Source organism: Hetaerina americana, unplaced genomic scaffold (genome assembly GCF_022747635.1).
Source record: "Hetaerina americana unplaced genomic scaffold, ioHetAmer1.1.p SCAF_45, whole genome shotgun sequence".
NCBI lineage: Eukaryota > Metazoa > Arthropoda > Insecta > Odonata > Calopterygidae > Hetaerina > Hetaerina americana.
The window spans coordinates 2,509,705-2,581,793 of record NW_027287041.1 but is presented as its reverse complement, the minus strand read 5'-3'; the positions used below and the strand labels follow the sequence as shown (position 1 = coordinate 2,581,793).

The 72,089-nt window shown below is 37.4% G+C and overlaps 3 protein-coding genes across 3 annotated transcripts in view; all 3 read left to right on the top strand.

The window, feature by feature from the left end:
• LOC139693248 (plasmolipin) overlaps positions 1–19,293 on the top strand; it is a 38,492-nt gene extending 19,199 nt beyond the window's left edge. Inside the window, exons 2-5 of the mRNA XM_071591354.1 lie at positions 9,851–10,036; positions 12,836–13,021; positions 16,367–16,486; positions 18,437–19,293. Of these exons, the coding sequence (XP_071447455.1) occupies positions 9,923–10,036; positions 12,836–13,021; positions 16,367–16,486; positions 18,437–18,511 (495 nt within the window). The 5' untranslated portion in view covers positions 9,851–9,922 and the 3' untranslated portion in view covers positions 18,512–19,293. The remainder of the gene's footprint in view (positions 1–9,850; positions 10,037–12,835; positions 13,022–16,366; positions 16,487–18,436) is intronic.
• A 10,493-nt stretch (positions 19,294–29,786) lies between these two features.
• Positions 29,787–53,796, top strand: LOC139693227 (CD63 antigen-like). The gene is made up of 5 exons (XM_071591332.1): positions 29,787–30,053; positions 34,999–35,187; positions 41,024–41,194; positions 44,420–44,698; positions 53,529–53,796. Exons 1-5 carry the CDS (start codon positions 29,991–29,993, stop codon positions 53,592–53,594), a joined length of 768 nt encoding a protein of 255 aa, XP_071447433.1. The 5' UTR covers positions 29,787–29,990; the 3' UTR covers positions 53,595–53,796.
• A 6,803-nt stretch (positions 53,797–60,599) lies between these two features.
• Positions 60,600–72,089, top strand: part of LOC139693247 (uncharacterized) — a 42,941-nt gene continuing 31,451 nt past the window's right edge. Inside the window, exon 1 of the mRNA XM_071591353.1 lies at positions 60,600–60,698. The gene's annotated coding sequence lies outside the window, so the exon portion shown is untranslated. The remainder of the gene's footprint in view (positions 60,699–72,089) is intronic.

Here is a 72,089-nt window from a genome sequence, read left to right as displayed (position 1 = left end):
ATTCCCGGGCAATGCACTTTGGGTACCTGCAGCTCCACCCAAGCTATGTGATTATTCGGATACCAGATCTTCGTGGGAAACCATAACCGACACAGGGAAAGGAACTGGCCCCCCTTGATACCCTGATGTGTGCATTTCACACGCCGTAAATAGGGCTTAGTACTGGGTGAACTCTACCATCAGCCATACCAAACCGACCTGCGGGTTGATTACTGTATTTATGGTTTCATATATATATATATATATATATATATATATATATATATATATATATATATATATGAATAGACATATTTCTATTTTATATATATATATATATATATATATATATATATATATATACTGCGATTTAACAGCTACATTTTAAATAGAGGGAAGTTTAAATTAACTCTCTTGCCTTCTCGACCAGATGCATTGCCCCTTATGCATAGCGTAAAGAAAATATTCCTTATTTAAATTTTAACGAAGAGTTTTCGCTTTTCTTAAGCTTGAACAGATCCTTCCCAGTCAAGACAAACACTGTGGGAATATATTACCATGCGGAATCAAATCTAATTTGCCCTGGGAGGCTTCTCGAGACATATTTCTATTATTTAAAAAAATATAACGTCCGATTAATTAAGAAAAAGTTATAATATCGCCGTTTTGTTATGGATTAATGCCTTTTTTTATAATTTATCAGAGTAATTACAATGAAATAATGATTGGAGTTGACTTTTCAAAAATAGAAAATATTTTCAATAATTTTAAATCATTAGATAAATTTGTTATTGTACCCTTTTCTTTAAGCTTTAACGGCAGACGTTAGATCACGAAAATATCTCTTCACAAAAGTGATTAAATCAATATTTTTCAAAAGTCTTCTAAATACGAATAACGGTAGAGATAACCCTTAGGGTAAGAAACGTAACGCAAAAGCAAATGCGTCCGACGTTGTTGCCCGGCAACCGATTGTTTACACGAAAAATGGCCGCGGATTTGCGCTTCGTTTAAAATAGTCCTTCTTTTATCTTCTTCTTTCCCCCCCCCCCATCACACTTCCGGTCAATCTCAGCAGTGAGAGTGAACCGGGAGGGAGGGAAACGCCCTAATCGGACGGTCGCCACGGCAACGGACGCTTGTTTGGATTAAATGGATGCGGCCATGGGTGTGGTTGTACGGGCATTGTGTGAGTTTCCGGGGTTTCCTGCGATAGAAAGTGCTTTTAGGGCATCTTCCCCACTCCCCATTCCCGATAAGTGCTCCGACATCCGGGCAGGCGCTATTAATAGCGGAACGCATCATTGGAAGTGATAGGGGAACATATGTTTTATATATATATATATATGTATACATAGAAAAAATTATATAATTATATATATATATATATATAAATATATATATATATATAAATATATATATATATATAAATATATATATATCACTTAGCTTGGGTGGAGCTGCAGGTGCCCAGAGTGCCATGCCCGGGAATTGAACCCGGGACCCTCAAATATGGGAGACCCCCCACTTTTTGAATCGGCCTCTTGTGTGTTCGGCTTAATTCGATACACCAGTTGAATATATTTACGTGTAAACATTGATTTTTTCGATTAATATCGTATAAATAGTAGATTTGCGTGGTAAAAATATTAAGGCAGCAAAGGTTAGGTGTAGAAAAGAAATATGACGTAGATGCAGACAGGCTTACAGGATAACGATAGAGAAATATCGATAATTTTAAATTTAACCCTCGATATTAGATGATATCTATCAAATAATTCGATATAGTTCGATTAACATGTTTAAGTATATCCTAGATGAATTATTTTAATCGAATAATATGTATATCAAAGTTTGATTTCGAGTGAAACAATTATTGCGATATGTATCGAATAATGCGATATAGTTTGACAAACTTGACTACACATATTAAAGATGAATTATCTAAATCGAATAATATTTATATCAAAGTTCGATTTCGAGTTTTATAATTATTGCGATATTTATCGATTTTTTAGTTGCTTTACATACATGGTAAAGGGGGCTGTAATGGTTTACTTGGAATCGATTCGTATCTTCGAGATTCGTGGCGAAAGAGAGATCATCAGAAGAGATGTGGGTCATGAGGTCACAAACGCCTTCGTAATACCAAGTAGGGAATCTTTAAGACGAGCGGGTATGGACACGGGCCTTGTCTCAATAACACTTTCTCCAGAGGCATAGAGGAATGAACACCACTCCAAAAACGAACATGAAATTAACCAGAAAACACATTTGTACACGTCGTAGCGATTATATACGTAATCTGTTCGATAAATGCCCGAACTGAGACTATTATAAACTGTATCTTGCAAAATTTATAGTATAAATATCAATGATTTTGTTGTCTATACCTTCTTCAAAGTACTCTCTCTTGTCAATTCGTAGTAATGGCTATCTATGCCTTTTCTTATTATTATATATATATATATATATATATATATATATATATATATATATATATATATGTATATATATATATGTATATATATATATGTATATATATATACATATATATATATATATATATATATATATATATATATATATATATATATATATATATACATACATATATATATATATTCCATCTTCTTCTTCTTATATCCAGTTCCACTGTTAAATAATAAAGCACCCTCCCCTTTGGAAGTCCTCCTCCTCCTATTTAAAGGCTGTTCAGTTCTTATTAAGGTTCTTCTTATTTAATCAGTAGTAGTAGTTTTCTATACCGTCGTTTCTTCTTTGCTTTGTTATGTATTTATTGTCTCTCTTCTCCACACATACTATATTATCATCTCGTAAAATGATAATAAGAAATAAATGACATTTAAGGTTTATTTATTAAGAATTATATATTATATATATGTATATATATTTATATATATATATATATATATATATATATATATATACTAACTTGATCAAAAAGTTCCCGGAATAACCACCGTGTGGCGCTCCCATCGTTCCGATTTGAGTTCTGTTTTTTTTGTTAAATTGGTACATCTGTTGTTGATATTCCCTTTAAATCTTAGTGTCATAACTTGACATTTGCAAAAGTTACGTAGCCAAGAGTACATCTATCTCTGTGTGTGTTGGCGATTTTTTACAATTTCAGAAATGGATTTAAATTTGCAACAACGAACTTGTATTAAATTTTGCGTAAAAAACGGATTTAGTGGCGCACGGACGTTGGAAATGTTGGAAAAGTGTTTCGGCAACGATTCTCTAAAAAAAACGGTCGTTTACCAGTGGCACGAGCGGTTCAGAAGTGGTCGTGAGTCAATCGAAGATGATGAACGCAGTGGCAGACCATCGACATCGAAAGTCGGTGAAAAAATTGATAAAGTAAAAGAAATGTTGGTCAATAACCGCAAATTAACCATCAGAGAAATAGCGGAGGACTTGAACATTGCCTATGGATCCGCCCAAGACATTGTGGTTAATGATTTGGGTTTCCGTCGTGTAGCAGCAAAGTTGGTATATATACACAACTACCAAACAAATATTTTATTACTCCTAACAAAACACAAAATCCATCATCCTACTCTATATCAGGTCCCTCTTCATCTCTGAGTACTTTCTTCCTCCCTTCATCCCGTCCAACATCCCTATCCTATTCCTTCCCTTTCCTCTTTTGCCCAACATTCTACCCTCTATCACAGTCTTCAACATCCCACTGCCGGTCAACACCCCCTTCATCCACTTTTCCTGCCTCCATAGGATTGCTCCCAACAAACCCCTCTCTTCGCCCACCATACCAAGTACTTCCTCATTTGTTTTCTTCGCTGTCCATTTCACCTTCTCCATTCCTCTCCTCACCCACATTTCAAAAGCCTCCAATCTACGTCTATCCTCCTGCTTCAATGACCACGTTTCCGCACCGTACATAGCTACGCTCCATATCAAAGTTTTCTAACGAGTCTTTTCTTAATATCCTTACTCAACGTCCCTGTCATCTTAACTCCCTCCTCCTTGTGAAAGCCTCTTTTCCTAGCGCAATTCTTGTCTTTAAGTCCCTTCTACTTTGACCGTGTTGGTCCAAAACACTACCGAGATACGTAAACTGTTCCACCTGCTCTAGTTTTTGCCCTACTATTTCAATATTTAGCTTTGCCTTTTTCTTTCTAGAAAATCGCATAACCTTTGTTTTCTTAATATTGATTCTCATCCCATACCTGTCGCACTGAATTTTAAATTCACTCAGCAATGCTTGCAGCCCCTTGGCTGACTGACATTAACTAAAGCTTGGTCATTCAATCAAACCTAACTGATTTTACGAATTCCCCGCCCACTTTCATTCCTACCTCGAGTTCTTCCCATGCCTCTTTGATCATTTCCTCTGCATACAGGTTGAACAGCAACGGTGATAATGGGAAACCCTGCCTTACACCCCTTCCTAACACTGCCCATCCTGACTCCCCGTTTCCCACCCGCATATATATATATATATATATATATATATATATATATATATATATATATATATATATATATGTTGTCCAACAAAATTCAAACATTATAATGCCAGCTTAAATTGCTATAACTCTGTATTGTACGGCAATATTTCAGTTAAACCCCGCCGACGACGAAATTGTCGCCTAAACTAAAAGGTACCGAATAATAATTCTGGTTTTGCGTATATGCTTATTATTACTGGAACTCTTAGTATTACTGGTGCTTTTCAGTTTTCTATATCGTCGTTTCTTCTCTGCTTTATTATTATTATCTATTGTCTGTACTTCTCCACACATATTATTATCATCTCGTGTGCCCCCAAAGTGATATGACACGTACAATGTCCCCCCAAAACATCATAATCACAGATTTCATTGCATTTTATATCGGGTATATATATCGGGAAAAGTCGCTAAAAGGGGCAAAGATCTATTAAGAAGGTAGTAAGGAGGAGGATGATCATAGGATCAAAGGTGATTTGAATTTATTAATTATACAGAAACAACGGCGAACATATCAATGTGCTCTCTGAATAATGTGTGCTCTGAATTGGTGTGCATTGTGTCATGGTGTCATTCATTGGTGTGTGTATGTGTCATCAAGGATCCATCCATGTCCATCCATCCATCCAATCGTGTCATTCAATGGTAATAAAGTAGTATTAGCGTTTGTGCACTGTTGATAATTTACTATCAATTCAGTTCACTGCTCAGCTAATATCATTCGGATCACAGTTTTTCGAGTAGTACTAGCAGTATTTATGGGAGGTGACCAACAGTTGAGGTAATTTCCGCTGTTAGGATTGGACAGGAAAGGATGAAGGGTGGAGAGAAACCCGGCGTCGGCATCAGCCTACTCTTAACAAAAGGCACCAAGGGGTCCGCAGCTTAACGTCCCATCCGACGGACGGCTTACTCACTCCAACTGCCCTCCACAAAGCACCTCAAGTAGGGATCGAGATACCTCTGAAAAATATACAACACCGCCACTGAGATTTGAACCCGCGCCCTCAGGGTGGGAAGCCAGTACGTTAGCCACCGCACATTTCTCGATCCCCACATAACTACGCTCCATATCAAAGTTTTTTAATGATTCTTTTTTTAATATCCTTACTGAAAGTCCCTTTCATCTTAACTCCCTCCTCGTGAAAAAGCCTCTTTGCCTTGCGCAATTCTTCTCCTTACGTCCCTAATACTTTTACCGTGTTGGTTCCAAAACCCTTCCAAGATACGTATTAAACTGTTTCACCTGCTCTAGTTTTTGCCCTCCTATTATATTGTTTAGCTTAGCCTTTTCTCCTCCTAGAAAATCGCATTACCTTTGTTTTATTAATATTGATTCTCATCCCATACCAGTCGCACTGAATTTCCAATTCACTCAGCAATGCTTGCAGCCCCTTGGCTGACTGACTAACTAAAGCTTGGTCATCAGCAAACCTAACTTATTTTATACGAATTCCCTGCCCACTTTCATTCCTACCTCCATTTCTTCCCATTATGCCTCTTTGATCATTTCCTCTGCATACAGGTTGAACAGCAGCGGTGATAATGGGCAACCCTGCCTTACACCTCTTCCTAACACTGCCCAATCCGGACTCCCCGTTCCCCACTCGTACCTGAGCAGTCTGAGACATGTATAGGTTGCAGATTAGCCTCCTTTCCCTCCAATCCATTCCTATTTTCTGCAATATACTCATTAGTTTTTCCCAATTCACTCTATCGAACGTCTGTCTCCTATAATCATACGCAACAGGCAAATACGTCTCCTGGTTGTGTTCTATATCCCTCTCGATTAATAATCTCATTACTGCAATGGCATCACATTCGTACCCCTCCCCTTCCTAAACCCAAACTGATCATCCCCTAAGTAATCATTAGCCCTACTCTCTATCCTTTTGTTTATAATCCTGAGAACAACTTTAGCTGCGTGGGATATCAAACTTATTGCGTATAATAAGTTTGGAAAATAATAACATGGATTTAAGAATGGTCGTGTTTATTTCAATAGTTCAACTGTTTCAGATGAAGTTTTGAGTGTTTTTATCTGCCTATGCCATGTTTTTTATTAAACTTCCTGTTTCAAATGTGTTTTTTACGAAATGCAGGATGTGTTAAGGCTTACAGATGAGGTCATCGTCTCAAAAATATATATCTCGAGCTTCTTTCCTCCGTCTGCGCCGAGAACGAACCCTTCTCCTAATCTCTCAGACGTCTCCAGAAAAAAAAGGAAAGCACAAGGAAGCATGTTTCCCTTCCTCCCACACATAAGAACCAATCCCACACACACGTCATGAACATGCCGTGGAAGAAAGTCCGTTCCCAATAGGTCAACCAACTCGAAATAATAAAAAAAATAATAAAAATCTCCATTTTTTTCTCTCCCCCTTCGTAAACCCTTTCCCACGTGACCACACTTTGACGATCGAGTTCCAATTCCCGCCGCCCAGGCGTCAGCACCATCAACGACCATCGACGTATGTGAACCGCCACTATTTCTCGTATCTAAACCGTCAGATTATATGCCGCCATTCTATCAATATTTTGAATCTTATCTAACTCTGCACGCTGTGAGTGACTTAATGAATTAACGACACAAATAAATAAAATATTTGGCAATTAATAAATTAAGGGTCCAATAATAATGAGCCGTCTGTGCTTCGGCGGATCGTCGAGCTGTGCGTATGGTCTGCCCAGATATCTCATAGTACCTGTGTTCCTTGATTTTACTGTAGACTGTTCACTATTGCTGTTGAGGAAGTAGACAACGTTTCGGTTTTGCGGATCGTCGAGCTGTGCGTATGGTCTGCCCAGATATGTCATAGTATCTGTGTTCCTTGATTTTACTGTGGACTGTTCACTATTGCTGTTGAGGAAGTAGACAACGTTTCGGTTTTGCGGATCGTCGAGCTGTGCGTATGGTCTGCCCAGATATGTCATAGTATCTGTGTTCCTTGATTTTACTGTGGACTGTTCACTATTGCTGTTGAGGAAGTAGACAACGTTTCGGTTTTGCGGATCGTCGGCGGCGGTGTTTGGCGGATCGTCGAGCTGTGCGTATGGTCTACCCAGATATGTCAAATTTTTCGTGTTCCTTGATTTTACTGATAGTTTGTATCTTATCTGCACGCTGTGAGTACCTTGATAAATTAACGACACAAATAAATAAATAATTTAGCCGTCTGTGCTTCGGCGAATCGTCGAGCTGTGCGTATGGTCTGTTCAGATATGTCTTAGTATCTGTGTTCCTTGATTTCACTGTAGACCGTTCACTGTTCCTGTTGAGAAAGTGGACAACGTTTCGGTCTAGTTATTAGGTGTCGTAGATGAAAGGTCGGTTTGCTTGGTGATGGTAGAGTTCACCCAGTTCTAAGCCCGACGGCATGTGAAATTCACACATTATAAGCAGGGTATTAGGGGGGGCCAGTTCCTTTCCCTGTGCCGTTTATGGTTTCCCAGGTAGACCTGGTACCTGTAAAATCACTTTAGCTTGGGTGGAGCTGCAGGTGCCCAGAGTGCCTTGCCCGGGGATCGAACCCGGGACCTTCCGGTCAGCAGTCCAACGCTCTACCTACTGGACTACCTAGACTCATATACATATATATATATATATATATATATATATATATATATATATATATATATATATATATATATATGTTTTCGTCGACGTAACACGGAAGTGTTTAATAATAAATTGGACAGCAACAAAAAATATAGAAACACATAAAAAGATCAGTCACACGTTATATCTTGATCATTTCGACGGAATTCTGCCCCGTCTTCATCGGAAGATATAGAAGTAATGACTTTACTATGAAGATATAGAAGTAATGACATTACTTCTATATCTTCCGATGAAGACGGAGCAGAATTCCGTCGAAATGATCAAGATATAACGTGTGAGTGATCTTTTTATGTGTTTCCACAGTGTTTATTGCTGTCCAATTTATATATATTTATAAATATAATAAATATATAAATAAAAATAAATAAATATATATATACACACACACACACACACACACATATATATATATATATATATATATATATATATATATATATATATATATATATATATATATATATATATATTTATATTTATATATATGTATAACAATTTCCCCCACACCTTTCCCACATCCATTTGGAGAACCCTAACCCCCTCATCCTTTATCCTTTTCCCTGGTGCTGCACCCCTTGCCACACACCTTTTTGGTGGTTCTCAGGGTATTGATTTTGTTGTAGACCTCACTCGCGGTATTTAATTATTCTTAAATCTGTTGCAGCATTGTTGAAAATAATTAGTATCTTTTTAAATATTTATTCTGAAAATTTATGAAAAAAAACGTTAAACTAAACTAAAATCGCTTATTATATTATGTAAAAATTTTACTTACGACACATTTTTCATTTTCACTTCTTTATTAGTCTTTAAGTTTCTAATCTCTATTCTAAAAGTTCAGTTTTGTGTGACAAAATTTGAATTAGTCTTATAAATATAGTCCTACATTGAAGTCGGGGCACCGGTACACCGTAACCAGTCTTTTGTTTCGTACGGAGCGCAACTGATATTTCATTTGAGGCCAGGACTTCTTCCAGGTCGGCTTTATCTTTACAACAGAGTGCCTCTCGACCAAAACTTAGTAGAAGTTGTAATGTCACGTCCAATACTCAGTTCTATTTATCCGTCCAGGTGTTGGACTTAATTCTCTATGTTATCTTCACTCAAAGGAAGCATCTTATCCCTCTTGGAAGCCATTAAGGAGGTGATATACAAGGCCTCTTTACTTCTATTTCTCAGGAAAGAAATCAAACAACTGGGACTAGAGACGTAGGTGAGGCCTTTTTCCCCTCGCAACTTTTACTTCGAAACAAAATGAAAGTACGATGCATGAACGGTTCCAGAGAAATTAGATAGGGAGATCATATCAAGCAATAAAGACGAACAGAACCTGAGGACAAAGCATCGATGCAGAGAACTCGCTTATCTCATAAGAACGGTCTTTATAGATTTATCTTCCTTATAGAGTGCCTTTCTATATAGCCAAAACATAACTATTAGGAATACTCATGGTCTAAGAGGCCAAGGGTAGGCATAGATATTTAAAAAAATTCGATTTTGGTGCAGAAAAAGAATCAAAACCGAGTGAGCGGAGTGACGTACGTCGTACGTCGCTCCGGGGACGAAGCCTGCCGACTGTGACGTATCACGTACTGAGAACCGTGCTGAAGGGCTAACTGATATAGCCATTGCGGTACAAGTGATGCACTGCTCCGGGGTAGTTTAATTGTGAAATGTATCGGGTTTAAATTCATTTTTCAATTGATTTTTTGAGTATTTTTTACATCTCTGTTGTGATTCTCTTGTTTTACAGGTTTTGAGAAGTCAATTCGATCTTCCCTCATTTCGTGACATAGCAGTGTGACCTTTTTTTAAAAAGAAGAAAATGTCTCATTCAGTGACGATAACCAGGACGACCACGTCAACTACAACTTCTGCATTGCTGATAAACACTGGTTACTTCAAGACTTTCCCAGGACTCCTTAAACTGGCTCAAGTGGTGAGTATTACGCTTCCTTACAAAGGAAAATAATGTTCACTATGAGTAGCACGGAGTTGGAATACGACGGTGGTCCTAGAAGTACCCGACCCAAGCAAGAAAACACGAAAATTTCGGGGGGGGGGGGAAATAGTACGAGGTTCATCCGGAAAGTAGTACCCGTTCGTGAAATAAAGACACAAAAGTAAATATTAACAAACATAAAAAATTTTATTTGAAAGAGGATACTTTAAACTACTTCTCAACATAATCTCCAAGCAAATTAAGGCATTTGTCATAACGTGTGACAAGTTTCTGTATTCCTGCTGCATAGTCCTTCGCCGCCAGCTCATTGAGATACGCGAGGGACCCATCTTGCACAAATTTTTGCATAATGCAGATGGTGTTTAACAATTTCATGAACAATTGTTCGAGAAACATTGGGAAAATGCTCACAGATGTCATCAATTGTGACGCGCCGATCGTTCCTCACGAATTCGTCAACTGAGCTCACCAGTTGGTCTGTAATGACAGACGGTCTCTCCGAACGCTCATCGTCGTGTGTGTTCCCCCTCCCCATGTTGAAGTTGCGACACCACCGCCGAACAGACGACTCGTCCATTACATTGTCTCCATACACCTCCTTTAATTGGCGATGAATATCACATGGGCGAACGTTTCTTGCATTGAGGAATTTAATCACTGCCCTCACTTCACAACTGGCGGCGTTCTCAATTTTTTTAAACATTGTAAACAATCACAGAAACAACACAGGCAATGCTAGCGTCACGCAACTTGGCTCAGAGAAGGCAGACAAGCCACTGAAGCTATCTGACCTCGTCCAGCGGCTACTCGCGTCGTCAGCACTTCATGCGGCACGAACGGGTACTACTTTCCGGATGACCCTCGTATTTATTTTTTCGTAAAAATGTATCTGTGGGGTAAATAACTGCGATTGTATTTCCAGATACTCCTAACATTGCAAAAACAGCTCTGATTAATTCTACAGTACTTCTCCTGATTCAATGATACAACAATGCCCTTCATTGTTGTCCCAGATACCAGTTCTGATTCAACAATACCTGCATTGATTGTTCTAGATAGGAGAAAGCCTTCAACAATACCCACGATTGTTGTTCCAGATACCATTACCAATGAAACAATACCCATGATTAGTGTTTAATTTATTCATTTGTTTATGTACCCAGCAAGGCACCGCTAGGGTGTGTGGCAGGGGGTGAACACACACCAGAATAAATTAACCTGAACATGACCCTACCGCAATCTGACAATGTAATTATGATCCCCTATTGTTCATGGTAAAAATTACATCTCTACATATGTTTGTTCTACATTTAAACTATCTAATTTTACTAACATGATCTCTCATACCGTAGTGCAATAGGGGTAATTACACATTTTCAAAACCCAATACCTATGTACCCTGCAAGCCATCGCTAGGGTGTGTGGCGGGGGGTGATAATACATTTTTAAAATCACTGCCTTAAGAGACCACCTTCCTTTATGCAATAGTTTTGCAATATGTAATTTAAACTTTGCTACATTGAATGATTCCCAAGCCTAGCTGCTCTAATATCTTGGATACGATACTAAGTTTACCATGGCAACATTTTTTACCGATCTAATTCCTATCTATGCTGTACGCGACCCAAATCCGCAATAAATCCAAATTTGCATCAATCCAATTGCAGTATATTGTACTTACATGAGGCATAACCAGCAAAAGATAATGTTTTTCTTTGAGAGGCTTTTCATTAAATTTACCCAGTAATCTTCTGATAAATCCTAATATTTCGTTAGCTTGTCCATATATTCCCCCATAGTATGTGTTTCACCCTGGAGATCTCGTGAGTGAGGGTAATGCCTTTAGGTATTTAATTGAGTCTACTCATTCCATTTCGGTGTTCCCAATCCAGTAGACGTTAGGGTGAAAATTGTTATTTTTCCACAAATTCATGACTACGCTCTTTTTTAAGTTTAATTCTGATTTCCCAAGTATCGTACCGGCTTTGTATAGCATTAAGGTCATCTGTGTAAGCCGCTGTGTCCTCGGGATATCAAGGTAAAGCACTGCATCCTTGGCAAACAAACATATCTTACCAGTGACAACAGAGTCAATGTCGTTAAGTTAAAGTAGGAATGAAACAGGTCCAATAACACTTCCCTGGGGAACCCCTGAGGTACGTAACTTTTACTGGATTGAAGCCAACACCATCTAGGATTACTCTTTGTACCCGACTATTCAAAAAGTCTCCAATTCAACCCAGGATATATATATCCCAGGATATATATATAATATAATAAGGATTATATATAACCCAGGATATATATCTATGCCAAATACTTCTACCTTTGCGAATAGTTTGCTGTTACAATGTGTTCCAGACGCCATTACAATGCAAGAAAACACCCATGATTATTGTTCTAGATATTACTACTTAGACAACAATACTCACGATTATTGTTGCAAATACTAACAATGTTGCGACAATAGTTTTGAATATTTTTGCGGATATTGTTGACACTTATTGTCGTACTTAACAGTGCTTATGTCAATTGTTCAGAATAGCATTGTATACCCTGAACAATGCACATGATAATTCTTGCAGTTTGTTGTAATTCTACAACAATACCTGTGATAATTGTTGTAAACAGTATTAACAATGGAAAAATGATGCGATTGTTGCTCAAGGTACCTGTGCCATGGTATCGGTACCGCTGTTTAACTCATAATGTTATATTGACATGATGTAGTTTGGATTAATTAATATTTGAAAAAATTCAAATCTTTATTTCCAGATCCTGGGTGCGGTATGTGTTGGAATTTCGGCACATTACATGACGATCTACAGAGATGTCTACGGATACGTTCCTCAATTGTTTTTCCTTCTGATGACCACGACGTTTCTCATAGCGACGGCCTGCTTATTTTTCTCGTGTCTCTTCTCGTTAAGTACGGCGACCATCATCGCGAAGACCCTCTACGTGAGTCCAAACGGCCTGAAATGTTTTGTGCCGTAAATCCATCCACTGATATGAACAACCGTTGATCCATCCATTTGCTTGTGTGTAGAGGTTTTATTATTATCGATATCAAATGAATTAACTGATCCACGACTTGATATTCCTGTGGAAAATCATTTAATGGGTGTAATTAGCTCTGAAACCTTACTTCTGAAGCTAAAAATTCATTAAGTTGTCAATGGCACCCATATTAATTGACTGAGAAACAGATAATGTCTTCATTAATGAAAGAAATAAAAGATATAGAAGGTTTATTAATTAAAAATTATACATGTATATGGCTTTTATCCAATGAATATGCAAACTGAGAGGCCATTATAAACTTTCTTCTGTTTAAGAATGCAGTCTTCTATACATATATCAATGATTTTGTTGTCTGTACCTTCTTCAAAGTACTCTCTCTGTCAATTCGTAGTAATGTCTATCTATGCCTTCTTCTTATTATATATATATATATGTATATATATATATATATATATATATATATATATATATATATATATATATATATATATATATTCCATCTTCTTCTTCTTCTTATATTCATTTCCACTGTTTAATAATAATAAAACACCCTCCTCCCTTTGGAAGTCCTCCTCCGCTTATTTTAAAGGGAGTAGGTTTAGCTTCTTTTTAATAGTTTTCTATCGTCGTTTATCTTTGCTTTATTGATTGTGTCATCATTTGCAAACTCAAATCCTTTGATGATTGAGAGATGTATTCCCCAAGGATGTACTACCCTGTCTGATTACATATACGAACTGGGGCGATAAAAATTTTAATTTGCAAAATTTAGGGTCTACATATCAATGATTTTGCTGTCCTTACTTCTTCAAAGTACTCTCCATTCGTAGGCTATGCCTTCTTAATCCGTCTTCTTCTTTTCCACTGTTTAAAGAACCCTTGGAAGTCCTCGGCAGTAAGGCCATTTGGTTTTCTCGTCCTTCCTTGCTTTATTGTATTTCTTCCGACACATCTTGTGTCCAGTGATACAATGTCCCCCCATCAGCCGATACATCAGTCAATACATCATCACATTTAATTGCAATTTATATCGGGAATATATATTGGAAAAAGTGGCAAAAAGGGGCAAAGATCTATTTTAAGAATAGTATAATATGGAGGAGGAGGATTTTGATGAATATAGGATCAATGGGGTGAGTTGAATCAATTAATTGCCAGAAACAACGGCGAACACATATATCAATGTGCTCTCTGAATATAATATCCGCTCTGAATGGTGTACATTGTGTCATGGTGTCATTCATTGGTGTGTGTGTGTGTGTGTTGGTGTCATCAAAGGATCCATCCACGTCCATCCATCCATCTAATCATCGTGTTATCAATAAAATAGTATTATTGTGTGTGTGCACTGTTGATAATTTACTATAAATACAGTTCTACACTATTCATCAGCTGACATCATCATTCAGATCACAATATATATGCATGTATATAGGGTCATCTGGAAAGTAGTACCCGTTCGTGAAATAAAGACACAAAAGTAAATATTAACAAACATAAAAAATTTTATTTGAAAGAGGATACTTTAAACTACTTCTCAACATAATCTCCAAGCAAATTAAGGCATTTGTCATAACGTGTGACAAGTTTCTGTATTCCTGCTGCATAGTCCTTCGCCGCCAGCTCATTGAGATACGCGAGGGACCCATCTTGCACAAATTTTTGCATAATGCAGATGGTGTTTAACAATTTCATGAACAATTGTTCGAGAAACATTGGGAAAATGCTCACAGATGTCATCAATTGTGACGCGCCGATCGTTCCTCACGAATTCGTCAACTGAGCTCACCAGTTGGTCTGTAATGACAGACGGTCTCCCCGAACGCTCATCGTCGTGTGTGTTCCCCCTCCCCATGTTGAAGTTGCGACACCACCGCCGAACAGACGACTCGTCCATTACATTGTCTCCATACACCTCCTTTAATTGGCGATGAATATCACATGGGCGAACGTTTCTTGCATTGAGGAATTTAATCACTGCCCTCACTTCACAACTGGCGGCGGTCTCAATTTTTTTAAACATTGTAAACAATCACAGAAACAACACAGGCAATGCTAGCGTCACGCAACTTGGCTCAGAGAAGGCAGACAAGCCACTGAAGCTATCTGACCTCGTCCAGCGGCTACTCGCGTCGTCAGCACTTCATGCGGCACGAACGGGTACTACTTTCCGGATGACCCTCGTAGATACACCAATAGATGGACACCAATGAATGACACCATGACACAATGCACACCATTCAGAGCACATTATATCAGAGAGCACATTGATATATGTTCGCCGTTGTTTCTGGCAATTAATTAATTCAAATCACCCCATTCATCCTATGATCATCACAATCCTCCTCCTCCTTATTATTATTATACTATTCTTGAAATAGATCTTTGCCCCTTTTTGTGACTTTTTCCAATATATATTCCCTATATTAAATGCGATTAAATGTGATGATAATGATGATTAGGGGGGGACATTGTACGTGTCATATCACACTTTGGGGCACACACGAGATGATAATAATATGTTTGTTGGAGAAGAGACAGACAATAAATAAAAATAATAATAAAGCAAAGAAGAAACGACGATATAGAAAACTACTACTACTGATAATTAAATAAGAAGAACCTTAATAAGAACTGAACTGCCTTTTTAAATAAGAGGACTTCCAAAGGAGGAGGGTGCTTTATTATTATTAAACAGTGGAAATGAATATAAGAAGAAGAAGAAGATGATATATATATAATAATAAGAACAAGAAGGCATAGATAGCCATTACTACGAATTGACAGAGAGAGTACTTTGAAGAAGGTATAGAAAACCATATCATTGATATGTGTATAGAAAACTTAATTTTTAGGGAAATAAAGTTTCAGATGATCTCAGTTCTCATACTTATATGGACAGACAGCTTGAATTTGGATCAGTTTTTGTGTTTTTAATAATTTCACTCTACGTTTCCCAATTAATTGTTTCCATTGTCCAAAATGTTAAATTTATTTTTAAGTTTTCATTCAAATAAATTATTCCCATCGAACTCAAATGGTCGCTTTTGTTTAAAAACCAAAGACTACATCCGTAAACATAGATTTTGGCACGTCCTTGGTATAATTTTTTAAATTATTTACTCTGTCAACGTATTTTATCATTGTGCCGATATAAACCACGGTTGGTTGTGACACCATTAATATAAATAAGTAGTCAATGGAGGGTTACCGTATAATTGCCATGAAGTGTGGTATGAGATATCTTTCTTAAATGTCTTCTATGTCTTCTTCGGTCGACAGGAGCTTATGTACCACAGCATAGCCTTCATCCTGTTACTTGCGGCATCGTTGACACTCCTGATACAAGTCAACAATCACCAGTACCGTGGAAGATATTACGAGCCATACTTGGCGGCATCGGTGAGTGAATTTCCCGGTATAAAAACTGGTATAAATGTAATTTATAATATTTCTATGATTGATTGAAGTTTATTGGTATCAACACCGTGGTTTGAGTCCATTTAGTCCACACCATTTTAAAATAAAATGTCGAAAGTACTGTTTTTGGACTAATGCATAATAAATAAATAAATAAGTACAAATATACAGTTACAAATATTCAATATATAAACATTAATTAGGAATACGAGGGCAGTTCAAATGAGTACCCGTATATAGACGACAAAATGGCATTCCTGAGGGAAGTTTATGCTATCATCGTGTGCTGCCATCTATGAAACAACACTGAAACAAATTTCAGACTGATATAAAGGTTAGTTTGGATTTGGCATCCATTTGAGTGTAAGACTTCTTTCTCATGATTTTCGCTTGAAGATGAAAAAAGAGAGCAGTATCGTTCTGTGATTCTCTTTTTGTTTTGTTTTGGATGGGAAGAAATGTGAGGAGATGAAAGCAAAGTTGGATGCTGTTGGATGGGGACACTTCACTTTGCCATCTATGACCACAGTTAGATATTGGTTCAATGAATTTAACGTGGGCAAACATCTGTTTTTGATGAGGAGCAACCAGGACGCCCACGGCAGACGTGGTTACCGAGGAAATCATTCAAAAAGTCCACGCCATGATTCTCGCTGATCGACGAATGAAAGTGCGCGAAGTAGCTGAGGCCGTGGGAGGTGTGTCTACCAGAACGGCAATTAATAGTTTACATGAATAGATTGGCAAAATCAGAAAATTGTCGTGTGCGAATGCTCACAGTGGACAACAAGCTGATCTGGGAGTTGTCGCTGCCAAACTGCATGAACTACATTATGAATTGCTGCCACACCCCCCGTATTCCCCCGATCTGGCTGCCTGCGACTTCATGAACTGCATTATGAATTGCTGCCACACCCCCCATATTCCCCCGATCTGGCTGCCTGCGACTTCATGAACTGCATGAACTACGTTATGAATTGCTGCTGCAACCCCCGTATTCCCCCGATCTGGCTGCCTATGACTTCATGAACTGCATGAACTACATTATGAATTGCTGCCGCACCCCCCATATTCCCCCGATCTGGCTGCCTGCGACTTCATGAACTGCATGAACTACGTTATGAATTGCTGCTGCACCCCCCGTATTCCCCCGATCTGGCTGCCTATGACTTCATGAACTGCATGAACTACATTATGAATTGCTGCCGCACCCCCCATATTCCCCCGATCTGGCTGCCTGCGACTTTTTCTTAATCCCTAACATGAATAAATGGCTCGTGGGAGAATGAAATTTAGCTCAAACGATGAAGTTATCGCCAAGAGACAGAGGCGTATATTGGAGAGAGTTGGACTAATCCTATTTTTTGGAGGGTTTAAAAAAATGGATGGAACGTCGGGAGAAGAGTGTATCTTTCTCAAAAGGGGAACTGTGTTTAAAAATAAAAAGAAAATGTTTTTGAAAAAATCATTTCTTCATTTCTAACACGGGTACTTATTCAACCACTCTCGTAGTTACAAATTAGGATCACAATTCAAAAAGTAAGGTCCCCTATATTTTTTTTCCAAGAAAAATCAAATTTATCCTCTCAACTTTGCGTAAATCTTTGGAAAGGTTGAGCATTTAGCTATTATTCTACACAGTCTCCTTGAAGATCAATCACTTTATGCATCCTTGTAAGCAGCTTTTTAAAACCGACGTCATCCCTTTCTCCCGCTGCGACACAAAGCCAACCGATGACTGCTTCTAGCAGTTCCTCCTCTGACTTGAATTTATGTCCTCCTAACTATGATATGGCAGGGAAATTCAAATTGAAATTTGTCTCAATTCAAACCCTGCAACCTGTATATATCTGTGTATACACAAACGTAATACTATATGTTAATTTATTAATTCATAAATTCATTGAATCTTCCCCTCTCTTTGTCCCGCAGATAATCGGCCTTGTGAACAGTGCCCTCTACCTACTGAGCGCCATTTTCGGCTACAGGAGCTATCGGGGGATCTAAGACACCTTGCCGTTTCTCAAGACGGGATGCCTACAGTGGACTACAGACTGCAGAGGTTGTAGTCCCGGGCTTTTTCTCCATCAAGAGATTCCCCAACGTCTCTCAACAATGAGGGAATGGCGGGATTTTCGCGGTTCTAATCCACACATTGCGAATTCGACCGTGTTTTTATCTTGCCGTTTGAACGGTCTAATGGACCGTAATTGCTGCTTTCATTGTTATATATCCGTGCTCTATGTTTGTGTGCTTCTGTTGTTCTGAATGCCATTGCGCAGATTGTACTGTTGTGTGATGGGTTTAATCTTAACTCAGGTTTTGTCTGTGTTTGGTACTGCTTCAGGAATTCCTTTTTGAAGTTTTGTTATGAGGAATATCATAATTGTCATGTTTCGTAAAACATTAATATGTCGTCAAAAGGAAGAATAGTCTGAACGCACACTTAAGGTGATTAAAAAACTATTTGCAATTTAAAAAAACAAAATATCTGGTGCTAGCCACTTAAATAAGTATGAGAATAAGGTTTATCAATGTTGTCTCGAAACTGGAAGATGGCAGAGTATATGTTTATTTGAAAAGAATGGTTTGTTTTAATTCTCTACTGTGTTATAACATAGTCCATTTTGTAATGGTTTTGCATATATGTTAATTTACATGTGTGTTCCATAGTGAGTTTGCAAATTGGTCTCGGCACATGTTCAGCAAACTGTAGGTGGTTTCAGTTTGAAGGTTCTCTGTTTAATTCTCGGTATGTTTATTTGTGCTGAAGAAGGAATTACTACGAATTTGGCATAACTTTATATACTATATATATATATATATATATATATATATATATATACATACATACATGCATATATACATATATATATATATATATATATATATATATATATATATATATATATATATATATATATAGTATATATATATATATATATATATATATATATATATATATATATATATATATATAGTATATATATATATATATATATATATATATATATACATACTTACATACATATATATATATATATATAAAATATACAATGGTTTTAAACCCCAAAGCTTACACAAACATGTATTGGGTTGCTGTAGTCCAGGGGGTAAAGGGTTGGACTCCTGACCTGAGGGTCCCGGGTTCGATTCCCAGGCAAGGCACTCTGGGCACCTGCAACTCCACCCAAGCTATGTGATTTTTTGGGTACCAGATCTTCCTGGGAAACCATAACCGGGGCAGGGAAAGGACCTGCCCTCCCCCTTAATACCCTGCTAATGTGTGAATTTCAAACAATACCGTATAGGGCTTAGTAATAGGTGAACTGTCACCCATAGCAAACCAATCTTCCTGGGTAGATTACTATATATATATATATATATATATATATATATATATATATATATATATATATATATATATATAGATGTATGTATGTATATATATATAACACAATAGAACACAAAATAAAACAGATAGTACATCGAAGGACACTCACATTGTAAATTGTTTGAGCTGACCTGAGCAGTATGACCTGAAAAGGCCTCTGCAATATGACTGTCCTGCTACGTGTTATCTGTTTTAACTTGCGTTCCATTGTACAATTATATTGCTCTAGTGAATGCTCCTACATCATTGATATATATGTATACCCATACATACATCAATGGTTTGAGGTGTCCATATATAAGGAAAAGGGAAAGGAACACATGAAAAGGAATATATATATATATATATATATATATATATATATATATATATATATATATATATATATATATATCCAATAATGGTGATAAACAACTATGTGTGTAAGCTTTGGTTTCTAACCTTAAACAGTTAACTTTAACCAGTATGTTCATATATATATATATATACATTATATATATATATATATATATATATATATATATATATATATATATATATATATATATATATATATATATATATATAAGAAGATACCTAATTTATAGTATTTATTTTTTTCTCAGCAATTCAAATACAATTGTTCAAATTTTCTCCTCAGGGAACACAATAATTGGTGAACAAACTGTTTCTTTTCATGATTCGTCTCCATATAAACAATTTCACATTGATTCATTCAAATCCGTAACGATTTCCCATCAAACTGTCTTCGAATACAATTCAATTTTTGTATTCAATTTTCACATCGAGTCAATCGCTCCACATTTAATCTCGTGCCTTTCCGAAGCAAATTATGCAACTATTCCATTCAGTGCATATATTGCCAGTTTGTTTAATATTCTATGCACAAAGCCCTCCCATCAATTAGCACTCTCCTGTAAATATCCAATTAATGTCTCTCTCATATGAATCTCCATTGCTTTTAGAAATAATGCAGGTCAATAATTTATTGTACTGAATCAAACTTACAAGTGTCCTTCACGAGAATTTTAATGTCATAAACACTGCCTGAACTGTCCTCTCAAATGGTTCCTAGCCAGGAGAATCACATACTGGGTACATTATCAAAAAGTAATGCACATTCTTTGGAAAAAATGGTTTTATTGACTTACATACTTGTATAAACACCTGAAATTGTTATAAAAATACTCCTTCTCCCCCTAAATCTTCATTGATACATTAGCGGAGACGTGTCTGCCATACTCCTGAAGGCAATCTTAAACTTCTCTCTAAATGGGAATGTCTCCTTCTCACGAAATTTATAAAATTCTTTTCTATATTTAACCCACGGTGTCTTTCCAATGCATCCTTCCTTTCAGCTCAATCTCTCTCTCTTCAGTTAACATGAAAACTAAAAAAAGCCACACAGAGGCAAAGTTGGGACTTTAAAGGGAGCTGGGTGATCACTGGGGTGGTGCTCCATGAGAGGAACTATTTGGTAACTATGAAGGAAGTGTGGCTGGGGGCATAGTCATGGTGAATATTGATTGTGTCCTGTGCAGTGTTTCAAGATCAAAAAAACCCACTATTCATGTGGAGGCAAGTGTTTCGATTCAGGCTGCTCTGAACAAACTGATGACTGGCTGCTTTGGAAGGGCAGACCCCCCCCACCACATCTCACTACCAGTTTTACCCCTCTACCTTGGATAGTCGTGTCACACTAAAATCATGCACATTACTTTCAAAATGGATCCCTCATACTGCTCAGAGCAAACTGGCGACCGGCTGCATTGGAAGGGCAGACCCCCCACCACATCTCACTACCAGTTTTACCCCTCTACTTTGGATAGTCGCGTCACAATAAAATCATGCGCAATACTTTCAAAATGGATCCCTCATACTGCTCAGAGCAAACTGGCGACTGGCTGTATTGGATGGGCAGACCCACCACCATATTTTTAAAACAGGTTCCATTCTGCCTTGGATAGTCGCGTCACAATAAAACCATGTGCAGTACTTTAATAATGGATCCTGTATGGCTATTTTTTATGTATGTACATATTTATAATATTTTTTTAAAAAAATCCCTAATAGTACTTGTTTTAAAAACCTGAAATGTAACCATTTTTGTCAATTGCGGTGTTTTAAAATGAATTGCAAAATTTTTTTTTTAATTCTGTGAATATTATTATTATTAAAAAAAATTATTCTGATGAAAAAAACATACTTTTTTTAAAAAAATCATTTTAATTATGTAATTTTTTCTAATATACCGTGTGCTTACAATTATAAAAAAATGGATCAACTTTTTCTGACCAGGCAATTGTTAGTTTTTGCAAATTTGTTTATGTATACATGACTTAATTTTATATTAAGGTGTTTGAGATTTTTAACAAAGATTGTTTTTTTTAAATTTAAAAATGGATGCAATATTTATGTAAGTGTATCTATATATACATATACACATGTATACATGTATAACATATATATATATATATATATATATATATTATATATATATGTATAACATATATATATACACATATGTACCTGTATAACATGTATATATACAATATACATGTATATACATGTATATTTGTGTATATAATATATATACACATATATACATGTATAACATTTATATATATACACATATACATGTCTGTTTGTGTATATATATATATATATATATATATATATATATATATATATATATATATATATATATATATACATACATGTATGCATGTAAAGAAACTCACAAATGTCTGCTAAAAGGATTTGTATGTAAATTGGTATTGGCTATGATTGTAGGCATTTGTAAACTATCGTCGCATTCTAGCTCGAAAGTGCATTTTTTATAATGAAAACTAATTGATTTTTTTACTGTGCAAATTCATGTCTATTTATCTATTTTTTTAATTGATTAGAGATATTAGTGAGCTATTGATGATGTACTTCTGATCTGCTTTGTCGAAGATAAAGATATGTTTGCGTGTATTTATGTACATTTTATTTCATTGCTTAAGTAATTGTATGTGTATATATATAAATACCCTCCGGTCAGCAGTCCAATGCTCTACCCCCTGGACTACCGCAACCCACCATAAAAATTGTGTGTGTGTGTGTCTATATATATATATATATATATATATATATATATATATATATATATATATAACGATTGTCCGGAAAAACTCATACGAGCGGCACAATAATGGGCTGACACAACATAACACAAATAGAAAAGAATAGACACATATAAAAGAACACTTACACGGTAAATTGTTCGAGCTTTCGGCCCTCTCAGGGGCCTTCTTCAAGAGAGACTGAAAATATGCTATGGATCAGGAGAGGGGAAAGAGTTATGGGCGTGGAGGGGAGGTGTGGAGGGGAGGTGTGGAGGGAATGCTGGGAGGGAAATTAAATATGGCGGTTAAGGGTGGGAATTTTGAAGGAACGGAAGGATAGTATGTAGGCGGATTCACGAGTTCTCACCTCTATGTTGGTAGCTGAATCAGGTAGGGATTCTAGGATGCTGAGGGAAAAACACTGGTCGAATGAAAGGTTGTGGGAATTAGCGTGTGAAGGGATAGGAAGAGAAGAGAGTGAGGCAGAATTACAGGAGTACCGGTGATTATTCATTCGGATGGATAAGGGGGTAATGCATTCACCTATGTAGAAGGAAGTGCAATGTTTGCATGATAAAAGATAAATAATATTTTTTGAGAGGCAATTAGCGTGGGAACGAGGTGGGGGGGCTATGAGGGGATGTAGGGAGAGGGGAGTAGGCATAATAAGAGGACAGGTTTTACATCGGGGGCGGTTGCAAGTTGGGGAAATATTGGGAAATTTGTCACGGGGGGGCGCCAAAGGGTTGGTGGATCTCAGAAGGTTTTTGAGATTGGCGGGTCGTCTGTATGCGATGGATGGGCATTGGGGTAGTAAGGATGAGGTCGCGTCATTGTCATGTAAAATTGGAAACAGTTCTTTAAGGAGGGTTTTCAGTCTGTGTGATCCGGGGTAATAGGTGGTGCAAAGGTTGAGTCCTGCGTCAGATGTGGGCTTGTTATTGTGTGGTGTGTGTGGTCGGGTGGAACGGTGGATTTTATTTCGTAGCAACTTTTCTGGGTAACCGCGTTTGAGGAGTGCAAGGTGTAGATTGGCAAGGTATTTGTTGAATCGTCGCAAAGTTTTTTTTCTTGTTGATACAACATTAGATGGAAAATTTCAAAGGTACGGCGAGGAATATTTTGTTTTATTTTGATTATCTGAGTAAGTTTTCCACGTTATTAAACCCGATATGGCTGAAAGAAGCACGTAATTGCAAAAAACTATCGGAATTATTTTATTACTTCTTATTTGTTTCCCTAAATATTTCTCTAAATAGAGCAACGGTTAACTTAATCAAGCACCTTACTTCTTCCTGTCAATCTCGTACAAGTTAAAACAAAGTCAACTTTGCCCTGATATATTATGGAGAAAATATCTTTTTTAATCTTTATTATCGAACCTCTTAATGAAATTTATAATTACGACACGCAAAGGAATCTTTATTTGGTTGCAGTTAAGTTTATATTGTTGTAAATACATTAATCGTAAACAAATTTGGCCAAAATTTCATGAGATTCTCCGTAAATACAAGGAAATATAAGGTCAGCACGTAACGGAAATGATTTTCTCAAATTTCAGGATTTATAAACAAATATTAATGGTTAATCTTTCTTAAATTAGGCTGCGATAATCCGAATAATGTACTCTCATTGTAGATTTGATGCCAACAAAAATTTAAATGCCGTAATTTCCCATGGATAACGCGCACCCAACGAGAACTTCGTAGTTCTCTTGGAATATGAATAGAAACCCCGTGCGCCAGGGATTCATAGTTACATTGAACGTGTATAGAGGCCGCGTAACTGTATATACTTACATATTTTTCTGCGCGTACAGATTCTATATAGCGTGTGCAAAAATACGTCTATGTTTTGATTTTTTCAACTTTCATTGCATAACGCGTATTGCCATATTGTCAATCATCTAATCATTTTTGCATAGATAACGCGCGCATAATCCATGGGAAAATACGGTAAAATTTGACGTTTCTGGATAGATATATGCCAAATAAAGCTGTATAGTGGTAGAAAAGTACACTAAATATCATATGTCCTCTTGGAAATATAAAAAATAACGTATTTCAACATTTAAACCCTAAATATTTGTGGAATTTATTGATTTTTACGTAGTATTTTTTGAGTAAGTATTAAAAAACTGTCTTTGTCCATATATAATGTATTATATTACAAGTTTTAACACTAAGTCGCTCAAGATAACACCATTAATTGGTGTTTTGATCATATTTTTAATGAGCATGTTTCTTAATTTTCACAATTATATTGCCTAAATTTCGGAGAATAAATAATACTTATCCAAAAAATAAGCCAATTCTTGAAGTTATGCAAGACATCGGTGCGGTCATATTTTTTTATGTTTTTTAACCTGCACGTTTTGCATCTAAACAAATTACTTTCAAAGCAATAACTAAGGGCTTTGAATTATAATATTTGCTATTTGATAGTTTCTCATTTTTTAAGATAGTCAATGAAAATTATCCCACGCACATCGCAAAAAACGGATGCCATGACCTTGCCAGCAGATGAAACGGCCTTCGCCTTTTTTGGAGGTGGTTCTCCCTTTTGAATCCATAGTTTCAATTGTTCTTTCCACTCAGGTGTGTGGTAATGCACCCATGTTTCATCCAAGGTTACGAAATGGTGCAAAATATCTGCTTGGTTTCAATGAAACTATGCTAAACACTCTAAATTGAAACATCTTCACGACACTGGTTCTGCTCGAGTTTGAGGAAACGCGGCACCCATCTTGCACACTGCTTTCTCGTGTCCGAATTTTCAGTTAATATGCTATGTACTGCACTTTTTGAAATGCCTACTATGTCTGCTAGCTCGCGCACTTTCAGTTGATGATCATCCAGTATCACTTTGTGGATTTTCTTCACCATTTCTGGAGTCGTCACCTCATTTGGTCGACCAAATGCGATTCTCTCGTCTTGACCGCTCGTAAGGCCTCGTTCCTAAACTCTGCTACCCAATTGTATTTTAATGTTGTAGAAACGAAGGAGCAAACTCGCCTCCAGAGTAGAATGCATTTCAGCTTTGGTATATTGTTTTGGGGCTGAGGGCTTTCAAATAATAAAAGTATTGTATCACATGTCACGAAGACCAATTTTCTCTCCATTATCACAAATTCATTGGCAAAGTTCACTATTGATGGCTACCAAACAAATACTAAACAACGTCGCGTCTTCAAACATGAAACATATGCTTTATAGATTACGTGCTTTCTAATACAGTGATATTTTTCAAGCAACTACCGTCGTCTCAGGGTCAGGCCGGGTATTTCTGGGAACTCCCATGTAATTGCCTGTATTAATCGGTATACCATACCGTCTTTAGTAAACCCCTACTGCCCTAACAATCTTGTGTTTCATTTAATTGCCCTTCAAGCGTTACCTACAAATGTATGTTCAAAAGGCAACAATGCATTACTTCCCTTCCAGAACTCTCTGCTCCCATTTGACCTTTGACATCTGATTCATGCAAACATTTCGGGGAAGTCACATATCTTCCCAGTTATCTGCCACATTCCGTCATATCCCAAATGTGGCCTTAAGCGATGTGCGCGGACGAGAATCTTATCAAACTCAAACACACAAACAACGTATTCCCGTTTTTGTTCACTTTCTCTTTTCTTATAGCGTCAATGTTCCAAGCAGCTAAAGTATTCTAAGTAATATAAGCAGCTAATGAGTATTCACCCCCTGCCACTCATCATAGTGGTGGCTTGCAGGGTATATAAATGAATATCTAAACGGATGTGTGCTGAAATAATATCGCGCAATCATTTTTTTAAACCCGAACCCAACATCACGTACTTAATTCTATCCATTATTATGTTTATTATTAAACAAATTCGTCCTATGTGAAATCAAACCTACCTTCTTGTCACACGTAACCTTTTTGGGCGTTTGAGGACAGAGTTCTGCAGAAGACCTCCATTCAGAAAACATTCCAAACAATAAATGACAGAATAATTCCAATAAGTAGTCATTTCCATGCTTGTTTGCCAAGTCAGTTGATTTATCTCGTAGCAAACGAGGCCTTAGCAACAAATATTTGTTTATATAATATTTTAATGCCTCGATTTGGAAATGTTGCGCAAAAAATAGCAGTTTTGTATAGTTTTATATGCCAGTTACTTCTATATAATTTGATAATTACACATTTTTGTATTGTGGAAGCTCTATCGGAAATGGAAATATTGTCATCGGAGGTGTGAAAGACAGGAATGATGGAAAATTCGCGAATTAGATGATGAATATTTTTCAAAAATTCGTGTTCCAAAGGAATTAAGTTATACAGGGTCCGTACTAATAAGTGTCGACACTGGTTCGCTGTATCTCAACGGAGCGGTGGATGGGGGTCTGACGGGTCGGCTCGGTAGAGGTGTCCGCCACCACTCAGGCACACTTTTGTTCAGTCGTCTCCGGGCATGCGTTGAGACAGAAGATGGATTTTTGTGACGTGTGATTGTTTGTGGTGTCGTCGCACCAGCATGGAGCGCACCGTCGAACAACGCTCTGAAATTTGCGTTAAACTCGGGAAATCCGCGTCGGAGACCCTTGAACTCATCAAATAGGTTAATGGGGATGATGTCTTAAGCCGCACAAGAGTTTTTGAGTGGCACAAAATGTTTAAGGAAGGCCGGGAGCTCGTCGAAGACGCGCACCGCGTCGGACGCCCGACGACCGCTCTTACCGATGCTTAGGTGGCCAAAATGAAAAAGGTTTTGGACTCTGACAGGCATTTAACCATCGCCCTTATCAGTGAGGAGACCGGCCTTTCATTTGGAACCGTCCACACCATTTATAACAGAGGATCTTGCGATGAGGAATGTGTGCTCGAAGCTGGTGCCGAAAGTCTTGAGCGAGGAACAAAAACTGTCGCGGGTGGATATTTCGCAAGAAATTTTGAACTGCGTCCAGGAAGATGAAGATTTTCTCGACGACGTTATTACCTCAAAGGATAGCTCAAAAGGAACTCAAAGGATAGCTCAAAAGGAACTCAAAGGATAGCTCAAAAGGAACTCAAAGGATAGCTCAAAAGGAACTCAAAGGATAGCTCAAAAGGAACTCAAAGGATAGCTCCAAAGGAACTCAAAGGATAGCTCAAATAGAACTCAAAGGATAGCCCAAAAGGAGCTCAAAGGATATCGGTTCGACTCCATCGAGGTGGTTCAAGCGGAGACGACAAAGGCTCTCAACAGTATTCTAGTAACCGACTTCCAGCAGGCTATTAACGATTGCCGGGCGGTGATGAAGTAAGCATGTATCGATGTAGCAGAAATGAAGATTATTAAGTAATTGTAATGATAACTGCAATAAATTTTGATTTTTCGGTACCAGTCCCGATATTTATTGTACGGACCCTATATCCTTAAGATTTTATCCCTCGGCAGCATTATTCTTTGGAACCTTCGGGTAATTATTTCCTCAAGAACTGATCTGGGCGTGGAGGTATTGTGGAATATTTGTAGATTTAATGCACAGAATACTGGGGAAACGTTTCCTTTCGTGTGTTGTGGACTTCCTTGGCGAAATGAACTGGAATGTCATGAAGCGGAAGTATAGCCGTAATGAACTTTTAGACCACGGAAGGAAACACTTAATGGCGAAGACGCGGGAAGCGGAAATGGTTTTATTTTTTTCAGGAACTCTTTTCGTCATTAAGCGATATGTCCACGGCTGCCCGATTCTTATCTCTACTCCGTGTTTAACTCAGATAATACCTGGTTGGTTTCGGATGTAGCATGCCATGGTAGTTTCTCCCCTTCTTGGTTTTCAAACATAATTTCCACGTTAATGCATAGATATTTGCTATATTTCCATGAGCATATCTATGTTGGTTGATAGTACATGCATGTTGAGAAGGTTTTCACGTGAATATATACGCTTCTGTGGATGTGGGTTTGTATTAACGCCTTAGTTTTTCATGCGGTTATACTTTTCTTTCACGGGTTGTGTCCTAACACCCCCCTGCCACACGCCCTTATGGGGTATTATGTAGATGTAGATAACCTAGCATATAACTGCGTTCCGATTGAATTATCAGTGGCAAAACTCACTGCAAACATTGACATTTTAAATTACAGCGACGGAGGAGAGAAATTGCTAGAAAATAGTTATGTTACCGGTAAAATTTAAATGTGATCACTTAATTTGTGGTTGTAATCGTTACTTTTCGTATGGTTCGTGTCACATGTGGCCCACATAAGGTTGATTGCTATAAAAATATTAGTTTAGGCCTAATCTCGAGCTTCTCAGGGTATTTACCGAGACTTTTCAAACAGACAGCGCTCAAAGAATCTTATGTTCACTGTTTGGTGCTAAACCATGGTAGTTTTGACCATAAAAACGTGTTTGTATGACTTTTTATTGTATTTATAAGGTGTAAACCGATACTTGAGAACTCTATATATGTAAATTATCTCAGTTTTGCTTCTCAAACTTGGAGGATATCATTTTTGATCGTTTGGTTATGTCGACATACTTTGGTTGATTTAATTATTAGGTTGAGGAATATATTTACCACGCTCGCGTAAATTTTAATACGCTCCTTAAATCTGTGAATCGATAAGTTTCCGTAGATTAGCAAAAATACATTTCCTTGAAGTTCAAACTTTGTTTTTATGCAAATATGCGTTTTTGAACGCTCATTAAGTTTGTTTACAAAACTGCGCCTTTTTCGCACTCGCTTGTTTTTTCGTAAATCTGGCAACGGGGCATGCTCCTGATTAGGGCGAAGCGAGTGAATAAATGCAGAAATCACAGCTAGTTGGAAGTGGACTGTGGTGGAATCTTGCGTCTTAAACTCTTACGGTATTAGTACACTCTTGAACGTTGTCTGGAGAGGTTATAGGAGTAACTGAAGAAAACTCCAGCCAAGGCTTTGGTGACCATTCGGAAACTGGTTGTTATTTGAAATCTCCGTAGCTTGGATACAAGATAACTACGGTTGCTGTTTGCATAACCATACGAAGATGGTGTCCAAAGGAATGACTCTAATCAAGTACCTTTTGTTCGCGTTCAATCTATTGTTCGCAGTAAGTATACCCGCTTATTACTGTCATACATTGCTATTTCGTGTTCAAGTTCGCGTTTAAGGTGTGTCATGTCGTCCGTTCGTCGAGGATGAAATAGTATTCATGTTGTTTTGGCCATTTGTTATTGTTATATCATGTCCCAACTCTACCATTCGTGAAGTTTATCTCCACTTGCGTTAGCGGTTTAGTTTTGCAGTAATGTTACCGTCGTATCATATGTGGTAGACAACAATCAATAATTTGTCAACATGACGTTATATGGGTCACGCTTTGGGTCAAGAAAGTAAGCCCGTTGTTTTGGCCTGACTCGTGAATCAATATGACACCGTTCGTTGCCCCGTTGTATAATCAAATTTGTGACCTTGTTTCTAATGATTTTATGTTTGATTTAGGACGTGGCGAATACGGATTAAACGTAGTTGGATCAAAGTTAACGTTGAATTTGTTGTTACGAGGCGTATGTATGTTGTTGGCGACTTTTTTTGTCATTTTACGTCTCGTAGCCAGCTGTTGTCCTGAAATCGTTTAATCGTGTAGGAAGTAATTAGTTTTTGGGTACCGTAGAACAGAATGTATAGGAACGAAGGTCGTAGACTAAGATTTATGCCGTTGTTTGAAAAAATGTAAAAAAATACCACGCAAACCATGGTTTCGTGCCAGGATCTCTCGAGTTATAGTCATTACAATCTGAGGTTTTGTAGGTCTGGCGTAACTGTGTAATGCAACTTTCGAATAACTATTTCCTGGTTTAAATTGGAGAAAGGTGTGTGGGTACTGTGGTTGACTCAGCGTGGGAAGTGTTGCGTATGTCGTTTCCTTATGGCGAGTTTATTTTTAGAATACATAACCGGTCCAACATGAAGTAGTAGCGGTGAGTCGGTGACTAATGCTCACGTGATGCTTCGTGACTGTGATTTTCACTTGAAAACGAATACCTTGACTCATTGTCTTCCAAATGAATTGGTGATTCGAGAATTGAATGCGGAAGAGTCATGGTTCATGTGAGATTGAAAGTATCGGTTCGTGCTAACAGCAGGGAGATATATTTCTTATTTTGCTTCAAATTCAACGACCAGAGACCTCAGTTCTTATAGCGTGACCAGATATTTGTTCTACCTGTTTCCTCTTTCCAAACTATGAACAGTATTGCACGCAGTTGTACGAACTTCTGAAAGTAATTTCTAAACTCCTCTTCGTGCTAGTAACATCACTCATTCGTGAATACTGAACTATGTACGCAGTTCGTAAAATACGTAGTTTTAATACTTTAATCCAACAACATCTTGGGAAAGCCTATTCGCAACCAAGGTGATAGTAAATAAACAAGGCAACTGTTGCGTAGGAATTGTTTATCGTTGTTTGCAATGAACACCTATTGCAAAATTCAATGTCTTGACCGAATAAAGGTGATAAACTAATTTTTCAGGTGGAAAATAAGTAAGTGGAACTAGACTCGGAATTAATCCAACATTGCGGAGTTATTTGATCATGGAGAAGATCGATTTCGCTCATATTTTGTCGTAAATAGGATTTTGATAATTTCGTGTTAAGTTTGGTTTTTCATGATGATGATGTAATTTCGACCGACGTTGAGGTGTTATCTCCTTACACTTCCTGAATCAATTTATTTATCCCTTTATGTGGTATTCAGTGAAAGAATCGTGGAATAACGATGTAAATCGTTTAAATTGGTGGTTCCGCTCTGAGGTCATTCGAATTTATTACGTACCAAGTTATTTTCTCTCTCAAACACAAATATGACGACTCCGAGTCGATAAGTACAGGGTGCATACAATAAGTATCGGGACTGGGTGCAAAAATTCAAAATATATTGCAGTTATAAATGCAAATGCTTAATAATCTTCAATATACATTTCCCATGCATCGATACACTCGTAGTTCGGTGCGTCTTCGACGAGCTCCCGGCCTTCCTTAAACATATTGTGCCACTCAAAAACTCTTGTGCGGCTTAAGGCATCATCCTTATAAGCCTGTTTAATGAGTGCAAGGGTCTCCGAAATGGATTTCCCGAGTTTAACGCGAAACTTCACAGCGTAGCGTTGCTCGACGTTGCGCTCTATGTTGGCGCGACGACACCACAAACAAACACACGTCACAAAAATCAACCTCCTGTCTCTCAACGCATGCTTGCAGACGACTGAACTAAAGTGTGCCTGAATGGTGGGGGATCTCTCTACCGAACCGACGGGTTGAACCCCCATCAATTGCTCCGTTGAAGCTACAGCGAACCAGTCCCGATACTTATTGTACGGACCCTGTGTCCCGGGGCATGTCAATACGACTTCATCATTACCACCATTTTGCCTGATTTGACTAAAAAAATTGAGATTTTTTTGTGAATTCTACGAAAGTCAGGGAATCATGAAAAAAGCTTTCTTTGAGTGAAGTTATTTGAGCGAAAAATTCTGTTATTAATGTGTTGATTTGCATTCATCAGTGTATTAATTATAAATGTTAATTGCTCCAACAAAAAAATTGCAAAAAAATAAAATACTTGCGACTAATTCGCAAAGATACAAGAGTAAAATAAAAGGATTATTATTATTGTTATTATGTAAACGCCATTGGTCATCACAATGGATATTTTGTAAAAATTATTAAAGATCATGTGGGTCTTCTAATAAAATAATATCAAGAGTATGGACATTTTATGAGAAATAAAGATTTTTATTTTGTACATGGCAATATATTGTGCCTTTTAGGTCATATATGATAAAAAGAGGCAGGCCTTAATGTAATCTGCTTCTATATTGGTAGGCAAAGTATGAAAAGTTGCATTTAATGCTATTAAATATTGAGAAGTAACTTCTTAATCAAGTTCATTAATAAACTGAGGTGTGAAAGAATTAGGTTGAAAGAAGCATGGTGGAAGGCGAAGTGTGAGGATATGGGAAGTTTGCAGAGGAAGGGTGAAATTGCTGTTCTCTACAGCAAGGTTAAATCACTATCGGGAAATAAGAAGGGAAGATCTATGCTAACAGTTAGAGATAAGGTGGGTAAGATAATAGTTGACACAGGATAGATCCAAGAGAGATGGAAGGAATATATAGAAGAAGAACTGTATAGTAAAGAGCTTAGACCAACAAAGTTAGACTTAGATAAGGGACATGATGTAGAGGAAGATAGCTTAGGTCCAGGCATACTCGACGATGAGATAGAAAGGGCATTAAGGGAGATGAAACTAAATAAGGCCATGGGGGTGGATAACATTCCAGTGGAACTACTAAATGGTTTAGGAAAATGTGGGAGGAAGAGGCTATCTGGGCTGAATCGTAGTATTTATGGGGAAGGAATCTGGCCGGAAGACTTCGAGAGATCAGTTTTAGTTCCTATTCCGAAAAAGGTAAAGGCTACATCATGTGAGGACTACAGGACTATAAGTTTGATATCCCACGCAGCTAAAGTTATTCTCAGGATAATAAACAAAAGGATAGAGAGTAGGGCAAATGATTACTTAGGGGATGATCAGTTTAGGTTTAGGAAGGGGAGAGGTATGCATGTGATGCCATTTCAGTAAGGAGATTATTATTTGAAAGAGGAATGTAGAACACAACCAGGAGGTATTTGCCTGTTTCGTAGATTTCGAAAAAGTGTTTGATAGAGTGAATTGGGAAAAACTAATGAGAAAATTGAAGAAAATAGGAATAGATTGGAGGGAAAGGAGGCTAATCCGCAACCTGTGCATGTCTCAGACTGCTCAGGTGCGAGTGGGGAACGGGGAGTGAGGATGGGCAGTGTTAGGAAGAGGTGTAAGGCATGGAGTGTCCGTCATCACCGTTGCTGTTCAACCTGTATGCAGAGGAAATGATCAAAAAGGCATGGGAAGAACTGGAGGTAGGAATGAAGGTGGGCGAGGAATTCATTTAAAATCAGTTAGGTTTGCTGATGGCCAAGCTTTAGTTTGTCAGTCAGCCAAGGGGCTGCAAGCATTGCTGAGTGATTTGGAAATTCAATGCGACAGATATGGGATAAGAATCAATATTAATAAAACAAAGGTTATGCGATTTTCCAGGAAGAAAAAGGCCAAGCTTAACATTGAAATAGGAGGGCAAAAAACTAGAGCAGGTAGAACAGTTTACGTATCTCGGAAGTGTTTTGGATCAACACGGTCAAAGTAGTAGGGACGTAAGGAGAAGAATTGCACCAGGCAAAGAGGCTTTCACTAGGAGGAGGGAGTTGAGTGAGAACAATAGAGTGAATTGGGAAAAACTAATGAGTATTCTGCAGAAAATAGGAATAGATTGGAATAGGGAAAGGAGGCTAATCTTCGCAACCTGTACATGTCTCAGACTGCTCGGGTGCGAGTGGGGAACGGGTAGTCCGTAATGGGCAGTGTTAGGAAGGGGTGTAAGGCATGGAGTGTCTGTCATCACCGTTGCTGTTCAACCTGTATTCAGAGGAAATGATCAAAGAGGCATTATGGGAAGAACTGGAGGTAGGAATGAAAGTGGGTGGGGAATTCGTAAAATCAGTTAGGTTTGCTGATGGCCAAGCTTTAGTTTGTCAGTCAGCCAAGGGGTTGCAAGCATTGCTGAGTGAATTGTAAACTCAGTGCGATAGATTTGGGGTGAGAATCAATATAAATGAAACAAAGGTTATGCGATTTTCCAGAAAGAGACAGGCTAAGTTGAACGTTATGGTGCGAATTCTTAAATTGGAGCAGTTGTAACAATTTATGGTATCTCGGAAGTGTTTTGGAACTAAATTGTACAAGTATTAAGGAATGTAAGGAGAAGAATTGCACTTGGGAAAGAGGTTTTCACGTGGAGGAAGGCAAGTGGAAAGCTGGGGTTGTATTCAATGATATATTTGTGTGTGTCAGTATACTATATGTATATATATATGACAATGTTGACCTAGCACCCCCCTCCACGCACTCAGTGCCGTAAACCTTACATTAATCCGCTCCCCTTCTTCCCTACAGCTGTCCGGACTGACCCTTTTGGTGATTGGTGCCATAATCCAGGGCCTGTACCACTCGTATAATCACTTTGTGGACCCAAGGCTATTCTATTCACCGACAATCCTCATCATTGTTGGAGTGGTGGTGTTTGTTGTTGCGTTCTTTGGGTGTTGTGGCGCAATCAAGGAGAACCACTGCATGGTTGTCACGGTGAGTCTAGTCGCTCTAGGCTAGATATGGTAATGGATTGGATAAAATGTTCCTGGAAATGTAAGTCCATGTTAGGTAATGGATTATTCAATTGACAGCGACATGTTTGTAAACCTGAAACTGGATTTTTGAGATTAATTTGATTTCTTTGGTTAAGATTCTTATTTTTTAGTGTTCAATTCTCTTCTTTTGGTGTTACATTATGTAGGTTTGATTAACTTATTCTCGTTCCTGGTCCAGTTTTTTTTTTAAATTTATTATAATATTTATATTCGACCATTTCAGTTTTGTTATAACTGTTCTACTTTTAATTTTTGCACAAATTGAAACAATTTCAAATGCTTATCGAAAGGTTTCAAGGGTCAACCTATGCATGCAATTTCATTGTAATGAATTATAGCTTTTTTTGCTTTTTTTTTTTTGCAAGTTTACCCAAATTTACCTTTTTTTAGATTAGCCCGGCAATTTTTCTGCAAATTCAGACAATAGTGCATGTCTCTGGAAGGGCGTTTGGAAGTCTTAACTACTCTTAAGAGATTATTTTTTCTTTTTAAAATAATGTTTTTGCATATATTTTTTGTGCAAATTCAGCCACATATTTATGTATATCTTTTTCTTAAAAAAGCCAGTGGCAAATTTTTGCACAAAATTCCTAGCTTACATGCATGCATCTCGATAGGATTTTTTTAGGAGTCCACCTACGAAATGAGATCACGTTTTATTTGATTTCTTTGGTTAAGATTCTTATTTTTTAGTGTTTAATTCTCTTCTTTTGGTGTTACATGATGTAGGTTTGATTAACTTATTCTCGTTGCTGATCCAGTTTAAAAAAAAAAATGTATTATATTGTTTTATATTCGACCATTCCAGTTTTGTTATAATTGTCCTACTCTTAATTTTTGCACAAATTTAAACTATTGCAAATGCTTATCGAAAGGTTTTAAAGGTCAATCTATGGATGTAATTGCATTGTAATGAATCGTAGCTTATTTTGCTGTTATTTTTTTTGCAAGTTTTCGCAAATTTATCTTTATTTTAGATTAGCCCGGCAATTTTTCCGCAAATTTAGACAATTGTGCATGTCTATGGAAGGGCGTTTGGAAGTCTTAACTACTCTTAAGAGATTATTTTTCCATTAAAAATAATGTTTTTTGCATATATTTTTTGTGCGAATTCAGTCATATATATTATATATATCTTTTTATTAAAAAAGCCAGTGGCAAATTTTTGCTCAAAATTCCAGCGTACATGCATGCATCTCGATAGGATTTTTTTAGGAGTCCACCTACGAAATGAGATCATGTTTTAATGCATAGTAATAATGTTTTTTGCGAATATAATTTTGCGACTTCTTCCTAAATTTTAACTCTCTTCAAATAGCCTGTGGCAAATTTCGTGAAAATAAAAAATAGTATGTGTGCCTCTCGGATTGGTTTAAGAGTCTTACGTAGATAATGAGATAATTATCTTTTGAATAATAATGTTTTTCGAAATATGTTTGCAAATCCTGAATTATTTCTCTTTTTTTTTAAATGGCACTGCAGTTTTTATGCCAATTTAAACAATTATACATATAAAACCATAAAGACAGTAATCAACCCTGGAAGGTCGGTTTGGTATGGGTGATGGTAGAGTTCACCCAGTAATACTATAAGCCCTATTTACAGCGTGTGAAATTCACACATTAGCAGGGTATTAATAAGGGGGGCCAGTTCCTTAACACACTGTGCCGGTTATGGTTTTCCGTGAAGATCTGGTACTATCCGAAAAATCACATTGCTTGGGTGGAGTTTCATGTGCCCAGAGTGCCTTGCCCGGGAATCGAACCAGGGACCCTCCGGTTAACGCTATCTACCCACTGGACTACCGTGACCCACTATGTTTCCTTATATAACTGGTAAAATCTCCCGCAAATTTTCATGGATAATCATTTTTTTTGCAGATTTTTTTTGCAAATTTTGCCATAGTTCTCTTTTTTTAAATAGCCTGGTAATTTCTGCACAAATACAAACAGTTATGCACGCCTTTTGAAAGTGTTTAACAGTCTTATCTTTAAATGAGATTACATATTCTGGAATGATAATGTTTTTTGATGTTTTTTGCAATTACTGCCAGATTTCTCTCTTTTTCGGAATAGCCTGGCAATTTTCACATGAATTCAAACTATTATGCATTCCTTTTGGATGTATTTAGGAGTCTACGTACGCATTAGATTGTATTTTCATTGAATAATAAAGTTTTTACTGATATTTTTGCAAATTCTTCCATATTTATCTTTTTTTTAAATAGCCTGGCAATTTCACACAAATTCAAACTATTATGCATTCCTTTTGGATGTATTTAGGAGTTTACATACACATTAGATAACATTTTAGTGAATAATAATGTTTTTGCGGATATTTAGCAGCTAATTCTGTCATATTTTTCTATTTTATAATAGCCCGGCAATTTTTGCTCAGATTCAAACAATTCTGCATGCTTCTCGAAAGGTTTTTAAAAGTCTACTTACTCATGAGATTATAATTTCAAGAATAATAAAGTTTTGGAAGATATTTTTTTGCAACTTCTACCCCATTTCTCTTTTTTGAAATATCCCGGCAAATTTCGCACAAATTCCAACAACTACGCATGTCTCTCTGGAAGGGTTTAGAAGTCCATTTGCCATAGAGATTGATGTGTACATGAATATGTACAATATTTGTGAATGCTACGAAAGTCAAAGTGTGTTTTACAGTTTAACAGCTTTTGAGTGCGTTTTATCATTAATATTCAACACATCTTTCAAAACACGTCTGTTGACTACTCTCATAGATATTGACTTGAGTCGATAGAGAATTTAATCCCTCGGAAGTTGACGAGGAACGATGGTTCAAATGTTCCGGAATGAAGTCCACAATCGCATGCAATGATGCCAATATTTTTCGTCTCTGAAACATAAAGTGAGGAGAAGAAGTACTGAGCATGCAATTGAAGACCGTTCTCTCTCATTGTATAGACCTGAATTATTTCTGGTAATTATTAAATGATACTCGTTTAATTGTGCTGAGTTAATTACTGTTAACTTGTCATGGTTACCTCAATGTGTGTTCTAACACGATAAGGGTTTAATGGAATTATAATGTAACACTTAAACTTCCATTGTGATCAGTTTGAGCAAACGGCCTTACTGCCTGTTTCGAATTGCAATGCCACTGGAGTTGTCTTGGAATATGGCAACTAATAGATTACCATACTTACTTAAAACATTAGACTAACCATATTATAGTTCTTATAGGTTATCTACAGTTTAACCCTCTTAGTGCGGCGGGCAGATATATCTGCCTTTGTATCCCTGGCGAAAAGTGCATTGGGCCGATATATCGGCTCTTGCGTAGGCTATTGTTTAAATCGTTGTAACTTATGGTTTTTTCTTTAATAATTTATGGTTTTTGTGCTATCGATAGGGTGAATGCCATTCAATTATAAGACACATTTTTTAATTTTCTATTAGCAATTTTAAATGCTTTTAAAAAAGTATAATTCTTACTATAATATTACGTTCAGTTTTGTACATGTCGGGAAGCTCAGCCTAATTGTGTGCTCGTTTTTTTTCTGAGTGGTCTTAACACTATGAAAAGCCACTGAAAGGCTACTAATTAATCTGTGTTCATCTGAAATCTCTTGAATGTGTTATGGTGTGGTGGTGTTGATATATAGCTGCTTATTCAGACTTTGTTGATATGATGGAAATGAGAGCACTGCTTTGTAATCATTTTGTTTCTCTTGCTGTCCATCCTATCTAATCATTTGCACCCTGTGTAATGGATTACATTGTCAGCAGTTCTCTGTGAGTTAAGATCTTCGTTTTTTCTGCCTTTAGATTGTAAGCACATTGCCGCAGTCTCAAGGAAAGGGGAAAAGTCCCAATTTGACTAAGGTGAGATCAGGCTTTTCAACAAAATCGAACTATGCAGAGGCTGACAAAAAAATTTGCAATTCACTGGTTTTTCTTTTTATTTATTTATAATATTTTCTACATGTCTTTTTGATTCTTTTTTATGTTTTAAATATCGTAGTTTTATTGAGAAATGTTTGAAAAAAAATATTAGTATTGTGTCTAAAAATCAAAATATTATTGCTAAAAAAATATTCTACAAAATTTATAATACTGTAATAATTACAATAATTTTTCAGATGATGTAAATGTATTACAACATTATTAACTACACTATTTTATTTTAAAATAAAAAAACTGTACATGGATATTTTAACAAATAACTTAATAATGTTTGGTTTTTCTAAGGTGATACATTTTCTTAAATTACCCTTCGCACTTCTCCCTAGTACCCCTGGAATCCCCGCCGCAGTAAGAGGGTTAAGGTAGGTTTTGGATGGACACAATGGAACATGGATAATTTTCTTGCATCTCTGAAGAAAACACAACCGAAATTCCTACTCTGAAAGTCCTTCTTCATCTCAGTTGACTTCCTTCCTCTCTTCATTCCATCCCTATCCTCTTCCTGCCCCTATTTACTCTTTCGCCCAGCCTTCTCTCCTCTATATAACACAGCCTTCAACATTCCACGTTTGCCAATCAATATGCTCTCTTAATATTCATCTGTATGATATCCTGTCGCCTTTGAATTTCTCCCAGTAATACCCTCTCCTCGCCCAGGTTTTACTAAATGACAAGTATGTATAATAAATTAAATATACAAGTCCTTCCTCATCTCTATAAACTTCCTTCCTCTCTTCCATGATCTATGATGGTTCAAATGGTCACCAATTCGCAATTTCTGGTGTTGATGTGCATATTTTTCGTCACGTAGTATGCAAAATTGTTGCCAATTTATTTTGTGTGTTTATTATAAGGTGTGCTATTTTTTAGGCAATTTATTCTGTAACTCAGGATAAATACTATATTTGCTTTCTACAAATTAAACTTTATTGGTCAACTAGTTTCGTTACACTGTAACATCCTCAGGACTAGTGTTACAGGGTTCGTCTGGAAAATAAGTGTACTGAGCTCAGGAAAAAAAATTTATTACACTTTTACATATCTTAAGCTAATATTCCTCAAAATAGGACCCTTGTGAGTCGATACACTTGTTCCAGCGGCGTTCCCATTCCTGGAACGCTCCCGCGAAGGCATCATCGGGAACCTCTCGGAGACTCATCGTCGACCTTTTCTCTGCCCTCCACGAACATCTTGTGCCACCGAAAGATCATGTTTCTGGACATGGCTGACTCCCCGTAAGCCTGGTTTATCATACCGACAGTTTCGGTAGACGATTTCCCAAGCTTTACCGCAAATTTGATGGAATAACGCTGCTCCAAAAACTTCGGCATCGCGTTCCATGACGTGGGTCGAGCGTGGAGGTTCGCGTTAACAGAGCCCCTCACTACACCACAGCTCAGAGCCGACTGCCTTTTTCAGCGTCGCTTGCCAACATACCCCCCTCCAATCGCAGCCCATCAGAGCGGTGCTGGGCACGCCTGGAGCGGCGCGCCTAGCCCAGGAGTCAGTACACTTATTTTCCGGACGAACCCTGTACAATATAGATTTTTAAAAAAATCAATATTGCACCACTAATTTTTCAAAAAATCTATATTGTACCACTAGTCCCGAGGATGTTACAGTGTAACGAAACTATTTGACCAATAAAGTTTAATTTGTAGAAAGCAAATATACTATTTATCCTGATTTAAAAATGGAATTCTACAAAAGTTAAAGCCTCAACCATTCAGTGCAATTTATTCTGTGGTTGAGAGGTATTGGTTGATTTTTTCGGGTCTGGAACAAAGCCGTTTAAGTTTACTTTGAAATTTAATTATTTTTCTCTCCGACAAATTCCAGTTCTCAGTGTTGCTGGTCATTATATTTGTCCTGGAGGTTGCCGCTGGAATAACTGGTTATGTGTTGAAGGATGACGTGAAGACTGTAATGGAGGAAAACTTGAATCAACTCCTGGAAGAGTATCCAGCCAGCGATGAGTACAACAAGGCCTGGAACGTCCTTCAATATGACGTGAGTACAAGTCCATGTAAATCTGTATTTCGTGAAAAATTGCATGTAATTTATGAGGGAATACGTACAGTATTGGATACCCCAGATTACCAGATTACCAGACAGAATAGTGTAACTTTCTACGAGACTGGTCCCATAAGAACCCAGCCAGAACTTGATAGCGGTCATTGTTTGTAAAATATCACTGTATTAGAAAGTACGCAATCTATTAAGAATATGTTTCAAGTTTGAAGACGCCACGTTGTTTAGTATTTGTTTGGCAGCCATCAATAGTGAATGTTTGCAAGTGAATTTGTGAGAATTTCAGAGAAAATTGGTCATCGTTACATGTGATACAATATACTTTTATTAATTTGAAAGGCCTCAAAGCCCCCCAAACCAATGTAGTCAAAGCTGAACTGGATTATTCTACTCTTCTGGAAGTGAGTCTACTGCTCCTTCTGAGTTTATACAACAGTAATACAATACACAATTGGGCAGCAGAGTTAACGAACGAGGCCACAGTACGAGCTGTCAAAGACGAGAACATCGCTATTGGGGTCGACCAAATGAGGTGTGACGACTCAAAGAAACGGAGAAGGAAACCACAAAGTGATGCTGGATGATGGTCGACTGAAAGTGCAGGAGCTAGCAGACATAGTAGGCATTTCAAAAAGTGCAGTACAGCGCATATTAAATGAAAATTCGGACATGAGAAAGCTGTGTGTAAGATGGGTCCCGCGTTTGCCCACACTCGAGCTAAACCAGTGTCGTGAAGATGTTTCAATTTACGAGTGTTTAGCGAAGTTTCACAGCAGCAAAACAGAATTTCTTTGCCGTTTCAATAACCATGGATGAAACAGGATATGGAAACTGTTTCCAGGTGTCGTACACAAGAGACAGAAATTATCAAGCAAATAAATAGGGAGCTTGATACTGCATGATCTTATCTCTTGTATAGTCTTATTCTTGCAAGGATTTCATAATTACCCACATTATTCTAATTAGTTTAATTAACTCATGTGATTGGATACTGGATAGTGAAGTGCGGTACATCGGGTATTAACTGGAAATTTGGACATGAGAAAGCTGTGTGCAAGATGGGTGCCACGTTTGCTCAGACTCGAGCAAAACCAGTGTCGTGAAGATGTTTCAATTTAGAGTGTTTAGCAAAGTTTCACCGCAATGAAGCAGAGTTTTTGCGCCGTTTCATAACCATGGATGAAACATGGGTCCATTACTTCACACCCGAGACGAAAGAACAATCAAAACAATGGATTCAAAAGGGAGAACTGGCTCCAAAGAAGGCGAAGACCGTTTCATCTGCAGGCAAGGTCATTTTGTCCTTATTTTGTGACTCAAAGAAACGGAGAAGGAAACCACAAAGTGATGCTGGATGATGGTCGACTGAAAGTGCAGGAGCTAGCAGACATAGTAGGCATTTCAAAAAGTGCAGTACAGCGCATATTAAATGAAAATTCGGACATGAGAAAGCTGTGTGTAAGATGGGTCCCGCGTTTGCCCACACTCGAGCTAAACCAGTGTCGTGAAGATGTTTCAATTTACGAGTGTTTAGCGAAGTTTCACAGCAGCAAAACAGAATTTCTTTGCCGTTTCAATAACCATGGATGAAACAGGATATGGAAACTGTTTCCAGGTGTCGTACACAAGAGACAGAAATTATCAAGCAAATAAATAGGGAGCTTGATACTGCATGATCTTATCTCTTGTATAGTCTTATTCTTGCAAGGATTTCATAATTACCCACATTATTCTAATTAGTTTAATTAACTCATGTGATTGGATACTGGATAGTGAAGTGCGGTACATCGGGTATTAACTGGAAATTTGGACATGAGAAAGCTGTGTGCAAGATGGGTGCCACGTTTGCTCAGACTCGAGCAAAACCAGTGTCGTGAAGATGTTTCAATTTAGAGTGTTTAGCAAAGTTTCACCGCAATGAAGCAGAGTTTTTGCGCCGTTTCATAACCATGGATGAAACATGGGTCCATTACTTCACACCCGAGACGAAAGAACAATCAAAACAATGGATTCAAAAGGGAGAACTGGCTCCAAAGAAGGCGAAGACCGTTTCATCTGCAGGCAAGGTCATTTTGTCCTTATTTTGTGGGTCCATTATCATGGGTCCATTACTTCATACCCGAGACAAAAGAACAATCAAAACAATGGATTCAAAAGGGAGAACTGACTCCAAAGAAGGCGAAGACCGTTTCATCTGCAGGCAAGGTCATTTTGTCCTTATTTTGTGGGTCCATTATCATGGGTCCATTACTTCATACCCGAGACAAAAGAACAATCAAAACAATTGATTCAAAAGGGAGAACTGACTCCAAATAAGGCGAAGACCGTTTCATCTGCAGGCAAGGTCATTTTGTCCTTATTTTGTGGGTCCATTATCATGGGTCCATTACTTGACACCCGAGACAAAAGAACAATCAAAACAATGGATTCAAAAGGGAGAACTGACTCCAAATAAGGCGAAGACCGTTTCATCTGCAGGCAAGGTCATTTTGTCCTTATTTTGTGGGTCCATTATCATGGGTCCATTACTTGACACCCGAGACAAAAGAACAATCAAAACAAAGGATTCAAAAGGGAGAACTGACTCCAAATAAGGCGAAGACCGTTTCATCTGCAGGCAAGGTCATTTTGTCCTTATTTTGTGGGTCCATTATCATGGGTCCATTACTTGACACCCGAGACAAAAGAACAATCAAAACAATGGATTCAAAAGGGAGAACTGACTCCAAAGCACCTCATCCACCCCATATTCACCAGATTTGGCCCCCTAGGATTATTTTCTGTTTTGCAAACTTGCAAAAAATGGCTTGGTGGTCAAAGATTTTCTAAACGTGAAGAAGTGATGTCGGCAGTGAATGGCTATTCTGAGGAGTAAGAAGGTTCTTATTATATAAAAAAGGGTATCGAACCAATTGAACATCGCTGGGAAAAGTGTATATAGAGCTGAAAGGAGATTATGTTGAGAAATAAATACATTTTCTTCCCAAATTTGTGGGTTTTCTTTCTTGGGACTGGTACTTCTGTGACCACCCTCATATATCCAAAGTTACCCCTGTTGCCACCCTCGTAGAAGACAGCGGACGCAATCCAGTTTCTTCTACTAACTCAGATAACTCATTTATGTATTGTCTTTTGAGAAATGCATCAATATTTGCCTAGCGTTTCAACTAAATATCTCCAAAACCAATTCCTTCCCATCCTTAGCTCCACTGCTGCGGAGTTAACAAACCAGAGGATTGGAAGAAGGTATACCCCAACGGCACGCTACCGTGGTCTTGCTGTTCTCCTGGTTCAAATGCATCAGCCGTGTTCGATTCAAATGATCTGGTCGAGCCTACGCCGTGTACCATGTCGGCTGTGATGCTATCTGATGAATCCGAGAGCGGCGTGTACCATACCGGTTGCCTGGACTCCCTGATTGGTCTCCTGACGACGAACGCCGTCATAATTGGTGCCGTCTGTCTCGTCATTGCATTCATACAGGTTAGTGTGTCTATGGAGTAACCCGTTCTTGCTGAAGTGAAGTCTTTTAAAGTATCCATTTTGTGGTATGTCCTTGCTACGAGGGTAATTTTAATAGTTATCAGAATGCAGTAGAAAGTAACGGCTTACCTTGGTGAAACTGCTTTGTTTTTATGATGTTGTCTCCCCTGACACTAACGCGATTATTCCACCGACGTTCCGATGCCTTGTACCCATCTCGACAATCAGATTCCTCCAGGCCTGCAAAATATCTGTCTACTTCAGTTGTCACTTCTTTGTTTGAAGCAAATCTCTGTCCATCTAGGAAAAATTTTGAGTTTGGGGGAAGAGTTGGGAATCTGTCTGAACCAAATCAGGCAAATTAGGCAGGTGCGATGACAATTTGTAGTCTTCTTTGACGTATTTATGCCACGGCGATGATGCTTGTGTGTGGGGATGCATTGACTTGATGAAAGGTGACTTAAACATAACAGTTTCAGGTTTAAATTTGTAGGATTCCTTCATTATCAGGGTCGAAAGGAATCCTTACACTTCCACTATTAAGATTTGATGTTTCACGACCATGGTTTCGATGCTGTACATCGTTATCAGGTGACGCACATCCTCGCCCCTTTGTGACTACCTCTTTGTGGAGGCGTCCCATTCGTCTTACCAGTCCTTGGGACTATGAAGACGTTTTGTGTTCTTCTGCGTTGTCTCTTGGCGGCTTTATTACTTCAGGGAAGTCTTCTTAGCACTTCCTTGGCTTCTTCCCTGGCGGAAGTGATGCAGGGGCGTCCAGGCTAGCGATGGGTCGTTTGTGACGATCCAACGGCCAGACCCGTGCCTCGTAGATTCTTCGGATAGCTGGAAAGTCCGACTCCGTTGCTTTTCTGAATAAATCCTGCGCTGCCTTCGGAAGTAGGACGTGTAGTGGTTCCAAATTCCCGTCGCGGTTCATACTTGAGGTGGGTTCATAGCGACCCCGCCCCAATATACACCGAAGTGCAGCAGTCTGAACTACCTGGACTCGAGCAAGACTCTTCTTTGGCACTCCAGACCATACCGGTGATGGGTACTTAATAAAATAACATTTTCCCAACTTATATAGTCGGTTGAGTTGAGTTTAGGTGTGGCAAACCATTACGAAATACCTCGTAGTCCAGTCATGAATAACACTTCCATTTCAAATCTTGGAGGAACAATTCAAAGACCTCACTCACCACTCCCAAACACGAAGACTCTTGTCGTCCGAAGTCGTGACGAATCTCCTGTTCTCGTCAACGAACGTGATGGTATTGACGGCTCCCAAGTGTCGATCGTACTCCTGATTGATCTCACCAGAGCGAATATCCCACTGCGGGAAAGACAAAGAGAACATCAGCTTACACACACGCAGTTGCGAACACAGTCATTTGCGTAGAGTCTACAAATAATTGTTTAATCAGAAAAATTTTCTACGGGGCAAAAATATTTCCATTAAAAATATACACACAAATATCGCAATTATTTCGCTTAAAACTATTTAAAAAAAATTATTTCTCCTTACATTTCTAACAAATTTTAAGATTTCTTTCCCAAATAAAGACTCTTTGCTGATAACTGCATTACATACAGACGGTTAGAGCATGTAAAACGACCATGTAATACTACAAAAATGACTTTGAAAGCCTCGAATGAAGAATACAGTATCTTTCGACTGTCCTTTTATTCACGTACAACTAGTTTCAATGCTCACACGTCATCATCAGTTACAAATTAAACAAGTTGCAGTCCATTTATAGTCCTTTCATGAGGGAGGGGAGTGTTGAGTGAGAGAAAGGGAGGAGATACAGCAAAGAAAACGTTCCTATCTTGACAATTTGATTCCTCCAGGCCTGTAAAATATCTGTCTACTTCGGTTGTCACTTCTTTGTTTGAAGCAAATCTCTGTCCACCGAGGAAAATTTTGAGTTTGGGGGAAGAGTTGGGAATCTGTCTGAAGCAAATCAGGCAAAATAGGCGGGTGCGATGACAATTTGTAGTCTTCTTTGACGTATTTATGCCACGGCGATGATGCTTGTGTGTGGGGATGCATTGTCTTGACGAAAGGTGACTTAAACATAACAGTTTCAGGTTTAAATTTGTGGAATTCCTTCATTATCAGGGTCAAAAAGAATCCTTACACTTCCACTATTAAGATTTGATGTTTCACGACCATGGTTTCGATGCTGTACATCGTTATCAGGTGACGCACGTCAACATTTTTCCAACTTATATAGTCGGTTGAGTTGATTTTAGGTGTGGCAACCCATTAGTGGTCTATAGGGAGGGGTAGGGTGTGTATTGGAAGGTTACTGGTTCAAATTTGTGAAAGTTTACATTAATTAAATGCTCATTGAATGAAGAATGCCCTTTGCAACACTCAACGGTTCTTAGATATAGCGGCGGACGGAAAACAAACACATTGTACCCTATATTAAATAGAAACTATTGTTTGATTGGATCCAGCTGCCACAGGAGGATTGTTTGAGTCCTTACCCATTCCAATTTTAAAAGTTTTAAGTATAAATGTAAATCATCCACTCTAGGTAATAAACTTATTGTAGTTTTTAAAATATTGTTTGTATGTGATATGGACGGCATTTTGTATGTGACGTTTGAAGTTTGTTTGTATGTGATGTGGAAGTGTGATTGTATGTAGGAATATTTCGTCTCCCATCTGTTTTTCTTGTGCGTGTACGTATGTACAGGGTTCGTCCGGAAAATAAGTGTACTGAGCTCAGGAAAAAAAATTTATTACACTTTTACATATCTTAAGCTAATATTCCTCAAAATAGGACCCTTGTGAGTCGATACACTTGTTCCAGTGGCGTTCCCATTCCTGGAACGCTCCCGCGAAGGCATCATCGGGAATCTCTCGAAGACTCGTCGTCGACCTCTTCTCTGCCCTCCACGAACATCTTGTGCCACCGAAAGATCATGTTTCTGGACATGGCTGACTCCCCATAAGCCTGGTTAATCATACCGACAGTTTCGGTAGACGATTTCCCAAGCTTTACCGCAAATTTGATGGAATAACGCTGCTCCAAAAACTTCGGCATCGCGTTCCGTGACGTGGGTCGAGCGTGGAGGTTCGTGTTAACAGAGCTCCTCACTACACCACAGCTCAGAGCCGACTGCCTTTTTCAGGGTCGCTTGCCAACATACCCCCCTCCAAACGTAGCCCGTCAGAGCGGTGCTGGGCGCGCCTGGAGCGGCGGGAAAAAATCAGTACTTATTTTCCGGACGAACCCTGTATTTATCGTTGCAAGAGTTATCTTTGACCTAAGTTGACTGTTGCCACCAGGAAAATCGCCTAATTGCAAAGTAAAATAGTAATAATAATTATTTAATTAATAGGGGGGTGTTTGTCATTACAATGGTTTGACCTTTACTAGGGACGGTCAATGGTCATCACTGCCTCAGTTGGGGTACGGATTGGTGCGGGAAGATATTGGGAGTCTTTTAAGACCTCTAAGGAGGGGAAATGGGAGAGGTGTAATGTCTCATTGACCACCTCAAACTTGTCAGACTGCTGAAGGGTTTGCCGAATTCCCAACTCCTCCAAAGCATTCAAACTGCATCCTTTCATTTCAGTTTGAAGAATGTCCGCTGTGAAGTTACTGGTGTGATTTTTATTGAAGGGGTGTTTGGAGAATTGAGATCTGTTGTCTTTCTATGTTGAAGCATGATCCGGTGTTCTTTTATCCTAATCTCAAATGTCCTCTCCCTGTCGGTCCAATGTAACTGACGTTGCAGTCCACACAATTGAGTTTATGAAAGTGATTTATAAACTTCTCCCCTCTTGGAGCCAGACTATATGAGTGGAAAAATGTTGATGTACGTTACCTGATGGCAATGCGTGGAATAAAGATTAAATCTTTATTGTGGGAGTGTAATGATTCTTTTTGAACCAGATAATGAACGAATTCCACAAAGTTGAAACTGGTATGCTTATAAAGCCTAGGTCGAATTCACTTCTTAACTCTCTTAGTGCGGTGGGGATTCCAGGGGTACTACTGAGAAGTGCCAAGGGTAATTTAAGAAAATGTATCACCTTAGGAAAAAAAACATTATGAAGTTATTTGTTTAGATATCCACATGCAGTTTTTTTTATTTTAAAATAAAATATTGTAGTTAATAATGTTGTAATACATTTACATCATCTGAAAAATAAATGTAATTATTACAGTGTTATAAATTTGAAGAATATTTTTTTAGCAATAATATTTCGATTTTTTAGACACAATACTAATATTATTTTTAAAACATTTTTCAATAAAACTACAATACTTAAATATAATAAAAATCAAAAAGAGATGTAGAAAATATTATAAATAAATAAAGAAAAACCAGTGAATTGCAAATTTTTTTGTCAGCCTCTGCATGGTTCGATTTTGTTGAAAAGGCTGATCTCACCTTAGTCAAATTGGGACTTTTCCCCTTTACTTGAGACTGCGACAATGTGCTTACAATCTAAAGGCGGGAAAAAACCAATTTCTAATTTCACATAGAACTGCTGACAATGTAATCCAATACACAGGGCGCAAATGATTAGATAGGATGGACGGCAAGAGAAACCAAAATGATTACAAAGTAGTGCTCTCATTTCCATCGTATCAACAAGGTCTGAATTAGCAGCTATATATCAACACCATCCCACCATAACACATTCAAGGGATTGCAGATGAAAACAGATTAATTAGTAGCCTTTCAGTGGCTTTTCATTGTGGAAACACCACTCAGAAAAAAACGAGCAAACAATTAGGCTGAGCTTCCCGACATGTACAAAACTGAGCCTAAAATTATAGTAAGAATAATACTTTTTGAAAAGAATTTAAAATTGCTATTAAAAAATTAGTTGTGTAATTCTATGGAATTCAACCTATCGATAGTACAAAAACCATAAATTATTAAAGAAAAAACCATAAGTTACAACAATTTAAACAATAGCCTACGCAAGAGCCGATATATCGGCCCACCGCACTAAGAGGGTTAATACTCCGTGGACCATATTTCATAGTTTCAAGGGTGATATGGTGGATTTAAAATTTGATTACATCCAAGTGATGACACTATTCCAATAGATATTGATTCAATTTATGACCGGCAATTAGGTACTGCATAACTTTCACTTGAAGTTCATATTGTAATGCACTACAGTAACAATGTCAGGACTCGTACATACTGGAGTATATCAAAGCTGTTGGTGTAATAAATAATTATGTACTGAAAAAGTCATATCATTTGGTCTTCTATCATTGTACCATGGGTTAATTATGGTTTTTATGAACAGTATTACCAAAGTCACACACAATTAGGAGTTGTTTTGACATTTTTAGGGTTGGGTTATGGGTGTAAATCATGTTTCACACATTGTTTTCCACTCTGAACATGAGGTCAGCATCTTGATGCCTGCCACGAAGCGTACCGTGGCTCACAGAGACATTAGCATTGGATTTTTGAAGCAAAAGGATTATATCTTTAATGATTTTCAGTAACTTGTACCTATGATGAATGTAGATAGGCGTTGCAGTCTGGGAAATCAAGTTTATATACTTCTAAAATTCCTAAAAGGCTCCCAATATCTTTCCGCACCAATCCCAACCCCCACCGAGGCAGTGTTGACCATCTTACGTCCCTTAATAAAGGTCAAACCATTGTAGAGACAAAAACCCCCCCGTTAATTAAATGTAAGGCAGAATGTGTTTGTTTTTTGGTTCCACCGCTATTTCTAAGAACCGTGGAGTGTTCCATAGTGTGTTTTTTATTCAATGACCCTCTTAGTGCGGCGGGCCGATATATCGGCTTTTGTATCCCTGGCGAAAAGTGTGGCGGGCCGATATATATGTCGGCTCTTGCGTAGGCTATTGTTTAAATCGTTGTAACTTATGGTTTTTTCTTTAATAATTTATGGTTTTCGTGCTGTCGATAGTGCGAATTCCATACAATTATATGACACATTTTTTAAATTTCTTATTAGCAATTTCAAATGTTTTTCAAAAAGTATGATTCTTACTATAACTTTTCCTTCAGTTTTGTACATGTCGGGAAGCTCAGCCTAATTGTCTGCTCGTTTCTTTTCTGAGTGGTCTTTCCACTATGAAAAGCCACTGAAAGGCTACTAATTAATCTGTGTTCATCTGAAATCTCCTGAATGTGTTGTGGTGTGGTGGTGTTGATATATAGCTGCTTATTCAGACCTTGTTGATACAATGGAAATGAGAGCACTGCTTTGTAATCATTTTGGTTTCTCTTGCCATCCATCCTATCTAATCATTTGCGCCCTGTGTATTGGATTACATTGTCAGCAGTTCTCTGTGAGTTAGAACTTGGTTTTTTCCTGCCTTTAGATTGTAAGCACATTGCCGCAGTCCCAAGGAAAGGGGAAAAGTCCCAATTTGACTCAGGTGAGATCAGCCTTTTCAACAAAATCGAACTATGCAGAGGCTGACAAAAAAATTTGCAATTCACTGGTTTTTCTTTTTATTTATTTATAATATTTTCTACATGTCTTTTTTATTCTTTATTATATTTAAATGTCGTAGTTTTATTGAAAAATGTTTTTAAAAAATATTAGTATTGTGTCTAAAAATCGAAACATCATTGCTAAAAAAATATTCTTTTAAATTTATAATACTGTAATAATTACATCTATTTTTCAGATGATGTAAATGTAAACCATCATTATTGACTACAATATTTTATTTTAAAATAAAAAGAACTGCATATGGATATCTAAACAATTAACTTCATGATGTTTTTTTTCCTAAGGTGATACATTATCTTAAATAACCCTTTGCACTTCTCACTAAGTACCCCTGAAATCCCCGCCGCAATAAGAGGGTTAATACAAAATTTCACAAATTTGAGCCAGTAACCTTCAGATACACACCCTTCCCATGCACCACTAATATTGCTGCTACACCTGGACTCAACTTACCCCCCCTCCCTTACTCCCCCTACCTTACCCCCTCTCCTCTCTCTTACTCCCCTCTTGGAACCCGACGATAAGTTGGAAGAATGTTGATGTACGTCACCTGATGACAATGCGTAGAATCGAAACTATGGTCGTGAAATATCAAATCTTAATAGTGGAAGTGCAAAGTTTCTCTTTTACCCTCTTAATGAAAGATGACTTTCTTCCTTTGCCAAACCTTGTCTGTTTGTATCTTTCACTGTAATTGTTTGACCAGTGGGAAGATCTAATCTATCAACAGTATCCCTTTTGCATCCTAGAAAACTGAAGTCGTTAACTTCCTAGTAGTATTAGTTTTGAGGGGAGGCGACTGACAACTGAGGTCATATGCGCCCTAGGGGATGGACAGGAAAGGATGAAGGGTGGAGGGAAACCCGGTGTCGGCATTAGCCTACTCTTAATAACGAAAGGCGCCAAGGGATCAAACAGTTTAACGTCCCATCTGACGGACGGCATACTCACTCAAAGTGCCCTCCACAAAGCACCTCAAGTAGGGATCGAGATACCCTCACTGAAAAATATTCAACACCACCGGGATTTGAACCCATGCCTTCAGGGTGGGAAGCCGGTACATTAGCCCCTGCACCATCTCAATCCCCTCGTTACCTTCCTATATTCAGTTCATCAGCTATCATCGTTCGGATCAAAGTTATTATTACTATGACGATTAGATAAGAAGAAGGACAAGGGACCATTGCACACACGACCAATGTTGTATCAACGTCAAACACAGGTGTATTAAAGTCATCCTGGTCATGCATCATCTGTGAATCCACTTGAAATTGGATGTTTTATTCTTGACAATGGATGTTTTATTCCTGTATGACAACAAACAGTAAAAACTAGAAAGGACAACTGTAATTATAACATAACTGGCATTCCAAACGCACAGCCCGACAATCCACCAAAGCACAAAGATGGCTCATTGCCTTTAGGCCGTCAGATTGCACCAGTAAACTCATTTATTCCACAGAGCTAGTACACATATAATAAAGTTACAATGTACATTACCGGTAATGAAACAAATATGTACATACTATGTACACCATAAACACAGTGGTAACCCTGAAGATTTGTTTGGTTGGTTCGAACTGAGGGTGCTCAAAGAGGCTTGCCCGAGAATCGAACCCGGGCCCTCTTCAGTCAGCAGTCCAATGACTAAGTTCATGTACAGGGTTCGTCCGGAAAATAAGTGTACTGATTTTTTCCCGCCGCTCCACCGCTCTGACGGGCTGCGATTGGAGGAGGGTATGTTGGCAAGCGACCCTGAAAAAGGCAGTCGGCTCTGAGCTGTGGTGTAGTGAGGAGCTCTGTTAACACGAACCTCCACGCTCGACCCACGTCACGGAACGCGATGCCGAAGTTTTTGGAGCAGCGTTATTCCATCAAATTTGCGGTAAAGCTTGGGAAATCGTCTACCGAAACTGTCGGTATGATTAACCAGGCTTATGGGGAGTTAGCCATGTCCAGAAACATGATCTTTCGGTGGCACAAGATGTTAGTGGAGGGCAGAGAAGAGGTCGACGACGAGTCTTCGAGAGGTTCCGATGATGCCTTCGCGGGAGCGTTCCAGGAATGGGAACGCCGCTGGAACAAGTGTATCGACTCACAAGGGTCCTATTTTGAGGAATATTAGCTTAAGATATGTAAAAGTGTAATACATTTTTTTTCCCGAGCTCAGTACACTTATTTTCCGAACGAACCCTGTATTTATTGGGCAGAACACGTAGGCCTTTGACATTACTCTAATCGCAAGTTCCCTGTGCTGTGTTTATCTTAAAACAAGTTTACGTCGACGTGTGGAATTGGTGTTTGTATGTTAATTCATTTATTTGTTTTGTCTCTTTCCAGGTTGTCGGCGTGTTGTTCTCTTGCTGCCTTGCGCGTTCTATAAGAAGGGAATATGAGACAGTCTAACAGTCCTCCGATCTTCTTCTCCCTCTGATCGCTCTGCTGTAACACCTCTCTCGTATGATTCGACGTACGGAGCGATTTTTTAGGTGGGGGAAGAAAGTGGAATAAGCCATTCAAGACGGAGAGAAAAATGAGAGATGTATAATAAAGAAAAACGATTCTTTCAGACTTCTTAATCCTTCTGATGAAATAAAAATATCAACTCAGCACCACTTATAAATATATATATATATATATATATATATATATATATATATATATATATATATATATATATATATATATCAGATATCAGCAGAATCCATTTCCGGAGCAATGCTGTCTCTCTGACTAATTAGTCTCCTTAAAAAATCTCATTAAACTCCACTAAACTTGTGTACAGGGTTTCGTTCCAATTTCTGCGTGTCCTTTAAAGTTTCTCGTGTGATTGTCTGCGTGTCTGTGCTGACGCAAGTGCGTGTTTGCGTGTGTATGGTTGTAGTTCGCGTACCTTTTGCCTGTGCTGATCTTTTTCAAGTGAACTGAAATCTTTCTACGTCAACTTTCATCTCTCCATTTCATCCATCTCCGCGTTTCTTCCGCGGGCCTGCTTGTTCTTTTCATACCACATTTGTTTTTCCTCCGCAAAGACTCCTTGTACCATAACTCTGTTAATATTACTCATTTTGTGCATTTATGTGAAGTCTTGTGACATCTGTGAGTGATAAAATCTGATTAATACCATGGTTATCTCGGTATATTTGGAATAGCAGATGGTTTTGGTGGGTTCTACAGTACCGGGGATCAGTTTGACGACTGTCTGGTTGTGGTATGGTATCTTGTTTTGATGTTTGTAAATTAAGTTGAATCAATTTTTGGTAAAACTATTTGGTTTTTCCTCTTATGATAAACGCAAAAAGTGTCTTTTTCTATCAGATGAGTATTTTCCGTGTGCTTTTTAAATGTTTACCGTGCGAGTCTTGAATGTACGGAGAGATGGTATGTAAGGGAAAGCGAATGAGGTCTTAAATCTTCTTTGTAAGTGTGTATCTAATTGTGTGGGACATCTTTTGGACAAGTGTTCTGGTCAGGATGTCAAAAAGTGTATGTAAGAGTTCTCGTGTGTGTGTCTGTGTGTGTATATATATATATGAAAGAGTCATAGTCTCATGCCAAACTGTTCTTAAACTCACTGATGTGAATGAGTTCGGCATATATTTAGCGGCACAGGTCGTGCCGTATGTCTTTGTTTTGTGGTATCAAAATCATTCCCAAAGGGAGAGAATTACTTAATTTTTTAATCGCCAAGCCCTTGTAAACATTTCGCAACGCAGGAATTTTGTAGAAATAGATGCTTTAATATTCAAACCGTAGATTAAAAGTTCTTTGAATTAAAGTTAACTTTTTAATTGGATTTTTCTTCAAAAAATTTTATAATCCTTCAAGCAGGCGTTAATATATGGCATTAGGAGGTGCCGTGATTGGTTTTCCTGGCGTCGTCATGAACTACGGTTGGTTATATGGCTCTGGTATCACCAAAATGCTAACAAAAGTCAACTTAGATGATCTCTGTGTGAACTGATAATGTTTATTACATGAATGGCATGTTTAATTTCTAAATGATAGCATTTATATATTATAATGATACAAGCTAATCGCTCCAATTTAACAGGCTTATAAATTACATTAGCGAAATCCTGCAAATCTCTTTTGGGAGAACAAATTTGAATAGTTTAAATGCATAGAGAATGCAAATTTAAACGTTTTTGGATGAGTAATGTTAATGTCTGTGCTATTTCAAGCATTTAAATGCACAAATTGGATAGTTTTGAGTCTAAATCCGTTGATTTCTGATGTAATTACCATTAATTCATAAGTTTTTCCCTGCTAGACGTTGGTTTATTGTGTATGACCAGCTGTGAAGTACTGGGTGTCCTTCAGTTGAAAGTACGTAGTTAAAGATGTAACAGTATTGTCAGGATCTCAAGTTGGATATGGTAATTGAGGCTGTTCCGAGGATTAATCGGTAGCTGGTGTATAAGTGCATGGATTAATTGTTTTTGGTAGTTTTCCCGGTTGATTAAAGTAATAGGTTTTCATGAGGGAAGACATAATTGTTTTGATGCATACTTGTAATAGGTCTCATCACCTTTCGAAGGAGAATTTTCTACATTAAACATTGTAATAGTTGATCTAACTGCTGAGAGATTCAAGTATGTGTTATGATATTACAGAATTGGGGTGAAAAGAAAGATTTTTTGACTCTACTGAGCATAAGTGTCAACAAAAGGATTTGGTATAAACACGTCTCCAAATTATACAATTGTACCCTTAACCAATATCTCCTGAGATTTGTATATTAGGCCTGTGTCTTATGAAATATCAAGACCGCACTTCTTTAAGGATACCGGTACATTGTCGATAATTCAATTTGATTCATTTAAAAGTGATTGAATTGGGGATATAGGGTATATCCATCGTCAGGTTACGTACATTTGTGTGAATTGCATATTAATTAATTGAGTACATTGATATAGGCATTTTCAAGAGTGAATTTTATACCATCTGAACTCTTGTTAAGTGTGGTGTAGCCATGAGTTATTATATATAGATATAAAAAAAATATATATATATATATCAAAGTATAAAGCGATCTATCTCCTATGTTTTTGTGATTGATAAGAGTATATTGAAGATGATAATTTGCATACATAAGTTCAAATGTGTGTATAAACAAAATATATATGTATATATATTAAGTAATGCTCATATGTTTTGAGTCGAAGAAGGATTTTCATGTTGCTTTGAAGGTATGTACTGGAAGTCGGCCAATTATGTTTTTCTCTACAGAGTTTTGGTGGAAAAACTACTTAATCATTTTCAAAGTGTGTTTTAGTGAAGTACATCATGGGAAGTGGTATAGTTCGAAAGAAGATTCACTCTGTTTTGTCTGGAAGAGATTGTATCTGAAAGTTTGGTGAAGTTCTGTTAGATCTGATGGGAAGTGGACACAATGGTAAGATTTGAGTTTGGTTTTAAGCGTAAGGTGTTGAATACTCGAGAGATGTGCGTTGGAACTGTAGTATTTGTCTTCAAGCCAAGTGATTTCGTTTGGTAACATCATATTCGGAAGAACGTTGTGCCAAATTATTTGCGTACAAAGTAATTGTAGGTAATTAAATCATGTTTGTCGAAGGTTGTAAACTTTTACAAATTGCAGATTTGTTCTCAGAAAAGTGTATAGCAGGTATATAAAAAAAGATTCTACGATAGATTCATACATCTATCTGTTTAAATAGTTTAATTAAAAAGCTGTTTTGTATCTATATTAGCGTAGAAATCATTTTTGCAAGCGAAACTCTATTTATCCAAAAGGTGAAACCTGCCATTTATTCACTGTTGAATGTGCTTTCAATGAATTAATTGTCAGAGCAACTCGTTCTAATTAAAATGATATGCAAATTTCTTGTTTATTTTTTTTTAATTGTTCATATCTCACTTTTTTTAAATTTTTATTGATATATATCTATATATCTAATTTTCGATTCATTTTTAATGTTCTTCTTGAGTTCTGCACAGTTTTGTACACTATAGCGATTTAATTCCGAATAATACCTTTCGTTTCTGTTAATGTATTTGTGTCATTTGCTTTGGAGAGGATATTTGAATTTTGTACTTTATATCTTTGTCAATAAAACTTTTAACTTGTATTATCTATGGTGTTTTGTTTTGTGCGTGTATTTTAGCTTCTTGGTGGAAGGTGCAAATTTTGTGTAAACATTTACATCTGTATGTGTTTTTATACTCTCATGTATGTACAGGTATATGAATATATATATAATATAATATGTATATATATATAAATCACTTTTTGAAAGTCTCACGGACGTGAATAATAATGTATAACACTTAGCACTAGTGGACATAGACAAAAACACAGAAACACAAAAAAAGAGACTATTTTTCAAATTTTCGGTGGTCGTGACCACCTTTAACAAGGAAGAGAGGGACCATCGTATGGTGTATCCATCATAGCATCCCTTACACCCTCTGTTCCTCCACTATAAGTCAAGACATTAGAGCAATCCTTCATCTGGCTCTTGGAGTCGTGGAATTGGCCAGGAATCAATATTAGGCATTAATTACCCTGCTCCAATTATATTTTCATCCCCCTTCCGCCCCCATCACCTACATTTTCCCCACCCTTCTAACGCTGCCCCTCCAAACCTGTCCCTTTGGAATTCTCTCCCCACATTCCCCTCCCATCCATTGCTCCCGTCCTCTTATTCCCTTCAGTTCCGTCCCTCTCTACCTTGATAAAGGTGGCCACAAGCACTGAAAATTCAAAAAATAGTCTTTTTTTGTGTCCACTAGTGCTAAGTGTTTTATAAATATATATATGTATATATATAAACAACATATGTATATAATTATATATATATATAAACGATTGCGCCATAGTAACACAGAAGTGTTGAATAAGAAACTTGGACAGCAACAAACAACATAAGAACACAAAAAAAGAACAAGTTATTTCTTCATCGTTTCGACGGAATTTAGGTCTCCCACAGAATTCCTCACCTCCCGTATCCCAACAGTCAGTACTGCTGTTTCTTCTGAGGAAGACTGAGCTAAATTCGATCGAAATTATTGAGAAATAATGCGTGATTGATCTTTTCATGTGTACTTATATTGTTTGCATATATATATATATATACACACACACACACATATATATATACATATTTGGGTCGCTCTAGTCCTGGGGTATACATAAAACAAACTTTGACAGCATAAAAAAATATAACAGCACATAAAAAGATCACTAACAAGTTATCTCATGATCATTACGGCAAAATTCAGCTCCGTCTTCATCGGAAGAAATACAAGTAATGATTACTTCTATTTCTTCCGATGAAGACGGAGTTGAATTCCGTCGAAATGATCAAGATATAACTTGTTAGTGATCTTTTTATGTGCTCTTATATTTTTTGTTGCTGTCAAAGCTTGTCATATATATATATATATATTTATTTATTTATTTATATATATATTTATATATATTTATTTATATATATATTTATATATATATATAGTCCGGGGGGTAGAGCGTTGGACTGCCGACTGGAGGGTCCCGGGTTCGATTCCCGGGGAAGTCACTCTCGGCATCACCAGCTCTACCCACGCTATGTGATTTTGTGGGTACCAGATGTCTTCCTGGGAAACCGTAACTGGCAGTGTATTAAGGAACTGACCCCTGCACCCCGATGTGTATTTCACAATGCCGTATAGGGCTTAGTGCTGAGTGAACTTTACCATCACCGATGCAAAACCGACCTTTGGGTTGATTACTGTGTCTATGGTTTTATGGTATGTATATATGTATATGTGGGGATGTGGTATTCCAGGGATAGAGTATTGGATTACGGATTAAAGGGCCCGGGTTCGATTTCTGGGTACCTGGTAAACACTTATTGACTCAGGTGAAGTAACTGGCCCTACTTAAAACACTTATCTGTGAATTTCACCGAATGCCGTCACAAGGAGTCAGTGAAGGACGTCACTTTAGACCCTAACAAAGATTTTATTTGATTTTTATGGATGTGAAAAAAATATTACACGTACTAGTGACATGTCACAGGAACGGGTCACAAGATGTTTGTCACCATTAATCAGGGCACTAGGGAACTGTTTCGGCACGATTATCCTGTTGTAATGTGTTTGTTATTTCCACCAATTTGAGTGCATTTTCGCATAATTAATAATGGGAATGGAATTTGTAATATATTTTTATTGTTTAGAGTGACTTGTGGATTAATTTTCATATTTCCTTCTATTGACGCTATCCAATGGTTTGTTTAGAATCTTTTAAATGTAAAACTGAATGTATTTGCTCATGAAAATAATATAATTTCCTCTTTGATTATGAGAAATAAAGTCACCGTTTTCCAATTCACCATTACCGCGGAAGGTCTCCTTAATGATTACGTCAAATTTCGATTGACCTGACGTAATTCAATATGGCCACCATGCGAATAATTTTTGCGCGTTTGTCCGTCAGAAATATCAATATTGTGTTTAATCAAAACACTAATGATCAAAGTGATGATTTGCCGCAAAATTTACATTATGAATCATCTTTTGACATAGTCTTCTACCACTGTCATCAATTAAATTATCGGTTTAAACATTTCTCCATCTTAAACTAGTATAAAACCTTTCTCTCTTGAATGTATGTCAAATGAATGTGCCTAAAATTAGATTCTCAATTTGTGTAAAAAGGCGAGGAACCACTAACCTCATTCTTGGTTCTATATCTAAGCCTCTTCCATTATTTAAATGGCGTACAAATCCATCTACAAAGCGTTGAAATCCATGCTAAAACTGGTTAATCGATTTTCTTGGGCGCATGCTCTCCACCATTACATACCAATGCATCTTTTTCTAGTCATATTTGCCCGGATTCACTAATTCAATGATTTTAATTCAATCCGAAAGCATTTACACTTACAGGTAAGCTCTGATTACGAGTCAATTCCAAAGGTGGTTAATGAAGAAACAACATACTCATGCAATGCGTTGATTTATGCCCAATAAGAATGATCATCGAGGAATATCTTCGAGTTATAGCGACTCTGAACCCTCATTAACCAAACACCGGAATTTGAATTATTCTCGCCAAAAAATGTGCGATCCGTACGAAGTCAGCTGTTTTTCGCAATGGTCATAATCAAGGTGGCGTATTTACCCGTCTCTACGGCAACGAGCATTGTAACAAATGAAGCCCTGCGCATTGAAATAAATTAAATATTTCAAGTATTCAGCTATTTATTCCTCTATAAGTGAATAATATGATAAAAAATATAATTATTAATCTCCTTTATAACTTTTTAAGCCGAATTAATCGGAATAAATTCCAAAATAAATATTTAACTATACAGAAAACAGTTGCGATACGATTATTATGTGGCCATAGTAACTAATATGTCGTATGTTGGAGATACTTCTTTACAATTATGCAGGCTGTGTTTGAGAAATACAACTGGATGTATCTCAATATTTCCGGATTATTACGTCGGAGAAAATGCAGAACTACCCAATATATTGAAAAGCTGTGTTGGAGTTAAGGTAAAGTGAGCACCAAAGTGTGTTTTCGTACTCTCATGCTTCCCGTCTTTGTTTATGCTATAAAATATCCTTCACCTTCTTTAGGTAATGATAAATCGGCTACTTTTGAAGCTGAGAATTTTCAAATAACTTATTAAGGTGATGCTATTCCTTTGGGGAAAACTTAGTGTGAGATGTTTGTTGTAGCTATTTGGTTTTTAAGGTATGTGCAATTGTGCATATTTGGTTGATGTTAATAGCACGTGTGGTTAGTCTTAATTAGGTTTTAAGAAATGTCAAGTTTAATAGTTTACAACGCTAATGTTCAAATCAAAAATTATAGAAAGTTCTAATTGCTACACACCAAACATTCTCAAATCAATGTGAAAAATATTTTCGTTTTTGCCAAATGCAGTTTTTGACTGAACATCTGTATGTTTCTCAAAATGCTATCGACTGTTTAATTTTGTGAAAATTGTTGTCACGTGAACCTAAAATACTGAATAGCGTGAAGACATAATTTTAAATAATAGCGAATGGCCTTGTGATATTAAATTATTTCGTTTTATAATTAAATCATCTTTCCAAAATAATTTGGTAAACTAATGAGTAGCAAAGCTGAATCTTCCAAATATTTAATGTTTGGCTGAAAAAAATTCACAAATGGTGCTGTTTTCATTAGTTTATTTCGCAATGACAGCTTTACACTTGAATCAACCTCAATAACGTCTGTTGGTTTTCAGACTTCGGCCATCATTTTCTTGGATTGTCGTAAATGTGTGGGAATCACAATGTCAAATGATTCTGATTCGAAAAATATCAGGATTTATCCCATGAGACATTTCTTTAATGGCAGTTTTTATCTTTGTGTGATCTGGTTTAGTTTCTTATGTAGGTATCTGTTGTTTCTATGTTAGGCGACTGTATGATTATTAATAAAATGTTATATATATATATATATATATATATATAAATGTAATATATATAAATATAAATAAATAGTTAAAGTGTATAGTAACTATATGTATGGGTGTACGTGTATATATATATACATTATATATATATATATATATATATATATATATATATATATATATATATATATATATATATATATATATATATATGTGACATTTTACGGCAGAATAAAATGGAAAACAAAAATATAAATAGAGAGCACGTCAAAGAGGACCCTCGCCTTTCAGATAGGTTAGGCGTTCGGCCTTCTCAAAGGCATTCCTCAGATCTAATGAGTCCGACTTAAAGAAGACCGAATAATCCGGACTAGCGCGCGTTTCCTCATAATCAGATTACCTCGCCGGGTTAAACGAAATCTTCCCCGTTAGACTCCTCAGAAACATTAAACTTATAGCCACAATATCGTATAAACAGTTGATCTTTGGGGTACCAGAAGAAGAATCTAGAACTATTATTCGAAATACTATTAAGCCTGATGCGATAACAATTTCAAGAAAAGCGGCTCTTTTGATTGTACTTCGCACTTGTACGTGACATCTCAGCCATTATGAGGTTGTGACTGTTTACTAGATGCCTATAGCTTTCAAGAACGTCAATCGTGACTTCCAGTGGAACTACGACATGGCGGGAAATTCAAAATGAAATTTGTCGGGAGATAACCGTCGCAACCTGTGTGTGTGTGCATACACACACACACACACACACACACACACACACACACACACACACACACATATATATATATATATATATATATATATATATATATATATATATATATATATATATATATATATATATATATGCTTTCGTAGACGTAACACGGAAGTGCCGAATAGTACAATACACAGTAACACACAATATAGAAACACAAAAAAAGGAAGAACTATATATATATATATATATATATATATATATATATGTGTGTGTGTTTGTGTGTGTTGAGCCGGGAACAATTGATTATTTCTTCATACTTTTGACGGAAGTTATCTCCATCTTCCTCAGAAAAATCGACTGTACTGCCTGCCCTTATATAGTTCTATATGATAGTAATGCCTGCTATATATTATATTTATAATAAAGTAACAATTTATATTATTTAAGTAAAGGAATATGTATAAATATATACACCATGAACTCGGTGATTAACCCGAAAGTTAGTTTGGTCGGTGGATCTGAGGGTGCCCAGATAGTCTTGCTCGGGAATCGAACCCGGGCCCATTCTCGGTAGTCAGTAGTCAAACGCTCTATCCCTGGACTACCGCGTACATGGTTATTCAATTGCAATATCCAGATCTAATCCTCTAATCTCAAAAATTATGTTTTTTTATTTAAATGTTTACTCTTACCTGTTAGAATATGACTTACTAAGGGATGATCTGGTTGTTGTCGTATTTCAAATTAATCCTTAAAGAAATCGAATGAGATTTCGCATTACTAAACCCAGTATTTGTGGTTTATAAATCTACAATAGACTACGCAGTGTGTTTGTTGTATTTTTTAATGGGTTTTGACAGAACGGATTATGTTATTGTTCCGGCGTACAATGTAATTATATTCATGTGTTTTTACTATTAGTATGGTGATTTGAGATTTTGGAATTTGATATTTTTGCGCGAAAATTTGGCTTTTATTATCTGCCGAATTTTCCGGCATGCGTCATTAATTCCATTAGAATACCTTTATTCGTGTTTCTGCCAGGATATTAATAATATATTTCCACTGCTGTAATCGATGGCATCACCGAAGAAAACATTTTGCCTACTTTCACCGAGCAATAGTAATATATTCAATCATATCTTCAATATATTAGACTGTGCAATCTGTTGTCAAGCGATTTGTTTGTTTTTCTTGTTACTAAGACGACAATAAATATTGTTACCACATCAGTAGTGTACGTTTTACGTTATTTGGATAAACTCGCGTTGAAATTCTGTTCTGTTTATCACCAGTCATAACAGGAAGAGGATTTGTTATATATATATATATATATATATATATATATATATATATATATATATATATATATATATATATATATATATGTGTGTGTGTGTGTGTGTGTGTGACAACATTGGTAACTTATTCGTGTCACGTAACTGGTCATCGGTGACCGAAGTTAATATGTTGGAACAATAAAGTCACCGTAACTTGTGGGCGTCATTTTTGCCACCAGGGTTAGTTCTCTGTAATGTTTATTTATGCCGCATATAAGTCTTTAAAGTGGGTTGGGCTGCTGCCCGGAGTGTCCCGGGTTCGATTCCCGGGCAAGTCTATGGGCATCTGCAGCTCCACCCAAGCTATGTGATTTTTCGGATAGTCCAGATCTTCCTGGGAAACCATAACCGGCACAGGGAAAGGAACTGGCCACCCTACCCTGATGTGTGAATTTTCACACGCCGTTAATAGGGCTTAGTACTGGGTGAACTCAACCATGACCCATACCAAACCGCGCCTCGGGTTGATTACCGTGTTTATGGTTTAAGTCTTCCAAGTATTTAAACGTGACCGGTAGTAGGTAGTAAGTATGCAATTTAAAGAAGCCATTACTATTTTCCACAGAATTAAGTACTTCGCGAAAGCTCTCATTGTGTCCATGATATCAATTTGCCGAATTAGAACAAAATATGTACCACTAGAGGGTAATCAATTATGTTCAGGACGGACTTTTACTTCGCTTTGTTAGTATCGGCGCTCAGTTGTTTTAAACAACCTTCAAGTTCTATGAAAATGACGCCTAAATGGCGATTGTTTCAAACCATGAATTGAGTAAAGCTGTTATAATTTAGAATTTTCTCAAGAAAATTACCCAATGGAAAAGAAAATCGTATTCAGCGATGTTTAAGATATATAATTCACCAGTTTCGCGGAAGGAAATCGCGAGGCTGCCAGGATTAAATCCATTAATAAATATTTTAAATCAAAGTTACGCTCTATTTGGGAAAAGTGGATGATGTCTGGTGTGAAATACTGCACAGAATCGGGAAGGATTATAAGAGTGTCATGTGAAGAAATAAGCCGTTGGATCCTGGAAAGTTGGTAGGGTGTCCGAGTGACTTGTGTACAAAATGTATTTGAAAAATCTTCAGGCAATATTTCAACGCCAGTGCTAGAAGATGAGGAAAAGTTATCTTCGGAGAGTGAACTCGGTAATGTGCCTGAATCAATGCATTCTTAAATTCATTTAATTTTGATTCTGGTGAGGAATTTCATGGGTTCTACTGATCTACCCAGACTATCATCGTATATTTCTACGTATGTGTATATAATTCGACCTACTCTTACGTATACATGAACAACAATGAATTAAAATATAGAATTACTATGCATTAGAATGAATGAAGTGTATAAATTGCATGTTTCTTCTTTTTCTCGAGGGTTTATGATAACTGTAACACTACCAGATATGTATAAAATAGAATGCAATTAGAGAGGTATACTTCCGGACTAACTTATTTTTGCGAGGTTCTTTAAATTATTGTGTACTTAGGCACGTAAATATTTGATTTTTAAAATTTTCATTACACAACGGTCATCGCCATTTTTCCGATCGTCTGAACATTTTTGTATAGATAACGTAGACATCACAAATGCGCATGCGTAGACATGGCAGATACGTATTTCTCGAAATGTAATTATGAGTTATGTGCCGGTTTTAGTGCGATGTGACGTAATTGCGAATAGGTTCACTTCGTGGAAAATCTGAGAATTGAATTAAAACATATGGGATGGAAAATTCCGCGATTATATTTTGTTGGAAGCATTTAAATATCCGCGTTTAACATACCGTAGTTACCCATCGATAACTCGCGCGTTATCGCTTGCTGAGCTCAAAGAAAGAATAAAAATGACTTTGTGTTGCCACAGGAAAGAGTTAATTACTCTCCACTATTTTCACTACACTAAACCATCTTCTGGACTGATTACAAGAAATCCAATTACAAGACTGGTCCAAGTATCGTATTTTCCTATCGATAACGCGCGCGTTATGTAAAGTATCAATTCAAAAATTCCAAATATTTACATGCCCATGTACGCAATAATTTATAGAAACTCTCAAAATTAATTCAGTCTGGAAGTACACCTCTCTAATTGCATTGTATTTTATACATATCTGGTACTGTTACAGTTATTTCATCTCCTAAATCCATGAGAAAAAGAAGAAACATGTAATTTATATGCTTCATTTATTCTAATACGTAGTACTTCTTTATTCTAATACACAGTATATCACGTATACGTAGAGTACGTCGTATTATATACACGTACGTATGAATAGGATAAGTAGATCGTTTGAATCCAAGAAATTCGTCACCAGAATCACAATTAAATGAATTATATAATGCATTTATTATCTCTTCAGGCACATTACCGAGTTCACTCTCCGAGGTTAACTCTTCCCCTTCTTCTAGCACTGGCGTTGAAATATTGCCTGAAGCTTTTTCAAGTACATTTTTTACACAAGTCCCTCTTGACACCCTACCAAACGTTCCAAAATACACCGGCTTATTTCTTCGTTAGACACTCTTTTAATCCTTCCCGATTCTGTGTAGTCATTAATACCAGACATCATCCACTTTTCCCAAATAGAACGTAACCTTGATGTAAAAGATTTATTTATGGATTTAATCCTGGCAGCCTCGCGATTTCCTTCCGCAAAATTGGTGACTTATATAGATTAAACATCGCTGTCTACGATTTTCTTTTCCATTGAGGAAATTTTCTTGAGAAAATTCTAAATTACAAAAGCTTAACCCAATTCATGGTTTGAAAGAATCGCCATACAAGCGGCACTTTCGTGGAACTTGGGGAGTGTCTAAAACAGCTGAGCGCCGATACCAACAAAGCAAACAGAATAAGACAATTCTATTTCATTAATTTCCTTATTTGTTTAAATATTTGATTTCCTGCCGGTTACTATATTTCGCATAGAAAAGGGCACACAATCCTATGTCTCGTTTTGAATCACGAATCATAGCGAAAAAGCAATAAGGCGGCATAAATAATTGGTAGGCTTGTAAATATTGTTTCTTTTCTGACCCTTCCGTTGTTTGGGGTATTTCAATCACCTAGCCTTAATCTTCTGTGTGCTTACGGTAGTGTGTGTGTGTGTGTGTGTGTGTGTGTGTGTGTGTGTGTATATATATATATATATATAAATATATATATATATATATATATAAATATATATATATATATATATATATATATATATATATATATATATATATATATATATATATATATAAACCATAAACAGAGTAATCAACCCGAAGGTCGGTTTAGTAGGTGATGGTAGAGTTCACCCAGTACTAAGCCGGAAGGCGTGTGAAATTCACACATCAGGGTAGGGGGGCCAGTTCCTTTCCCTGTGCCGGTTATGGTTTCCCAGGAAGATCTGGTACCCGAAAAATCACTTTAGCTTGGGTGGAGCTGCAGGTGCCCAGAGTGCCTTGCCTGGGAGTCGAACCCGGGACCCTCTGGTCAGCAGTCCAACGCTCTACCCTCTGGACTACCGCGACCCTATATATATATATATATATATATATATATATATATATATATATATATATATATATATATATATATATATATATATATATATATATAAATTGTATGTGTATTCAGATTCGCGGTATCTATAGACGTTCCAGATAACTATGAAGCTCTCGACGTGCGGTATCTGTACAAATTCATGATAGCCTCGAAGTTCTGCATGCGCGTTATACATAAGGCGCGCGTTATCGAAGGGAAACTACGGTCATAGTGTGCATTATACGAGGCATGCTCATGAAGTAAGGGCCGTTTGATCAAAGGAAAAAATATACTCATATGAAACACATTTAATTGGCTGCACTTTTAGTTAGCTACAAACCTTCAATTCACTCTTCTACATAATCGCCGTTTACTTCTAATTATTTTTCCTACCGCACCACCAGCTTCTTATAACCCCTCTGAGCATAGCAGCTCACCGCCTGAGAGAGTTGACAAACCACTGACATTAACGCCGTTCTTGAGTTCTCCTACGGTTTCGAAACTTTGCCCACCAAGCCACTGTTTTAAGTGCAAGAAGAGGAAGTAGTCGCTAGGTACAAGGTCAGGACTGTACGGCGGGAGGTCTAAAACTCTCGTCCACTGGACATTCTTTGTGCTCTTTGTGTGGTGGTCGGTTTAGCATTCTCGGTACTCCCACCTGGTACTTAATTTGTGGTATCCGAGGTTTTCCATGACAATATTGTAGACAGTAGTCGGTCCAATTTGAGGAAATTGTCCATCCAGGTCATTATTAATAGTCAATTGACGATAACATTGCAGTTTTTGTTCCACTTGCGAAACAATTTCACCGTTCAGAATACTGGTCCAGCCACTTTGGCTCTTCGTAAATTGACATTTGTTCGTAATATTTTTAATATCACGACACCATTGTCTCTGACCTTTCCTTCACTCTCATAACTAACTGTAGTTCAATAAACTAGGGTCCATAAATCCCGATGAATTTCATTTGCATCCGAAAATCCTTTGGCATTACAAGAATCGTATGACAGAACAATGCACTTCACAACTGGCGGGAAGATGAACAATTGTGTCACGGACTTTGTTGTGTTTGCATGCACAGGGACAAGCAAATGACTTCTGTACCAAAACAAATGCTGCTATAGCTTCTCAATGAATCGGTAGATGACACTACAGGAGTAAAACTGTGTTCTGAAGCACCAATTGTTTTTAAATATAAGCAAACGGCCCTTACTTTAAGAATATGCCTCGTAAAACTTACTAATGGTTTAATAATGTCTGGATAGATTCAATAGTTAGTTAACATGGACGTCATTAAACCTCACCGCAAAGCAGAACTTGTGAATGCTGCCTCAAGTACAGTATGGGCATGGCGTACTTGCCAAAGGATGGTAGAGGGTCTGTCTAAAAAATAATGGGAAAGCAACATAACCCATTTTAGTTTTCTGTGGGAATTTACAATACGCGGGTTGCTGCTAGACTGGACCAATGTTCGACGTTCAAATCACGAATTCATGATGCCACTTTCCCAAGAGCAATGATATGTGATTATACTGTGCATTAAGCTGATAAAATTAATGTGGAGATAAAGACCATGGTTCAGGATGCTTATATGGAGATGGAGAAATGTCCCAAAGCTATGGTTTTGTGCTTAAACATGTAATGGATGTCTCTGGAAGGCTGGAGAGGAGTTTTGCGATGAGTAACAATGCCATTAACAACACAGCAGTCTGTGAATCTTTGTTAAGAAGGCAGAAATACATAAATGCCACAATATTTGACTCAGAATGACTCCTAACTTGACCTGTGGCATTTGTGTTTGGAATAAATCATTTCTTTGCGTTGAGTTCTCTCATAAATGCGAGTTCTTGCACATTAAAGTGCTAATATCTTCGTGTTTCCCATCCATATACTTCATCCTAGGTCTTCAATCTATTCTCGAACGCTGCTAATGTTCACCACAGTTAAGATTCACAAGCAATCTCCACGCCTTATCACGTGTACTTCTAGCCTACTGCTTCTACTTTGGTCAAGTTTGTACCCTTCCCTTGCTCTGTTGACGTGTTCTTCATTGCTTGTTCATCCAGAGTATCATAAACACAGCCATGGCAACATTAAGGCATTCAAATGTCCTTTCCTTTTCTTGAGAATAGCCCCAGGATTAACCCTCGACAGCACTACAACTAACACAAAGGCTCGTATGGTGTGGAGACCATGACAATGGTTGAGGATGCTTATACGGAGATGGAGAAATGGCCCAAAGTGATGATTTTCTTCTTCTGCAAGTCAGGACATGTCTTCAGGAGGGTTGAGAGGAGGTTGACAATGAGTTATAATGCCCTGGACATCCATCAAGGACACAACAGTGTGATGAAAACATCCAGAAAGTGAGACACATGCTCAAATTCCGATTGACGCCCAAGTGTCAGCAGATGTGATAGCAGAAGGAGAGTGCTGCAGTATTCAGAAAACCACAGTGAATTGCGGTATTCTTACAGACCATTATAGCCGATGAGAAAGGTTCGAGCCAGGATGATCCCCAAGGTGTTTGAGTAGGACGGCTAGTGTGTCAATCTTGGCTTTGACCTCTTGGACCACTGCCAAAGTGACCCGAATTTCAATCAGAATAGGTGGTCACTGGTGACGAAACATTGGTCTTCGAGTAAGACCCCTTTTGAGTACCATTTTGAACCAGTGGATTACGTCAAAGAGGCCGTGAGGAGGTGCCTGGACTAGATTCCCATCCCGACGCCTTCGAGGAAGCGTACCAGAAGGGTGTCCGAGGTGCTGACATTGTTGCTTTGAAGCACAAAGGGGGTAGTATCGAAGATTGTTAGCAATGCGTTCTTTAATCTGCGATACATTTCCCCTCCACCCAGATTAATTCTGCTTATTAGAAGTACAGGAATTTGGGTATATCTTTCTTGATTAATCCTTGTTCCTTTTAATTTTGGAGTATGGTTAACTTCACGTAGAGTAATGAGGGGAAGGGGAACCCAGAAGGTTAAAAGAGTACAAGACTGTGTCCAAGTGCAGATGGGTGACACGAATAATCCATTGCCAATATAACATTGTGATTAAAAATGTGCAGAAATTGATTGACATTGTGATTTAAAATGTGCAGAAAGTGAGACCCATGCAGTGATCTTGTTGGTTAATTGGTTAATACTTAAAACCTATTGTATAGCTACTACTTTTCCATATCTGAGTCACCAAGAACTTTTTTAACAGTAGTGGGAATAAGTTGTTGTAGGGTTGATTTGAAACTGGGAAGGGAATGACAGCTCTAATCTAAGTACCCATGTTAGAAATAAAGAAACCATTTTTATAAACACAATTTTTTTAATTTTTCAACATAGTCCGCTTTTAGAAAGAAAATACACTCCTCCCAACGTTCCGGCCATTTTTTTTAACCCCTCCAAAAGAATAGGATTTGTCCAACTCTCTCCAAAATACGCCTCTGTATCTTGGCGATAACTTTTATCCCACGGTATGAATATTAAACCATCTATTTCTACAAAATTCCTGCGTTGCGAAATGCTTACCAGGGCTCGGTGATTAAAAATTAAGTAATTCTCTCCCTTTGGGAATGATTTTGATACCACAAAACAAAGACATATGGCACGACCTGTGCCGCTAAATATATGCCGAATTCAACCACAATTGAGAGTTTAAGAACAGTTCGGCATGAGACTATGACTCTTTCACATATATATACACACACAGGCACACACAAGACTACTCTTACATACACTTTTTGAGATCCTGACCAGAACACTTGCCCAAAAGATGTCCCACACAATTAGATACACACTTACAAAGAATATTTAAGACCTCATTCGCTTTCCCTTACATACCATCTCTCCGTACATTCAAGACTCGCACGGTAAACATTTAAAAAGCACACAGAAAATACTCATCTGATAGAAAAAGACACTTTTTGCGTTTATCATAAGAGGAAAAACCAAATAGTTTTAGCAAAAATTGATTCAACTTAATTTACAAACATCAAAACAAGATACCATACCACAACCAGACAGTCGTCAAACTGATCCCCGATACTGTAAAACCCACCAAAACCATCTTCTATTCCAAATATACCGAGATAACCATGGTATTAATCAGATTTTATCACTCACAGATGTCACAAGACTTCACATAAATGCACAAAATGAGTAATATTAACAGAGTTATGGTACAAGGAGTCTTTGCGGAGGAAAAACAAATGTGGTATGAAAAGAACAAGCAGGCCCGCGGAAGAAACGAGGAAATGGACATGGAGAGATGAATGTTGACGTAGAAAGATTTCAGTTCAGTTGAAAACGATCAGCACAGGCAAAGGGTATGCAAACTACAACCATACACACGCAAACACGCAGTTGCGCCAGCACAGAGACGCAGACAATCACACGAGAAACTTTTAAGACACGCAGAAATTGGAACGAAACCCTGTACACAAGTTTAGTGGAGTTTAATGAGATTTTTTAAGGAGACTAATTAGTCAGAGAGACAGCATTGCTCCGGAAATGGATTCTGCTGATATCTGATATATATATATATATATATATATATATATATATATATATATATTTATAAGTGGTGCTGAGTTGATATTTTCATTTCATCAGAAGGATTAAGAAGTCTGAAAGAATCGTTTTTCTTTATTATACATCTCTCATTTTTCTCTCCGTCTTGAATGGCTTATTCCACTTTCTTCCCCCACCTATACAATCGCTCCGTACGTCGAAACATAAGAGAGAGGTGTTACAGCAGAGCGATCAGAGGGAGAAGAAGATCGGAGGACTGTTAGACTGTCTCATATTCCCTTCTTATAGAACGCGCAAGGCAGCAAGAGAACAACACGCCGACAACCTGGAAAGAGACAAAACAATTAAATGAATCAACATACAACAGCCACTT

Bases quoted from the DNA above. Each gene is read 5' to 3' on its own strand.
- LOC139693227 (XM_071591332.1), top strand. From the start codon at position 29,991: ATGGTGTCCAAAGGAATGACTCTAATCAAGTACCTTTTGTTCGCGTTC. The intron at 35,188-41,023 runs GTGAGTCTAGTC...GACAAATTCCAG, and splicing joins ACCACTGCATGGTTGTCACG to TTCTCAGTGTTGCTGGTCAT. The intron at 44,699-53,528 runs GTTAGTGTGTCT...GTCTCTTTCCAG, and splicing joins TCGTCATTGCATTCATACAG to GTTGTCGGCGTGTTGTTCTC.